Source organism: Pinus tabuliformis, chromosome X, assembly GCF_031772625.1.
Source record: "Pinus tabuliformis cultivar Carrire ecotype Pingquan chromosome X, CPIR1, whole genome shotgun sequence".
Lineage (NCBI taxonomy): Eukaryota > Viridiplantae > Streptophyta > Pinopsida > Pinales > Pinaceae > Pinus > Pinus tabuliformis.
This window is the reverse complement of record NC_142308.1, coordinates 586,098,481-586,170,569: the sequence shown is the minus strand read 5'-3', so window position 1 is coordinate 586,170,569 and position 72,089 is coordinate 586,098,481. Positions and strand designations below refer to the sequence as shown.

The window sequence follows — 72,089 nt, the reverse complement described above, 5'->3', positions numbered from 1 at the left end:
TGATATAGGAATGATTTTGCAATACATCATAATCATAGACACATGTAGACACAGTATGGATGCAGCCATCTGTTTAGGATAGACCCCCAATTGACGAGTGGGTGATAGAATGAGTGGTAAGTTAAGCCTAATTGACGAGCGGGTGATAGAATGAGTGGTAAGTTAAGCCCAATTGACGAGTGGGTGATAGAATGAGTGGTAAGTTAAGCCCAATTGACCAGTGGGTGATAAAATGAGTGGTAAGTTTTCTTAACTACTCTAGAGGAATAACTGAAGTTTTAGTAAAAAATATTAAAATGAAATATTTGTAATAATAAATTTGGCTAATAAAATGGGTGGTAAATTTTTTAAACTTTTCTCTCCAATCACAATAGTGGCGGAGCATCGCTAGCTAAATCTCTTATCAAAATTATTGAATTTGTATGGCTTTGGTGCAATGATTTGGATAGGAAAACTATTTACATTCAAATTTTCATTAATAATTATAACTTAGAACCCGAATAATTCAAATTTTAATTGAAAAGTATTATCGCTCCTAATAATGAATTTGAAAAATAAAATGTGTGGCAAGTATTCTTAACTTTTCCCTCCAATCACAACAATGTTTCAACATGAGCATCCCTAGCAAATCTTTTAATCAAAATTATCAAATTTGTATGGCTTTGGTGGAGTGGTTTGGATGGGTAGCGCTTTACATTTAAATTATGTTAATGATTGCAAAGTAGAATTTGAATCATTCAAATTTTAATAAAAAATATTAAAATGAAACTTGTAATAATAAATGAAGTTTTACTGGGTTCGATCCCAGTAAAACTTGCGCCTTTTGACTTTTACAGGGGTACGCACCCACCCCTTTACAGACAGAGCGTACAAGTACGTAGGTATTATGTACTTGAGGTGCGTGCCCACAGGTAAGAGCAAGAGAAAGTGCGGAACCAGAGTTATATTGATGTTTTAAAGGCTTTCTCTCTTTTTGGAGTTTGACATGAGGAGCAGAGGTATAAGACTTGCCAAGGAGGACAGTATGGTTATTGATGGAGCCATACTGACTGCAAATAGTCATGGTGACAAATTTTAGTGTAACAGATTGCCCCCTAAAGTGCGAGGTCTGTAGTAGATTAGGGTTTTATATCATCTAGGAAGGGTGAAGCACTTTATCATTTCGAGGATTATGTTGTGGAGAGCCCAGTCGGAACCTGCAAATATTCAACACAAAATACATATATGAGATCATATCATTGCTGAGGTAGGCATTCCCATACTCAGATCAAAAACTTAACTAGCAAACTAACTACTGCTCTGATATAGGAATGATTTTGCAATACATCATAATCATAGACACATGTAGACACAGTATGGACGCAGCCATCTGTTTATAATTAGTCTACTGTATAATGAATACAAAACTCCTCGCAGCCTGGATGGCGGAAATTAGATCCAGGGTCTTCATTTCTGCTTCCCGAAATAGTACGATTCTATCCATGCGAATAAATGAGTTGATGTCGAACATGGTAGAAACCACTTGATTACCAGTCAATGATGTAAACTGTTAACAAGTGTGAGAGAGACCACCAGTGATGTCAATGGTTCTCAAAGTACCCAGTACAATCCGCGAGATGTGAATGAATGTGTTGATGTCGAACATGTCACAGAATCCTTCGATCGAAAGTCAATGATGCAAACTGTCGTCAAAGGCGAGAAACCTGCCATTGAGGCATGTAGATTTCAAGGTACTGATGATTCCTAGATCATCTTTCTAGATAATGCGCTGATGTCGATAGAAAGCGATCCGTTGCAGGCAAGCCCACAACACGAAATCATAGATCAAGTTGAAGAAATGTAGCTGTAAGGACTGACTCAGGGATGGTCAAGATGGATGACAGATATTTTGCAGATGAATGGTTTAGTTGCAAGACTCCTCTTGAACACATAACGACACAACAGATGGCTTGGTGACAATTGACCCAAAGTTAATACCCAGAAACCGGTTGAAGACTTTCAATGTGGTTTGATCAACTATTAGGCAAAGGATTTCCCAACCCAGGTGAATGAAAAGTGTCGTGTTCAAGAGTGGTGATAAGGTCTTCCGAGACAAAGTATAACAAATAGGCTCATTTTCCTCTCTTTTCCCCCACCATTTCTGGCAAGTACCTCTTTATTTTTTACAAGCTTGAAGAGGATAACATTTGCTTGATTATAAGCTCATCCTTCGAATGAGTCCAACTTAGTTTAGATTCGAACCCTAAGAAGGAGTGGTCCGTTCCTGTTTGTAATCGAACAGGTCCTTTACTGTGAAATTTTAACGAGTCCAATATAGGAGAAACTCGGCGTTTTTCAATTTTAGAGAGTCTGAAAAACTTAAGAAGACTCCAGGGTTGACATTTTTCGTAAATTTGTGTCTCCCAAGCCCAAAAAAGTATAAAATAATACTTGAGAGAACCGCTTGATATTTACGACCAAGGAGTACTTTCATGATTAGTGTCTCTGATATGAAAAGTAGAAAGCGATCAAGGACACGTCGTTTTATTTCCAATATCGAATTTGAAACGACAAAAATCCGGCAATCTTTTCATGTTTTTACGGTCAGAAAAGGGCTGTAAGAGGATTGTCTTTTTAATTCCATTTTAACGAGCTAAAAAGAAAACTCGGCAATCTTTTCACATTTTAGGAGTTAGAAAAGAGCTTAAAGATGACTCTGATGTTTTTGTTTGTAAAAAATGACAATTTTCCCTGAAAATCCTTTATCTTGCACAAAAACCAACACATTACTCATACCTGTTGAAGATAGATAAAAATACTTTGAAAAATACCTTTTCATGGTGAAAAATAAACAAATTTACCATTTATTTACCCAAAAAACCTATAAAAGGGCTTTTACCAATTCATTTTTACCATTTTACTATTTGAGGAGAGAAAAAGGGCTTTTGGCAAGAAACTTCCCGTAGACATTCGGGACTGTCAAAATCGAACGCCGTCTCTTCCAGGTAATCTACAACATCCTCCTCTTCAATTTCATCCATTTAGAATTCTTTTTTAGGCCCCAGATTTCATTTTTGGGAGGTTTTATGGTTTCAAAAACCGCCTCTCGGGGTACGCAGGCACCACACTAGGGACCCGCGTACCCCGACATTTTCTCAGTTGGAAAAATGTCAGGGGCATGCACCCTGCCTTCAGGGACCCTGCGTACCCACGCTCTGTTCCTAAAGGCGGGGTGCGTACCCCGCGCAACGAGTTTTTAAACCCTAAATTCTCCAAAATGGACCAAAATTTTTTGATTTCATGGAATCTAATGGATGTTTTATGGTATGTAGATTGTTCACCATGCTTGATTGGCGCGAGAGAGAGCACGAAGATGTTGATTTGGCCGCCATTAATCATCAACCGTCAATTGATGCTTTGAAGGCATGCGACCTTTATAAATACTGGGCCATACTTGGCATGAGGGCCCAAGTGAGCTTTCTAGAGTGGCTGGTAGAAAGATGGAACGTTCAGGACCAGTGTTTTTATATTGGAGGGCACCAGCTTGAGATGGAGCCGATAGATATCTACTTTCTCACTGGTTTGCCCAAGAGAGGCGAACACTTGACTCTGTTCGGGACTAGGCCAGGTGGCCAGTCTATCGCTAGTCTCCGACTCGAGTGGTGTAACACTCAGTCTCAGGAGAAGGGGATAGAGATAAAAACTATATCCCGTCCTGAACTTATGGTGATTTCCTTTATAGTTACCAGACTTTGCGGGGCTGCCGCTTTACACATTGCCACTGGATCCCAGATGCGGATGGCAATTGATTGCTAACGAGGTACCATTTTCAACTGGTGTGATGCTGTGTTGGCCAATGTAAAAGGCCAACTGAATAGAGCTAAAAACGGAGAGCTAAAGACCTTTGGTTATGGGGCTTTAGTTGTGAGTTTTGGCTTAGAGAGGGTTCCGATGCTAATCCCACAGCAGCTCGCTGTTGAGGTCGGGCTTCCTCGAGAGCCCAAATTGATGCGATGGGTTGCGGTTATGGCCCGTCATCTTGATGAGCGGACGGAAGTCGTCCAATTTACTCCAAAGTACTTTCACTGGTTAGAAAACCAGGTCTTTTCTATACAGGATTTTCCTTATGCCGGAGTTGATTTTCGTGGAGATCCGGACATGGTTCTTCCACCGGGAGAACAATGGGATGATACAGGTAACTTCATTTTTCACAAGTTTTTTAAACTATCTATTATTTTTATTTGTTTTATATCTTCTCAAAACTGATAGTAATAATTTTCAAAATGCAGATGTAGGCCCACGACGTCCAGCCAATCTCCGGCCTTACGAGAGAAGACTACCAGCCGCAGCGGCACCGGCCCCACAGGATGAGGCCACAGAGACTTTGGCTGAGTTGGAAAGTGACCTGGAGTGTCTTACAGCAGATATACCAGAGACTACCATAGATGATATTCCAATCAGGCTTCAGCGCTATGTAGTCGGGATCCCAGGACCTTTTAGGAGGTTCTTGTGTAGGGTGGCCTGTGCAGTGGTGTCATATAGAGATCATCACCAGTGATTGGATGGTCGTTTTGTAGACACATGTGACATTTTGGTTTTTTGTACTTATCATTTTTGCCGATCATAAGGTGTTTTTCAACCTATGATCGAAGACGATGTATTTTTTGACACACTCCTCTATATATATATATATATATATATATATATATATATATATATATATATATATATATATATATATATCATTATTATCGGCTTATCTTGTAAATCATGTTATGGAATGGTTTTAAATTTACATGTATGATTATTGCAAATGTCTATTTAACATTCGATAAGCAATTGCATCTGCTAATGTATTTAAAGACCTTGGAATATGCTGATATTCAATGTAATCAAACTCATGTTCCAAGAGACGCACTCTCAAAAATAATCTTAATAACAATGGATTTCTAATGGCATACACTCTATTAAGCTGTAATACAACGAGTTCAAAATCTAACCTCACTATCAAACTCCGAATCCCAAATGAAATAGATTCAGATAATAACTCAATCACTGCACTATACTCGGCAATGTTTTTCGTTGTTTGACTGAGGCTTACCCCATGCATAGAAACTAACTCGTCAGAGGGCGAACAGATAACCCAAGCTGCGGAAGAGATATTCCGTGTACTACGACAAGCACCATCAGCGAATCCAATGTATGTTTGGAGAGGCATCGATATCTGCAATATCAAGAGTAAAACCAAGATAAGCCAGAATAATGACGAAAAACACTCTCTAAGCTAAGCACACTTTTTAAACCAAAACACACTTGCTAGAAAGAAAAACTAACCTAACTAAAAATCTCCATACCCATTCTTTTAAGCATAATACCTCTTCAAGTAAAGACCATTTCTAGGTTTACCTAAAGAGTCCCCGTCAAAGTCTACCAACTCATAGGCCCCTTTTGCTAGCTTTCGCTTGACAATATAGGGCCCATGCCACATAGGAACGAATTTTCCAGCACCTAATTTATCATTAGCTTGATCATATAATAACACTAGGTCTCCTTCCGAAAAATTTCGAGGGGTCACATTTCGATCATACTAAGCTTTCATACGTTTTGCGTGAGTCTCGATCGCCAATGCAGCATCACGTCGATTCTCATTCTAATTGAGCTAAGTATAATAAATGCTTTTCCTCTTCGGAAGTAGCTGGAAGTAAGTCGATGGCCATTTGCAGTGACGGGATTTCACATTCAATGGGTAGCACAAATTCCAAACCATAAACTAGTTGGAAAGGAGTGAACCCTGTTGATGTTTTCACTGAGGTTCGGTACGCCCAAAGCGCTGAAAATAACATGTTGTGCCAATTCGACCGATGAATACCAATGATTCGTCGGATCATGATAACTAAAACTTTGTTGATGGACTCAACCAGACCATTCGCTTGTGGATAATAAGGAGTTGAGCTATCGTGACGCAAACCAAGCTGGCCTGTAAGTTCTGTCATCATAACGTTTCGAAAATGGCGCCCATGGTCAGTGATTATCACTTGTGGGACACCAAACCTAGCAATGATATGATTGAACACGAAAATTGCAGTTGTCTTGCCATCTGCCTCGAATGTAGGCATCGCCTCGGCCCACTTAGTAAAATAATATACCGCAAGGATGATATACGCATGCCCCCCGGCCGAGTGAGGGTTACATGTAATAAAATTGATACCCCATTTGGCAAAAGGACCAACGGAAATTATAGGGTGGAGAGGAGCAGGTGGAGCACGCATCTTTCGATCAAACACTTGACAGTTGTGGCATTTTCGGACCGCAATAATACAATCTTTAAATAAGGACGGCCGGAAGTAGCCAGCGCGCAATATATTTTGGGCTGTGGCATACCCAGACATATGAACACCACATGCTCCAGAGTGACAGTCATTTAGAACCCTTTCAGCCTCTTCGTGAGTTAAGCAACGTCGAAAAATAGAGTCCACCCCACAGCGATAAAGAGTATCTCCAATAATTTTGTATTGTTGGGACTGGAATCGAATTTTCCGACGTTCCGACTTTGAAACTTCGGGCCGAAAGGATTGGGTCTGGAGATAGACGATGATATCCCCATACCACGGATCTAAAGTGCTGATTAGAAACAAAGATTCGTCTGCAATGGGCTCCTCTGCCACAGTTTCCGTGTCAGCACGCGGGAAGTCACACATTAACTCGGCAAAAACTAAAGATTTCTTAGACTTAGATTTCTCAAACTCCAAGTCGAACTCCTGCAGGATAACAATCCATTTAGAGTACTTGCCCCCTAGCAATTGGTTGGTCAAAATGTAGATCATAGGGTTGCAATCCGAAATGACTGTAGTTTTACGTAGTAAAATGTAGTGACGGAAACGTTGGACAGCTTGAACGGCTGCCAATGCCAATTTCTCCACATGTGAGTATTTTAGCTCAGTTGGATTTAACGTTCGACTAAGGTAATATATCACATGTTCCGTTCCGAATTCATCTTCCTGAACTAAGACCATTCCAATGGTGGAATGGGAGGCGGCGAGATACAAAAAGTAATCCTGGTTGTAGTTGGGAGGATGCAACAACGGTGCATGGGTCAACGCATGTTTGAGTGCATCAAAAGATTTCTGAGCTATCTCATCCCAAGAGAATTGAGCGTTCTGTTTCAACAACCGTGTAAAACCTTTTGTAACCTCGGCGTAGTTAGGAATGAATCGTCGTAAAAAGTTTGCTTTCCCCTGCAAACTTTGGAGTTGGCGAAGACTCGAAGGAGGAGGCAATTTGATGATAGCTTCGACCTTCGAGGGATCAACGCGAATGCCGGTGTTCGAAACTACAAATCCTAGCAATCAACCCGGTTCTATACAGAAGACACATTTGTGTGGGTTCAACCAAATACGATAATGCCTACACCTCATGAAGATTGCACGTAAGTGGACGAGGTGATCAGCTCAATGTAATGAATGAGCGGGCAAATCATCGAGATACGGTTGCACAATGTGTTTGATGTCATGAAACGCATAAGACATCGCCCTTTGAAAAGTTGCTCCAGCATTCTTGAGCCCAAAAGGTAATTTGCAATAAGCAAATGTCCCCCATGGAAAAATGAAATCCATTTTCGGTTGATCAGCAGGCAGAATATTGATTTGATTGTATCTGGAAAAACCGTCCATAAAGGAAAATATTTCGCTGCCGGCACAATCATCAATGATTTGATCGATATAGGGAGTTGAGTAGTTGTCCTTTGGACAAGCTCGATTAATGTCCCTATAATCGATGCATATTCTTATTGTTCCCTGTTTTTTGTTAACCGGAACAATATTCGATACCCAATCCGTTAACGGGATTGGATAAATGAAACCTGCTTTCAACAGTTTTTCAACTTCTGCTTTAATTGCAGCAGCTTTTCGTGGGTGAATCTGACGCAAACGTTGCCGGACGGGTTTAGCGTCCGGGTAAGTCTTGATCTCATGAACAACAATCGCGGGATCAATTCCTGGCATTTCCTCATAAGACCAGGCAAACACGTCGCAGAATTCTTGAAATAGGGCCTTGTATGTCTGAATTTTGTCATCTGCACACGAGGCACCTATATGAATGTTCTCAACAATTCCAGGCTTAACCGAAATGTCAATGGGAATAGTTCGAGAGATGTTTCCCAAATTTAACTCTGAATCAGGATGTTTCATGGGATTCTGAGCTTCCTTGACATATTCAGCTGTAAAGATTGATGAGAAAACATTTTCAAAATGATCATCCTCGGGTAAAAACGAAGATCTATGATGGAGATCGTCCCATGGTAAATCATCTATACATAGGACTTCACCAAGTTTCTCGTCAAATGAAACAAATTTGGGAAACGCTATTAACTCCGAGGTTGATGTGAAAAGTGATTCCTCACGGACCACATTCATTAAGTCGATTTTGGTTGAACACGGGTCGGTAAAAGACTGCACGGCTTCATAGGCAATTTCATATGGACTCAAAGGCATAAAATTACCAAATGAGTCTATTTCAGATTCAAAAGGAACGATCCAAGGATCGTCATAAAAAATAGTGTCTGATGTAATCATATGAATGGTTGCAAATGAAGATGATGCGTTCATTGGAGGAAAAGGAAAAGTTCCTAGTAAACCAGCATCTTTAACTAATCCTACTCCAACATCCTTATATGGGATAGTCATTTTACTGACATGCTGAATACTCTCTGAAGAGGCTGGGTCGGATGAAAGGGTATCCAAACTAGAGATTCTGGGTTCGATCCCCACCTTAGGATTAAATGCATATTTAGGGAAAGATAGTGCTTGATTGTTTTTTTTGTCACTAGAAACGCCTTAGTTTCTAGGGAGGTCGGTTTTGTCCGCAAAATTGACTCTTTTCGCATTTCGAGGGGTCACATTTCGATCATACTAAGCTTTCATACGTTTTGCGTGAGTCTCGATCGCCAATGCAGCATCACGTCGATTCTCATCTAATTGAGCTAAGTATAATAAACGCTTTTCCTCTTCGGAAGTAGCTGGAAGTAACTCGATGGGCATTTGCAGTGACGGGATTTCGCATTCAATGGGTAGCACAGCTTCCAAACCATAAACTAGTTGGAAAGGAGTGAACCCTGTTGATGTTTTCACTGAGGTTCGGTACGCCCAAAGCGCTGAAAATAACATGTTATGCCAATTCGACCGATGAATACCAATGATTCGTCGGATCATGATAACTAAAACTTTGTTTATGGACTCAACCAGACCATTCGCTTGTGGATAATAAGGAGTTGAACTATCGTGACGCAAACCAAGCTAGCCTGTAAGTTTTGTCATCATAACGTTTCGAAAATGGCGCCCATGGTCAGTGATTATCGCTTATGGGACACCAAACCTAACAATTATATGATTGAACACGAAAATTGCAGCTGTCTTGCCGTCTGCCTCAAATGTAGGCATCGCCTCGGACCACTTAGTAAAATAATCTACCGCAAGGATGATATACGCATGCCCCCCGACCGAGTGAGGGTTACATGTAATAAAATCGATACCCCATTTGGCAAAAGGACCAATGGCATAAGTTCCTAAGGTGTTGTTCACTTCATTGGGATAAGTTCCTCTTTCATTGGGATGCATGAACCATCTGGAGGCGCTCAATACACGTCAAACCATCTTCTAGAATGCTCTAGAATCGACCGCAAGTAAGTTTTTTGAAGTAAAACTTGCGTTGAGGTAGGCATTCCCATACTCAGATAAAAAACTTAACTAACAAACTAACTACTGCTCTGATATAGGAATGATTTTGCAATACATCATAATCATAGACACATGTAGACACAGTATGGACGCAGCCATCTGTTTAGGATAGACCCCCAATTGACGAGTGGGTGATAGAATGAGTGGTAAGTTAAGCCTAATTGACGAGTAGGTGATAAAATGAGTGGTAAGTTAAGCCCAATTGACGAGTGGGTGATAGAATGAGTGGTAAGTTAAGCCCAATTGACCAGTGGGTGATAAAATGAGTGGTAAGTTTTCTTAACTACTCTAGAGGAATAACTGAAGTTTTAGTAAAAAATATTAAAATGAAATATTTGTAATAATAAATTTGGCTAATAAAATGGGTGGTAAATTTTTTAAACTTTTCTCTCCAATCACAATAGTGGCGGAGCATCGCTAGCTAAATCTCTTATCAAAATTATTGAATTTGTGTGGCTTTGGTGCAATGGTTTGGATGGGAAAACTATTTACATTCAAATTTTCATTAATAATTATGACTTAGAACCTGAATAATTCAAATTTTAATTGAAAAGTATTATCGCTCCTAATAATGAATTTGAAAAATAAAATGTGTGGCAAGTATTCTTAACTTTTCCCTCCAATCACAACAATGTTTCAACATGAGCATCCCTAGCAAATCTTTTAATCAAAATTATCAAATTTGTATGGCTTTGGTGGAGTGGTTTGGATGGGTAGCGCTTTACATTTAAATTACGTTAATGATTGTAAAGTAGAATTTGAATCATTCAAATTTTAATAAAAATTATTAAAATGAAACTTGTAATAATAAATTTGGCTAATAGAATGAGTGGTAAGTCTTTTTAACGTTACATTTCCTTTCCATCACTTTATCAAAATTATTGAATCTGTATAGTTTTAGTGTAGTGATTTAAATGGGAAAACAATTTATATTTAAATTTTCATTAATGATTATGACATAGGTTTTCAATAATTTAAACTTTAATTAAAAAATATTAAAACCAGCTTAGATCCATCTTAACTTCGTATCTATCAAGCGTAGAAAGGGATCGGTGGTGTAAACCTATTTATTGAGAGAAAAACTTGAGGAAATGATAGGTTTTCACCTCGAGATATTTGATCCCTCTCCACGCTTGATAGATACGGAGTTAAGATGGATATACACTTATAGTTTATATATGGATAATACAATTGTATGAAAAAGATATCAATAAAGTTTAATATTATTAATTAAAAATCACACATAAAATAATTTGTAAACTGAACTTCTATTACTTTGAAAAACTATGGTTACTTCTCAACATATTCCAATCTCGCCTCTCAACTGGGTGCCTCGACCATAGCCAAAATTAGACATTTTGTAAGGTCAACATCAACATACAAAACATAGTGTAATGAAACTAAAACATGCCTCTACTATAGTGTTGGCTATTAAAGTACAAAAAAAATGGTTGCAGGAAAGATACAAAAACCAAGTGTCTTCATTTGATCAAGGAAGGGGATCATAGTCTGATGCCTGCCACTGGGATTTGACTTCCTTAGTCAGTTAGGGGTCGTGGAGTTGTCGGAGGTATCCTAAGGTGTTTCTTGATTCCGGCCATATGGTCCAAGGTATGTTGCATTTCTCTCCTAACATTTTTGGTATGTTAGTTTCAAAAAGAGTTCAATGGTCTGCATATATTGACTGGTTTTGCTATGAGTTTGACATGTGTCGGGGATCCAAGCTTCTCAATTTACTAATCTAAAAAAATATTAAAATGAGACATTTTTAATAACAAATTTGGGCAATAGAAAGAATGGTAAGTTTTTTTAACTAGAGGAATAATTGAAATTTTAATTAAAAATATTAAAGTGAAACAATTGTAATAATAAATTTGGCTAATAAAATGGGTGGTAAGTTTTATTAACTTTTCTCTCCAGTCACAATAGTGTTGGTCCAATTTCAACATAACCATCCCTAGCACAATTTTTTATCAAAATTATTGAATTTGTATGTAATTCAAATTTTAATTGAAGAATATCAAAATGTGTGTTAAGTATTTTAAACTTTTCAGTGTGAGCATCCCTAACACAATTTTTTAAGAGAATTATCAAATTTGTATGACTTTGGTGCAGTGGTTTGGATGGGAAAACAATTTACATTTAAATTCCATTAATGATTGCAACGTAGAATTTGAATCATTCAAATTTTATTAAGAAAATATTAAAATGAAAATTTTTATAATAAATTTGGCTAATAGAATGAGTGGTAAGTCTTTTTAACTTTTCCTTTCCAAACACAACAACAATTTATATTTAAATACCATTAATGATTACAACTTATAATTTGAATCATTCAAATTTTATTAAAAATATATATTAAAATGAAACATCTAATAATAAATTTGGCTAATAGAATGAGTGGTGAGTCTTTTTAACTTTTCCTTTCCAAAGTCAATGTGAGCATCCCTAGCATACTTTTTTATCAAAATTATTGAATTTGTATGGTTTTAGTACAGTGATTTAGATGTGAAAATAAATTACATTTAAATTTTCATTAGTGATTATGACATAGAATTTGAATAATTCAAATTTTAGTTAAAAATATTAAAACTAGTCAAGATCGATCTTAACTCTGGATCTATCAAGGGTATAGAGGGATCAAATCTCTCGAGGTGCAAACCTCTTTTTTGAGAGACTTGAATAAATATTTGCACCTCTAGAGTTTTGATCTCTCAACGCTTGATAGATTTAGAGTTAAGATGGTGCTACCCTAATAATTTTATATATTGACAACACAATTTTATGAAATAGATATCAATAAAGTTTAATATCATTAATTCTAAATCACAAATAATTAATTAAAAAATTAAAAGAAAATAATAAAAAAATTGTGAATTAAACTCATACTACCCCGAAAAACTATGGTTACATATAAAAATTACATAGTCCAATTTGGTCTCTCACCTAGGAGATGAGACCTAGCTAAAACTAGATTTTGTGTAATGCCAACGTACAAAACAATGTAATGAACCTAAAACTTGCCTATATTATAGTGTTGTCATATCCAAGTATAAACAAAAATAGTTGCAGGAAAGAGATAAAACCATGTGTCTTCCTCTGATTGAGGAAAGGGATCAAAGTTTGATCCTGCTACTCGGATTACACTTGCCTGGTCAGCTGGGAGTCATGGTGTCGTCGAAGGTATATTAATATGTTCTTATATTCTATCTAGTCCATTGTCTATCATGTTAAGGAAACAATCATAGTACATGAAGTGGCCATTCATTTAGTTTAAGGTATCTTGCATTTCTCTCCTAGCTTCTTGGCTACATTAGTGCTCTACACAGAATGAATGTTACTTGCAGATAAAGGTCAATGGTCTACATATATTGACTGTTTCTACTCTAAGTTTGACCTGTGTCAAGGATCTAAGATTCCTAATCTACTCTGATAGAGGGAACTCTTGCTTCTAGGATCAAGCAGGTGGATCTACAATGAGATAATGCGAGCACATGTCTTTCAAGATATAAGAAGAATTGTTCCAATTGGAGAGGCTTGCAACCACTTAATGAGCTACCCTCTTTGATGGAGCTATCAGAGTATATTGGGAAGCTTGGATACTTGAGACGGGTCAAACTCGAAGCAGAAGTAGTCAATATTACAGACCATTAACCTATATTGGAAACTAACATTTATTTTAGGCAAATTACTAATGAGTAGCCAAGAAGCAAGGACAGAGACGCAGTAAACCTTGGACAATATGAATGGCAAACTCAGGTACGAAGATCATTGTCTTTACATGATAAAACATTGATTAGCCAGAAGCGAACAACACCTTACGATACCTTCGAAGACACCATGACCCCCAATTCACCAATGGGTGATAGAATGAGTGGTAAGTTTTCTAAACTACCCTAGAGGAATAATTGAAGTTTTAGTAAAAAAATATTAAAATGAAACATTTGTAATAATAAATTTGGCTAATAAAATGGGTGGTAATTTTTTTTAATTTTTCTCTCCAAACACATCAGTGTTGGAGCATCCCTAGCACAATCTTAATGATTATGATGTAGAATTTGAATAATTCAAACTTTAATTAAAAAATATTAACACTTTTGATAATGAATTTGACGAATAAAATGTGTGGTAAGTATTTTTAACATTACCCTCCAATCACAACAGTGTCAACCAGTTTCAACATGAGCATGCCTAGCACAAATTTTTATCAAAATTATTAAATTCGTATGGCTTTGGTGCAGTGATTTGGATGGGCAAACAATTTACATTTAAATTCCATTAATGATTGCAACATAGAATTTCCATGATTCAAATTTTAATAAAAAAATATTAAAATGAAACATTTATAATAATAAATTTGGCTACTAGAATGAGTGGTAAGTCTTTTAACTTTTCCTTTCCAATCACAACAACATCCGTCTAGTGTGAATGTGAGCATCCCTAGGACAATTTTTTATCAAAATTATTGAATTCGTATGGTTTTGGTGTAGTGATTTAGATGGGAAAACAATTTTCATTAATTATTGGGATATAGAATTTGAATAATTGAAAATTTGATTAAAAAAATCCATCTTAACTTTGGACTTCTCAAGTGTCGAGAGGGATCAAATCTCCTGAGGTGAAAACCTCTTTTTTGAGAGAAATTTGAGGAAAATTTTGCACCTTAGAGTTTTGATCCCTCTGAGTGCTTCCTAAATCTAGGCTTAAGATGGATCTATGTTGTCAATTTTACATATTGATGATAAAATTTTATGAAAGGGATATCAAAAAAGTTTAATATCATTAATTCTAAATCACACATAACTTTTTTCTAAATTGAACCTCTATTACCTCAAGAAACTATGGTTACATCTGAAAATTACATAGTCCAATCTACTCTCTTAGCTAGGAAACTAGACCATAGCCAAAACTAGATTCTATGTAATGTCAAAACGTGCATATACTATAGTGTTGGCCTATCGAAGTACAAATAAAAATTGTTTCACGAAAGAGATAAAAACCATGTGTCTTCATCTAATCAAGGAAGGCCATAAAATTCTGATAATGCTACTGGGATTGGACTTGCCTGGTTAGCTGGGGGTCTTCTCTAAGTTTGACCTGTGTCAGGGATCTAAGATTCCCAATCTACTCTGATAGAGGAAAATGTCGCTTCAATCTGCTCTGATAGAGGAAACTCTCACTTCTAGGATCAATCAGGTGGATCTACAATGAGATAGTGTGAGCACATGCCTTCCGATATATAAGAAGATTTTTTCCAATTGGAGAGGTTTGTAGCCACTTAATGAGCTACCCTCTCTGATGGAGCTATCAGAGTATATTGGGAAGCTTGGATGCTTGAGACGGGTCAAACCCGAAGCAGAAGTTGTCAATATTGTAGACCATTAACCTATATTGGAAACTAGCATTTATTTTAAGCAGAGTACTAATGAGTAGCCAGGAAGCCAGGAGAGAAATGCAGTAGACCTTGGACAATATGCATGGCAACCTCAGGTACAATCATCATTGTCTTGACATGATAAACCATTGACTAGCCAGAAGTGAACAACACCTTAGGATACCTCCGAAGACATCATGACCCCCCAATTCACTAGTGGTTGATAGAATGAGTGGTAAGTTTTCTTAACTACCCTAGAGAATAATTGAACTTTTAGTAAAAAAAAATATTAAAATGAAACATTTGTGATAATAAATTTGGCTAATAAAATGGGTGGTAAGTTTTTAAAACTTTTCTCTCCAAACGCAGCAGTGTTGGAGCAGCCCTAGCACAATTTTAATGATTATGACATAGATTTTGAATAATTCAAACTTTAATTCAAAAATATTAACACTTGTGATAATGAATTTGACGAATAAAATATGTGGTAAGTATTTTTAACTTTACCCTCCAATCACAACAGTGTCAACCAGTTTCAACATGAGCATGCGTAGCACAAATTTTTATCAAAATTATCAAATTTGTATGGCTTTGGTGCAGTGGTTTGAATGGGCAAACAATTTACATTTAAATTCCATTAAGGATTGCAACGTGGAATTTCCATCATTCAAATATTAATAAAAAAAAAATATTAAAATGAGACATTTATAATAATAAATTTGGCTACTAGAATGAGTGGTGAGTCTTTTAACTTTTCCTTTCCAATCACAAAAACTTCGGTCTAGTGTCAATGTGAGCATCACTAGGACAATTGTTTCTCAAAATTACTGAATTTGTATGGTTTTGGTGTACTGATATAGATGGGAAAACAATTTGCATTATAATTTTCATTAATGATTGGGACATAAAATTTGAATAATTGAAAATTTGATTAAAAAAATACATCTTAACTTTGGGCCGCTCAAGTGTCGAGAGGGATCAAATCTCTCAAGGTGCAAACCTCATTTTTGAGAGAAATTTGAGGAAAATTTTGCACCATAGAGTTTTGATCCCTCTGAGTGCTTCCTAAATCTAGAGTTAAGATTTATTTGCATTCTCAGTTTTATATATTGATGATAAAGTTTTATGAAAGAGATATCAATAAAGTTTAATATCATTAATTCTAAATCACACATAATTTTTTTTGTAAATTGAACCTCTATTACCTCAAGAAACTATGGTTACATCTGAAAATTACATAGTCCAATCTGGTTTCTCAGCAAGGAAACTGGACCATAGCCAAAACTAGATTCTGTGTAATGTCAAAACACACATATACTATAGTGTTGGCCTATCCAAGTACAAATAAAAATTATTCGCGAAAGAGATAAAAACCATGTGTCCTCATCTAATCAAGGAAAGCGATAAAAGTCTAATAATGCTATTGGGATTGGACTTGCCTGGTCAGTTTGGGGTCTGCTCTAATATCATTAATTCTAAATCACACATAATTTTTTTGTAAATTGAACCTCTATTACCTTAAGAAACTATGGTTACATCTGAAAATTACATAGCCCAATCTGATCTCTCAGCTAGGAAACTGGACCATAGCAAAAACTAGATTTTGTGTAATGTCAAAACACGCATATACTATAATGTTGGCCTATCCAAGTACAAATAAAAATTATTCACGAAAGAGATAAAAACCATGTGTCTTCATCTGATCAAGGAAAGCGATAAAATTTTGATAATGGTATTGGGATTGGACTTGCCTAGTCAGTTGGGCGTCTGCTCTAAGTTTGACTTGTGTCAGGGATCTAAGATTCCCAATCTACTATGATAGAGGAAACTCTTATTTCTAGGATCAAGAAGGTGGATCTACAATGAGATAGTGCGAGCACATGCCTTCCGAGATATAAGAAGAATTGTTCCAATTGGAGAGGCTTGCAACCACTTAATGAGCTACCCTCTTTGATGGAGCTATCAGAGGATATTTGGAAGCTTGGATACTTGAGACGGGTCAAACCCGAAGCAGAAGTAGTCAATATTGTAGACCATTAACCTATATTGGAAACTAACCTTTATTTTAGGCAAAGTACTAATGAGTAGCCACGAAGCCAGGAGAGAAACATAGTAGACCTTGGACAATATGCATGGCAACCTCATGTACAATGATCATCGTCTTGACATGATAAACCATTGACTAGCCAGAAGTGAACAACACCTTAGGATACCTCTGAAGACACCTTGACCCCCAATTCACCAGTGGGTGAAAGAATGAGTGGTAAGTTGTTTTAACTACCCTAGGGGAATAATTGAAGGTTTAGTAAAAAATTATTAAAATGAAACATTTGTAATAATAAATTTGGCTAATAAAATGGGTGGTAAGTTTTTTAACTTTTATCTCCAAACATAGTAGTGTTGGAGCATCCCTAGCACAATTTTAATGATTATGATGTAGAATTTGAATAATTCAAACTTTAATTAAAAAATATTAACACTTGTGATAATGAATTTGATGAATAAAATGTGTGGTAAGTATTTTTAACTTTACCCTCCAATCACAACAATGTCAACGAGTTTCAACATGAGCATGCCTAGCACATATTTTTATCAAAATTATCAAATTTGTATGGCTTTGGTGCAGTGGTTTGGATGGGAAAACAATTTACATTTAAATTCCATTAATGATTGCAACGTAGAATTTCCATCATTCAAATTTTAATAAAAAAATATTAAAATGAAACATTTATAATAATAAATGTGGCTACTAGAATGGGTGGTAAGTCTTTTAACTTTTCCTTTCCAATCACAACAACGTCAGTCTAGTGTCAATATGAGCATCCCTCGGAAATTTTTTTATCAAAATTATTGAATTTGTATGGTTTTGGTGTAGTGATTTAGATGGGAAAACAATTTACATTATAATTTTCATTAATGATTGGGATATAGAATTTGAATAATTGAATATTTGATTTTAAAAATCCATCTTAACTTTGGACCTCTCAAGTGTCGATAGGGATCAAATCTCTCAAGGTGCAAACCTTTTTTTTGAGAAAAAATTGAGGAAAGTTTTGCACCTTAGAGTTTTGATCCCTCTCAGTGCTTCCTAAATCTAGAGTTAAGATGGATCTACGTTGTCAGCTTTATATATTGATGATAAATTTTATGAAAGAGATATCAATAAAGTTTAATATCATTAATTCTAAATCACACATAATTTTTTTGTAAATTGAACCTCTATTACCTCAAGAAACTATGGTTACATCTGAAAATTACATAGTCCAATCTAGTCTCTCAGCTAGGAAACTGGACCATAGCCAAAACTAGATTCTGTGTAATGTCAAAACGCGCATATACTATAGTGTTGGCCTATCCAAGTACAAATAAAAATTGTTTCATGAAAGAGATAAAAACCATGTGTATTCATCTTATCAAGGAAGGTGATAAAAGTCTGATAATGCTACTGGGATTAGACTTGCCTGGTCAGTTGGGGATCTACTCTAAGTTTGACCTATTGCAGGGATCTAATATTCCCAATCTACTCTGATAGAGGAAACTCTCGTTTCTGGGATCAATCAGGTGGATCTACAATGAGATAGTGTGAGCACATGCCTTTCGAGATATAAGAAGAATTGTTCCAACTCGAGAGGCTTATAGCCACTTAATGAGCTACCATCTCTATTGGAGCTATCAGAGTATATTGGGAATCTTGGATACTTGATATGGGTCAAACCCGAAGTAGGAGTAGTCAATATTGTAGACCATTAACCTCTATTGGAAACTAACATTTATTTTAGGCAGAGTATTAACGAGTAGCCAGGAAGCCAAGAGAGAAATGCAGTAGACCTTGGACAATATGCATGGCAACCTTAGGTAAGTTGATCATTGTCTTGACATGATAAACCATTGTCTAGCTAGAAGAGAACAACACCTTAGGATACCTCTGAAGGCGCCATGACCCCCAATTCACCAGTGGGTGATAGAATGAGTGGTAAGTTTTCTTAACTACCCTAGAGGAATAATTAAAGTTTTAGTAAAAAAATATTAAAATGAAACATTTGTAATAATAAATTTGGGTAATAAAATGGGTGGTAATTTTTTTAACTTTTCTCTCCAAACACAATAGTGTTGGAGCATCCCTAACACAATTTTAATGATTATGACGTAGAATTTGAATAATTCAAATTTTAATTAAAAGATATTAACACTTGTGATAATGAATTTGAAATAAAATGTGTGGTAAGTATTTTTAACTTTACCCTCCAATCACAACAATGTCAACTAGTTTCAACATCAACATGCCTAGCACAATTTTTTATCCAAATTACAAAATTTGTATGGCTTTGGTGCAGTGGTTTGGATGGGCAAACAATTTACATTTAAATTCCATTAATGATTGCAATGTAGAATTTCCATCATTGAAATTTTAATAAAAAAATATTAAAATGAAACATTTATAATAATAAATTTGTCTACTAGAATGATTGGTAAGTATTTTGACTTTTCCTTTCCCATCACAAAAACGTCGGTCTAGTGTCAATGTGAGCATCCCTAGGACAATTTTTTATCAAAATTATTGAATTTGTATGGTTTTGGTGTAGTGATTTAGATGGGAAAACAATTTACATTATAATTTGCATTAATGATTGGGATATAGAATTTGAATAATTGAAAATTTGATTAAAAAAATCCATCTTAACTTTGGACCTCTCAAGTGTCGAGAGGGATCAAATCTCTCAAAGTGAAAACCTCTTTTTTTAGAGAATTTTGAGGAAAATTTTGCACCTTAGAGTTTTGATCCCTCTGAGTGCTTCCTAAATCTAGAGTTAAGATGGATCTACATTGTCAGTTTTATATATTGATGATAACATTTTATGAAAGAGATACCAATAAAGTTTAATATCATTAATTCTAAATCACACATAATTTTTTTGTAAATTTAACCTCTATTACCTCAAGAAACTATGGTTACATCTGAAAATTACATAGTCCAATCTGGTCTCTCAGCTAGGAAGCTGGACCATAGCCAAAACTAGATTATGTGTAATGTCAAAACGCACATATACTATAGCGTTGGCCTATCCAAGAACAAATAAAAATTGTTTCATGAAAGAGATAAAAACCATGTGTCTTCATCTGATCAAGGAAAGCAATAAAAATCTGATAATGCTACTAGGATTGGGCTTGCCTAGTTAGTTGGGGGTCGTGGTGTCTTCATCTGATCAAGGAAGGGGATAAAAATCTAATAATGCCACTAGGATTGGACTTGCCTAGTCAGTTGGGGGTCGTGGTGTCGTGGGGTTGTGGTGTTGTTTGATTCTTGCTAGTCCATTTTCCATCGTGTTAAGATAACGATCATAGTACCTAAGGTGGCCACGCATATGGTTCAATTTCTATTTCATTTCTCTCCTAACTTCTTGGTTGTGCATTAGCGCTTGTCCCAAAATGAATGTTTGTTTCCAATAGAGGTCAATGGTCTGCATATATTGACTAGTTTTTCTCTGAGTTTGACCTGAGTAAGGGATCTAAGCTTCCCAATCTACTCTTATAGAGGAAACTCTCACTTCTAGGACCAAGCATGTGGATCTGCAATGAGATACTAATAGCACATGCCTTCGTAGATATAAGAAGAATTGATTACTAAGGAATAGTCAGGAATCCAGTAGAGAAATGCAGTAGAGCCTGGACAATATGCATGGCCACCTCTGGTAAAATGATCATCGACTTGACATGATGAACCATTGACTAGCCAGAATCGAACAACACCTTAAGATACCTCTGAAGATACCATGACCCCCAGCTAACCAATGGGTAATAGAGTGAGTGGTAAGTTTTCCTAACTACCTAAGACGAGTAATTGAAGTTTTAATTAAAAAATATTAAAATGAAACATTTGTAATAATACATTTGGATAATAAAATGGGTGGTACGTTTCTTTTAAACTTTTCTCTCCAGTCACAATAGTGTTGGCTCAATTTCAACATGAGCATCCCTAACACATTTTTTATCAAAATTATTGAATTTTATGGATTTGGTGTAGTTATACTTAAATTTTCATTAATGATTATGATGTAGAATATGAACAATTCAAATTTTAACTAAAAAATATTAAAATGACACATTTATAATAATGAATTTGACGAATAAAATGTGTGGTAAGTATTTTTAACTTTTCCCTTCAATCGCAACAGTGTTAGCCGGTTTCAACATGAGCATGCCTAGCACAATTTTTTATTAAAATTATCAAATTTGTATAGATTTGGTGCAGTGGTTTGAATGGGAAAACAATTTACATTTAGATATCATTTTTGGGATTCAACTGCGTTAAGTAAGTCATTCAAACGTATGACCATTTCCATGAGAGGTAGTCGTAACTGACTAATTTCTCATGATTTTTTGAATAGTTCACTTAGCACTCATTGCATCGGGTGATGCTCACAGGGGTGAAGAAGTGGGATTGAAACTAGTGAAATGTGGAGAACGAATCACATAGCATCAATCATCACTTCCGGGGCTTGCACCCGGTAACCAGGACTTCCCAGGAGGTCACCCATCCCAGAACTCCTCTGGCTCAAGCGCGCTTAATTTACATTTAATTTTCATTAATTATTACAACTAGAATTTGAATCATTCAAATTTTAATAAAAAAATATCAAAATGAAACATTTGTAATAATAAATTTGGCTAATAGAATGAGTGGTAAGTCTTTTAAATTTACCTTTCTAACACAACAACATCGTTATTTTTTCATGTTGTTGGTGATGAACCCGCCAACATGTCAGGGGGTCTCCCTGGTAAGAAGTACCAACTAGACCTCAGACCGCTTGGAGTAGGAGTCCCAGCAGTGGGTAGTAAAGTAGTGCCTTGACTGTGGTAGCGCGCAAAGGTAAGTATGATAAATTGGTCGAAAGAAAGTGTGTGACCTTGTAGTGAGTCAAGTGAGATGCATGGGGGTTCTAACACACATAGGGGAAAATGAAGTGTGTCCCTTATAATCCTGTAATAGTACGCAGCCTTAAAGGAACACAAGAGTGAAATGACATCACAGGTTGGAAGCGAAATAATCCACAATCAAAAGTGATGGGTTAATACAACAACACTTCTTCAACACGATTCATACAATTGCATACAAAATAGTTCATACAGAAATGCCTAAGTTAAATAATGCACATTGCTAAAGTAACTAGAATAGTTGAACTACAATAACAACATATGCATGAAAACGTGTTCTCTCAGTTATATTATTAAGTGAAAGTTCCATCCATACATACACCTTTGAGAACCACTAGCCCCAATAATGGAAAATTACAGTTAACATAGCCTTCTCCAAAGAGATGTACTCGCTCTACGTTGTGGAGAAGTCAAGGCTAGTCACAATACTCTCCAAGACTTTTGTAAGAAATTCCTAGCCAAAAGATTGGATCCCAAAATCTTGTACTATGAGTTATGAGGTTCTATATATAGCAAAGGGTGGGATGACCCTTGACAATCCCCTTTGACTCTTGGACTACCCTCATGACTCTTCACATTACATAGTGGCTGTTCACATTCCACTAGTGACACTTGGAATTTCACTTACCACATATTTACAATAATACAATTTTCCACATGTACCCATGTGAGACAAAATAGGCTAGAGACAGTGTCACAAGACAAAACACTATGAATATGAGGTTTTGGGAAATACCAACTCGCAAACATCCACTTGATACTTCTCTGTCATGTATTGATTCCACTCTTGGTACTATGTTGTGATGTCCCAAAACTGCTTGATGTTGTCTTTCTGAAAGTGAACTCTTGCCCCCATGGCATCCATGCATGTGGTCTTGGAACCTGTATCCATCTCGTCCTAAAGAATATGCATAATTGTCTTGAGTGTGGCTATACCACCAATGTACTTCTGCATGTTTTCTATGCTCAGTTGCATGTCATCATTGACGGCCTTGCGCATCAACTGTTCCATGTACCTTTCGACCTCTAGCCGGACTTGGTTCTTGTGACTAACTTTGGTGAGGGAACTTTCATCAGTTCACTCTCTTCTTAACTGCTAACTATTCCAGCTCATCAACCTGTATTAGCGTTGTTTTCTCAATCATTCCACCTTTCCCTTTTTCTTCTTCCTATTTATGCTTCTCATCACCTATTCTTCCTTCGACTCTTATTATGCTTGTTGCGATCTTAGTTCTACTACTTGCAAGCTTTGGTTTTCTCCCTTCCTATGCTTTGTTGTTTGTGTATTGTGCTTCCTTTTGCTTCTATTGTCAAAGCTGTCTGCATGAATATTGAATCCTCTTTCGCTCTACAACTATGTTCTCCCTTTGTTATGTTAGCAACTTCCTCTTTCCCTGATCCTATACTGGACTATTGCCTTTTTCCACTGTTGTTGGTTTTGATGCCATGTTAGTGTTGACTCATTTTTTGTAAACAGTTGGGAATCTACATATATTGGCAAGTAAACTGGCACTTGCTCAACTGATTCCCTAGTACTTCTTTCAGTGGTCACTCTTGAAACAACTCTCTTTGGTGCTATGGTACAATGACTGCTGGAGAGAAGTGCTTCACGAGTGTGGTACTTGTGGGACAAAACAGACACACATGGAAAGAAAACATTATCTCTTACATATCTAACTTTACAACATGATCAAGCAACAACCAGGGCATTTGATGAGAGGAAATGTGTAGTTTTGACTGACAAGGGCGACTCACTAACTATGGGAGCTATGCATTGTGCTGTCCCAGTAATCAATGTGGAAGCTTGACGATTGGAACTATACAATGCGTAGTTCAGTCCGGGAGAGGGCTTGGAAGAAACTACGCATTATGCAATCTCAGTGACCAAATTGGGTGACTGGCTCTTGGAACTACATAGTGTGTAGTTGTAGCTAGCTCAGGATAGGCTCTGTACAATTCTAGAAGCCAAGGTAGATCCTTTGAGCTCCCAAATCGCGCAATGCATCCAAGTGAATGTGAGATACTAGCAAAGGGTAACCTATACCTGTTCATAGGGAGTGTGTTGACAATAAGATTTGAAGGATGGTGTGATATGAATAAGTGTATATGTATGCATGTGAAACAAGTGCAACAATCGATTAAACTGAAGGGAGTCGCCGCAACAGCGACCATTGGAGCAAAAATGGGAAAACTAAGGCAACACTTGAGAAAGGAAATATATAACTTGAAACAACACTTCTACAGGTTAAAACTCCAGTGGTCATTCAACAAGACGAGTGAAACAATACTCTCACGAGATAAACAAACAAAAGTGATAGAAAAAGCAGCAAAAGGCAATAAAAGAAAAACTCACCCCGAAAAGCGATGATAACGCTCTGAAGGCCTGTTAATCTCTTAGGGAAGCTAGAGCTTGATGATAGAATGAATAAGTGAGCTCTAGAGGTGTTTGTTACATAGAGTTGAGAAAAATGTTCATGACATGTATGCTCAAGATCAATGAAAACAACGATACTTGGCAGAAACTTCTAAAGATGGCAATGTGTCACCTTCTGAAAACTAATAATAGATCCCTACTTCATAGGGATGCTTTTCCTCTTGGCTTCTTGATTTTCAGGAAAACTACCATGCACTTCCTAGAAAGATTGGACAGTTCTAGGAAGGACATGGAAATCATTCAACAAGACGAGTGAAACAACACTCTCATGAGCTAAACAAACAAAAGCGACAAAAAAAGCAGCAAAAGGCAATAAAATAAAAACTCACCTTGAAAAGCGATGACAATGCTCTGAAGGCCCCTTAATCTCTTAGGGAAGCTAGAGCTTGATGACAGAATGAATAAGTGAGCTCTAGAGGTGTCCGTTACATAGAGTTGAGAAAAATGGAGTTCATGACACGTATGCTCAAGATCAAGGACAACAACGATAATTGGCAGAAAATTCTAAAGATGGAAATGTGTCACCTTTCGAAAACTAATTATAGATCCCTACTTCCTAGGGATGCTTTCCCTCTTAGCTTCATACTTTTCGGGAAAAATATCATGCACTTCCTGGAAATATTCGACAGTTCTAAGAAGGACTGGGAAACTCTCTGGTTCATGCATTGAGTAGTTTCTAAGCATAGTAGGTTCTACGCAATGTCTAGGTTGAGTGGCTCTGGGCGGCCTCTCAAGCTCTACGCAATTTCCTAGTTGAAGGCAAGCTGTCAACTGGCTCTACGAAATTCTGGTGTTGAAGTATCACTTGTTGGATTGGACTGTTGTGAGCAGATTCTCAACTAAATACAAGTTGGAAGCTAGGTATACGCAATTCTAGAGCTGAAGCTTACTGCTAGGTTGAAACTGCGCAATTCTTGAGAGCGAGGCTCATTGCTGGGCTTCACTGCGCCATGAGAGCAAGGCTAGTTGCCCTCTAGGACTACGCAGTTTTCCAAGGCAGTGCAAGAACCAGATGCAGCAAAGTCATGGGGTCAGCTTGTGGTTAGATGACAAAGAGAGTAAGCGAACATAAGCTAGAAAGCGAAAGATAAACTCAAATGGAAGCAGGAGTGCCTAGGTAGTGCAAGACAAGTTGCTAAGATTTAAGGAGGGAGGCTCCAAAATGAAGTGAAGGAAAAATTTTGGAGGGTGGTTGTAGCCACTACAACATGTCAATATGAGCATCCCTAGCACAAATTTTCATCAAAATTATTGAATTTGTATAGTTTTGGTGCAGTGATTTAGATGAGAAAACAATTTACATTTAATTTTTTTATTAATGATTGTGACATAGAATTTGAATAATTGAAATTTTAAATAAAAAATATTAAAACTAGTGTAGATGAATCTTAAATTTGGATCTATCGAGCGTCAAGAGGGATCAAATCTCTCGAGGTGCAAACCTCTTTTTAGAGATAAACTTGAGGAAACATTTGCACCTTGAGAGTTTTGATCCCTCTTAGTGCTTCCTAGATATGGAGTTAAGATGGATCTACCCTAGTAATTTGATATATTAATGGTATAGTTTTATGAAATAGATAGCGATAAAGTTTAATATCATTAATTCTAAATCACACATTTTTATTTTGTAAATTGAACTTCTATTACCTCGAGAAACTATGGTTACATCTAAAAATTACATAGTCCAATCTGGTCTCTCAGCTAGGAGACTAGACCATAGCCAAAACTAGATTTTGCGTAGTGTCATAGTCGCATACAAAACATAGTGTAATGAAATTAAAACATGCATATATTATAGTTTTGACCTATCTAAGTACAAACAAAAATAGTTGTAAGAGAGAGATGATAACCATGTGTCTTCATTTAATCAAGGAAGGGGATCAAAGTCTGATTTTTCTACTGGGACTGGACTTGCCTAGTTAGCTAGAGGTCGTGGTGTCATCGCAGGCTTCCTAAGGTGTTGTTCAATTCTGGCTATTCCATTTTCCATCATGATAATACATCGATCATAGTACCTAAGATGGCCATGCATATGGTCCAAGGTCTGTTGCATTTCTCTCCTAGCTTCTTGGTTGTCCATTAGCGCTTTGCCAAAAATTAATGTTAGTTGCCAATAGAGGTCAATGGTTTACATATATTGATTAGTTCTACTCTGAGTTTGACTTGTGTTAAGAATCCGAGCTCCCCAATCTACTCTTATAGAGGAAACTCTCTCTTCTAAGGCTAAGCAGTTGGATATGCAATGAGATAGTGCGAGCACATGCCTTTGTAGATATAAGAATAATTGATCCAATTGGATAGGGTTGCAGCCACTTAATGAACTACCCTCTTTGATGCACCTGTAATAGTAGATTGGGAAGCTTGGATACTTGAGACTGGTCAAGCCTTGACTAGAACTAGTCAATATTGTAGACCATTAACCTTTATTGGAAACTAACATTCATTTTGGGAAGAGTATTAATGAATATCCATGAAGCCATGAGAGAAATGCAATAGACACTCGACAATATGCATGACCACCTCAGGTACAAAGATCATCATCTTGACATGATGAACAATTGACTGGCTAGAATCAAACAAAACCTCAGGAAACCTCTGAAGACACCGTGAACCCCAGCTGACCAGTGGGTAATTGAATGAGTGGTAAGTTTTCTTATCTACTCTAGAGGAATAACTAAATTTTTATTAATAAAAATATTAAAATGAAACATTTGTGATAATAATTTTGGCTAATAAAATGGGTGGTAAGTTTTTTTAACTTTTCTCTCCAATCACAACAGTGTTGGCCCAGTTTCAACATGAGCATCCCTAACACAATTTTAATCAAAATTATTGAATTTGTAAGGTTTTGGTGCAGTGGTTTGGATGGGCAATAATTTACATTTAAATTTTCATTAATTATTATGACGTAGAATTACATTCGAATTTTAATTAAAAATAAATAAAATGACACATTTCTAATAATGAATTTGGCGAATAAAATGTGTGGTAAGTATTTTTTATTTTTTCCTCAATTCTCAATAGTGTCATTCAGTTTCAACATGAGCATCCCTAGCAATTTTTTTTATCAAAATGATCAAATTTGTATGGCTTTGGTGTAGTGTTTTGGATGGGAAAACAATTTATATTTAAATTCCATTAATGATTACAACTAGAATTTGAATCATTCAAATTTTAATAAAATATATTAAAATGAAACATTTGTAACAATAAATTTGGCAAATAGAATGAGTGGTAAATATTTTTAAATTTTCATTTCCAATTAGAACAGTGTCAGCCTAGTGTCAATGTGAGCATCCCTGGCACAATTGTTTCTCAAAATTATTGAATTTGTATGGTTTTGGTGCAGTGATTCAGATGGGAAAACAATCTACATTTAAATTTTCATTAACGATTATGACACAATTTGAATAATTCAACTTTTAATTAAAAAATATTAAAACCAACATATATCCATCTTATATCCTAATCTATTAAGCACCAAGATGGATCAAATATCTTGAGGTACAAATCTCCTTTTTTAGAGAAAAACTTGAGGAAACATTTTCACCTTGAGAGTTTTGATCCTCTTAGTGCTTGATAGATCTGGAGTTAAGATGGATCTACGCTGGTAGTTCTACATATTCATGATATAATTTTATGAAATAGATATCAATAAAATTTAATATCATTAATTCTAAATCACACAATTTTTTTTGTAAATTGAACTTATATTACCTTGAGAAACTATGGTCACATTCGAGAATTACACAATCCGATCTGGTCTCTCAACAGGGAGACTAGACCATAGCCAACACTTGATACTATGTAACGTCATAGTTGACATTCAAAACATAGTGTAATGAAACTAAAACATGCTTATAATATAACGTTGGCCTATCCAAGCAAAACAAAAATAGTTACAGGAAAGAGATAAAAACCATGTGTCTTCATTCGATCAAAGAAGGGGATTAAAGTTTGATCCTGCTACCTGGATTGGACTTACATGGTCAACTAGGGGTCGTGGTGTCATTGGAGGTATCCTAAGGTGTTGGTTGATTTTGTCTAGTCCATTTTCCGTCATTTTAAGACAAGGATCATAATACCTAAGGTAGCCTTGTATATGGTCCAAGGTTTGTTGCATTTTTCTCCTATATTTGGGGTTGTCCATTAGCACTCTGCCTAAAATGAATGTTAGTTTCCAATAGATGTTAATGGTATGCATGTATTTACTGCGTGTGCTCTGAGTTTTACCTGTGTCGGGTATCTAAGTTTCCCAATCTACTCTGATATAGTAAACTCTTGCTTCTAGAACGAAGCAAGTGGATCTGCAATGAGATACTATGAGCACATTCCTACGCAAATATAAGAAGAATGGATCCAATTAGAGAGGGTTGCAACCACTTAATGTAATACCATCTTTTATGCAGCTGCCAGAGTAGATCGGGAATCTTGGATACTTGGATCAAACCTGGAGAAGAACCATTCAATATTCTAGACCATTAACCTCTATTCGAAACTAATATTCATTCTGGGTAGAGTACTAATGAATAGCCAAGACACCAGGAGAGAAATGCAGTAGACCCTGGACAATATGCATGGCCACCTCAGGAACAATGATCATTGTCTTGACATAATGAACCATTAACAAGCCATAATCAAAAAACACCTTAGGATACCTCCGAAGATACCATGACCCATAGCTAACCAGTGGATAATAGAATGAGTGGTAAGTTTTTTTAACTAACATAGAGGAATAATTGAAGTTTTAACCAAAAAATATTAAAATGAAACATTTATAATAATAAATTTGGCTAATAAAGTGGGTGATAAGTTTCTTTAACTTTTCTCTCCAATCATGACACCATTGGCCTAGTTTCAACATGAGCACCCCTAGCACAATTTTTTATCAAAATGATTGAATTTGTATGGCTTTACTGCAGTTAAATTTAAATTTTCATTATTTATTATGACGTAGAATTTGAATAATTCAAAATTTTAATTAAAATTTATTAAAATGACACATTTGTAATAATGAATTGACAAATAAAATGTGTTGTAAGTATTTTTAAGTTTTCCCTCCAATCACAACATTGTGAGCCAGTTTCAACATGAAAATCCCTAGCACAAGTTTGTATCAAAATTATCAAATTTGTATGGCTTTGGTGCAGTGCTTTGGACAGGAAAACAATTTACATTTAAATTCCATTAATGATTGCAACATAGAAGCTGAAACATTCAAATTTAACAAAAAAAATATTAAAATGAAACATTTGTAGTAATAAATTTTGCTAATAGAATGAGTGGTAAGCCTTTTTAACTTTTCTTTTCCAATCACAACAATTGACCTATGCTCCATAATTACTAGTACAACTCCTCCTTCATTTCTCTCCCCTTGCTTTGTTGGATCGCTAGCCCTTGAATGGTGCATTGATTCAATTGAAGCAAGTTTCAAGATGGTTTTTTCCATAAGATAGTACACACTATCCTTAATCCATCTCTCCCGATTAAATATTGCACACTCAATGCCTTAAGCTTCATGCTTTCTCACGTTAATCCACCTGAGTGTTCTAATTCGAAATATTTACCTTGGCTCTCGCTTCTAGGAATCACTAAGTCATTTTGATCCATCAGTTGTGGGGGGGTGTTTCCACATCCCCTTTCCTATCGATCAAGTGGGATGGTGGCAACTCGCCCCACCCCCTTGCTTTGTTATCATCGCCCCATTCAGGGTAAATCACTTATAATTATAATAAATATAATTTAATGAAAATTTAAATTCAATAAATATGACATTTATATAATTATTTGAAATTTTTGAATTATCTCAATTTATTGAATTGATTTGAATGGTTGAGCATTATTTACTAATTTTTTGCGAAGTTAGATAAATATTTATTACGCCGTAAGGCGTTCCCTCTGGAATCAACACCCCCAGCTGCTAGCGTGGACGATTATGGACCATCAATTATCTATGTTAGACGATGGACCATCGATTATCTATGTTAGACGATAGAAGCATCTTCTACCGTCAGATTAACCAGCAACTATACATACCTCCACGTGGTTACTAACTCCGGCGAAGATCGATACAGTTACATGGACGCTCCTCCTGCTCTGTATCCTGCAGAGCCCGTGGCCACCATTCCTTGGGTATAGCGCCTGGTTTTCCTGATCTATCCACCAAAAGTTTAGGATTGATAGACTCAGCGCCTGATTTCGGAATGGTTTCATTCTCAAACCTGGCTCGGGATATCAGGTACTGGACAGCACAATATCCCACAATCACCCACTTTCAATGGAGCAGCACAAGCACCTGGGGGGCCTCCTGGCAGTTTTTGATCGCTGCAATGGTAAGTTATTTGCTCCTAACTGTAACTTTATGGCACATAATGAAGAAAAAAACATACCCAATTCGCCTTGGTCCTATTCCCGCAATTCACAACATGATAATACTCTCTCTTTCGGCTCTTATGGTGGTGGGTTCCTGGGAAGCTACAAGCCTTGAGATGGAAGAAACACGGTGGTTGTGGGGAAGGCCATATGCCTCTAAACAGTGGATATTTTGTTTCCCAATAGGTACGCGCCCAAAGGGAAGAGTCTTCTTCTGGTCGTATGTGTTTTATCTAAGCAAATTTTATGAATTCATGGACACCATTATCCTTGTTCTCAAAAAGAGGCCCTTGACCTTTCTTCATGTTTATCATCACGCAGTAGTGGTTGTAATGTGATTTCTGTGGTTGGAGTATTCACAGTCCCTACAGGTGATTGCATTGATTACGAATGCATCAGTGCATACTCTGATGTATGCATACTATCTTCTGTGTAGCATTGGGTTCCAGCCTCCATGGAAGAAACTTGGCATCAGTGCATACTCTGATGTATGCATACTATCTTCTGTGTAGCATTGGGTTCCAGCCTCCATGGAAGAAACTTGTCACGAATTGCCAGATTGTGTAGTTCTTGTTCAGTTTCTTGGTTTCCATTGTGTTTCTGTGGCTACATTTCACTAGGGATGGGTGTGCTGGAATGGGAGCTTGGATTTTTAATGCTCTTTGCAATGGTAAGTTATTTGCTCCTAACTGCAACTTTATGGCACATAATGAAGAAAAAAACATACCCAATTCGCCTTGGTCCTATTCCCGCAATTCACAACATGATAATACTCTCTCTTTCGGCTCTTATGGTGGTGGGTTCCTGGGAAGCTACAAGCCTTGAGATGGAAGAAACACGGTGGTTGTGGGGAAGGCCATATGCCTCTAAACAGTGGATATTCTGTTTCCCAATAGGTACGCGCCCAAAGGGAAGAGTCTTCTTCTGGTCGTATGTGTTTTATCTAAGCAAATTTTATGAATTCATGGACACCATTATCCTTGTTCTCAAAAAGAGGCCCTTGACCTTTCTTCATGTTTATCATCGCGCAGTAGTGGTTGTAATGTGCTTTCTGTGGTTGGAGTATTCACAGTCCCTACAGGTGATTGCATTGATTACGAATGCATCAGTGCATACTCTGATGTATGCATACTATCTTCTGTGTAGCATTGGGTTCCAGCCTCCATGGAAGAAACCTGTCACGAATTGCCAGATTGTGCAGTTCTTGTTCAGTTTCTTGGTTTCCATTGTGTTTCTGTGGCTACATTTCACTGGGGATGGGTGTGCTGGAATGGGAGCTTGGATTTTTAATGCTCTGTTCAATGCATCTCTGTTAGTACTCTTTTTCAACTTCCATAAGCGGCAATACAGGAAAGGTAAAATGAGGGTAGGCGTAGCAAGGAAGGTGGAGTGACATTCAAATGGTGTTTTGTAGCAGAGGGCCCGTTCTCAACCCCCCATTTTAAAATTTGATCATGACAAGGACATGAACTTGTTGTCTAAATTTGATTATAACATTGACATGAGTTTGTGGTCTGATGGCAGTGTGGAAAATTAACCAAACGCAGGTCTCAAACCCCATCCTCAATACCGAGGAAGATTTTTGGGGTAACCAGTAACTGGACTTGGTATCCCTTGATCTTAGTGATGAGAGGGATAAATAAATGTCACAACTCCGGCGAAGATCGATATAGTTACATGGACGCTCCTTCTGCTCTATATCCTGCAGAGCCCGTGGCCACAATTCCTTGGGTATAGCGCCTGGTTTTCCTGATCTATCCACCAAAAGTTTAGGATTGATAGACTCAGCGCCTGATTTTGGAATGGTTTCATTCTCAAACCTGGCTCGGGATATCAGGTACTGGACAGCACAATATCTCATAATCACCCACTTTCAATGGAGCAGCACAAGCACCTGGGGGGCCTCCTGGCAATGTTTTCATTCTCAAACCTGGCTCGGGATATCAGGTACTGGACAGCACAATATCTCACAATCACCCACTTTCAATGGAGCAGCACAAGCACCTGGGGGGCCTCCTGGCAGTTTTTGATCGCTGCAATGGTAAGTTATTTTCTCCTAACTGCAACTTTATGGCACATAATGAAGAAAAAAACATACCCAATTCGCCTTGGTCCTATTCCCGCAATTCACAACATGATAATACTCTCTCTTTCGGCTCTTATGGTGGTGGGTTCCTGGGAAGCTACAAGCCTTGAGATGGAAGAAACACGGTGGTTGTGGGGAAGGCCATATGCCTCTAAACAGTGGATATTCTGTTTCCCAATAAGTACGCGCCCAAAGGGAAGAGTCTTCTTTTCAAAATAAAAATTAAATAAATTAACAACTTAGATCCCATTCGTCGTTCTGCTTTTTGCAATTATAAGGTTTTGTATCAGATGAGATTGTCGAGTGCGCAAACAGATCAATCGAATTGGACCTCTCGATGGACTCCCAGGTGCGGAATTTCAGGTAAGATTTTACAAACCCTATAGACCTGATCTTTCTTTCCCTTCCCATGTTTGTCATATCAGATCAATGGCCCTTTCTGAAACGGAAGGAACGATTTCCACGTGGTTACTAACTCCGGCGAAGATCGATACAGTTACATGGACGCTCCTCCTGCTCTGTATCCTGCAGAGCCCGTGGCCACCATTCCTTGGGTATAGCGCCTGGTTTTCCTGATCTATCCACCAAAAGTTTAGGATTGATAGACTCAGCGCCTGATTTCGGAATGGTTTCATTCTCAAACCTGGCTCGGGATATCAGGTACTGGACAGCACAATATCCCACAATCACCCACTTTCAATGGAGCAGCACAAGCACCTGGGGGGCCTCCTGGCAGTTTTTGATCGCTGCAATGGTAAGTTATTTGCTCCTAACTGCAACTTTATGGCACATAATGAAGAAAAAAACATACCCAATTCGCCTTGGTCCTATTCCCGCAATTCACAACATGATAATACTCTCTCTTTCGGCTCTTATGGTGGTGGGTTCCTGGGAAGCTACAAGCCTTGAGATGGAAGAAACACGGTGGTTGTGGGGAAGGCCATATGCCTCTAAACAGTGGATATTCTGTTTCCCAATAGGTACGCGCCCAAAGGGAAGAGTCTTCTTCTGGTCGTATGTGTTTTATCTAAGCAAATTTTATGAATTCATGGACACCATTATCCTTGTTCTCAAAAAGAGGCCCTTGACCTTTCTTCATGTTTGTCATCACGCAGTAGTGGTTGTAATGTGCTTTCTGTGGTTGGAGTATTCACAGTCCCTACAGGTGATTACATTGATTACGAATGCATCAGTGCATACTCTGATGTATGCATACTATCTTCTCTGTAGCATTAGGTTCCAGCCTCCATGGAAGAAACTTGGCATCAGTGCATACTCTGATGTATGCATACTATCTTCTGTGTAGCATTGGGTTCCAGCCTCCATGGAAGAAACTTGTCACGAATTGCCAGATTGTGCAGTTCTTGTTCAGTTTCTTGGTTTCCATTGTGTTTCTGTGGCTACATTTCACTGGGGATGGGTGTGCTGGAATGGGAGCTTGGATTTTTAATGCTCTTTGCAATGGTAAGTTATTTGCTCCTAACTGCAACTTTATGGCACATAATGAAGAAAAAAACATACCCAATTCGCCTTGGTCCTATTCCCGCAATTCACAACATGATAATACTCTCTCTTTCGGCTCTTATGGTGGTGGGTTCCTGGGAAGCTACAAGCCTTGAGATGGAAGAAACACGGTGGTTGTGGGGAAGGCCATATGCCTCTAAACAGTGGATATTTGTTTCCCAATAGGTACGCGCCCAAAGGGAAGAGTCTTCTTCTGGTCGTATGTGTTTTATCTAAGCAAATTTTATGAATTCATGGACACCATTATCCTTGTTCTCAAAAAGAGGCCCTTGACCTTTCTTCATGTTTATCATCACGCAGTAGTGGTTGTAATGTGCTTTCTGTGGTTGGAGTATTCACAGTCCCTACAGGTGATTGCATTGATTACGAATGCATCAGTGCATACTCTGATGTATGCATACTATCTTCTGTGTAGCATTGGGTTCCAGCCTCCATGGAAGAAACCTGTCACGAATTGCCAGATTGTGCAGTTCTTGTTCAGTTTCTTGGTTTCCATTGTGTTTTTGTGGCTACATTTCACTGGGGATGGGTGTGCTGGAATGGGAGCTTGGATTTTTAATGCTCTGTTCAATGCATCTCTGTTAGTACTCTTTTTCAACTTCCATAAGCGGCAATACAGGAAAGGTAAAATGAGGGTAGGCGTAGCAAGGAAGGTGGAGTGACATTCAGATGGTGTTTTGTAGCAGAGGGCCCGTTCTCAACCCCCCATTTTAAAATTTGATCATGACAAGGACATGAACTTGTTGTCTAAATTTGATTATAACATTGACATGAGTTTGTGGTCTGATGGCAGTGTGGAAAATTAACCAAACGCAGGTCTCAAACCCCATCCTCAATACCGAGGAAGATTTTTGGGGTAACCAGTAACTGGACTTGGTATCCCTTGATCTTAGTGATGAGAGGGATAAATAAATGTCACAACTCCGGCGAAGATCGATACAGTTACATGGACGCTCCTTCTGCTCTGTATCCTGCAGAGCCCGTGGCCACCATTCCTTGGGTATAGCGCCTGGTTTTCCTGATCTATCCACCAAAAGTTTAGGATTGATAGACTTAGCGCCTGATTTTGGAATGGTTTCATTCTCAAACCTGGCTCGGGATATCAGGTACTGGACAGCACAATATCTCACAATCACCCACTTTCAATGGAGCAACACAAGCACCTGGGGGGCCTCCTGGCAATGTTTTCATTCTCAAACCTGGCTCGGGATATCAGGTACTGGACAGCACAATATCTCACAATCACCCACTTTCAATGGAGCAGCACAAGCACCTGGGGGGCCTCCTGGCAGTTTTTGATCGCTGCAATGGTAAGTTATTTGCTCCTAACTGCAACTTTATGGCACATAATGAAGAAAAAAACATACCCAATTCGCCTTGGTCCTATTCCCGCAATTCACAACATGATAATACTCTCTCTTTCGGCTCTTATGGTGGTGGGTTCCTGGGAAGCTACAAGCCTTGAGATGGAAGAAACACGGTGGTTGTGGGGAAGGCCATATGCCTCTAAACAATGGATATTTTGTTTCCCAATAGGTACGCGCCCAAAGGGAAGAGTCTTCTTTTCAAAATAAAAATTAAATAAATTAACAACTTAGATCCCATTCGTCGTTCTGCTTTTTGCAATATAAGGTTTTGTATCAGATGAGATTGTCAAGTGCGCAAACAGATCAATCGAAATGGACCTCTCGATGGACTCCCAGGTGCGGAATTTCAGGTAAGATTTTACAAACCCTATAGACCTGATCTTTCTTTCCATTCCCATGTTTGTCAGATCAGATCAATGGCCCTTTCTGAAACGGAAGGAACGATTTATAGCAGTTACAAAATGTTTATAGCGTGATCTATAAGCGAAGCTTTTCACAGTGCTGTGAGGTGTAAGTCTTTCCCTTCTTTTATTTTTCTCTGAATATTTGATTGTGTTTTGGCGGTGGATGGTCATTTGAGGAAACCAAGTTTTTCGATCCTCTGTCCAGCGTATAGAATGCATGATTAGGGCACCCGATCCTGGGTCGGTTCCAGTAGAGAATAGGCCAGATCCATCCATCCCATCTCTCTTTTTTAGCATATTTGTTTTAGGTGGGGTGCTTGGCAGCTGTTGTGCTTGTTATTTTTGCCTTCACATTTCATGGGCATCATGAGCACGGGTTGGGTTGGCAATATGGGCAACAGCTGATGTTGATAGGTTGGCTCAGACTGAGAAGATGCCAGATCCGTCCATATCCTCTGTGTTAGTAATTTTGTTTTAAGCAGGGTGAGGGGACTAGAGTGCTGTGCAACCTTAGGGATCGTAGGTTCTGTGATTAAGGATGCTCAAACCTAGGGAAAGACGTGGCTTGCAGATGTTGACCGAGTTCGTTTAAATGGTGTAATGGCATGCTGGCATTGTGATAGCATCTTTGTTATAAATGATCTGTAACAAGTTTAAGGGCAGTAATGTCCTCTATGATGCTATTTGGGTCACAGTTTTTCAAGATTTTAAACATCTTTGATTGTTGTTGCAGGAAACAAGAAACTATTTGAGGTATTGGCCGAGTTGTGAAATCACGATCGCATTCCCTACTCGGAGGAAGGATCTGACACTGAGAAGTCCTTGTCACGAATTGCCAGATTGTGCAGTTCTTGTTCAGTTTCTTGGTTTCCATTGTGTTTCTGTGGCTACATTTCACTGGGGATGGGTGTGCTGGAATGGGAGCTTGGATTTTTAATGCTCTGTGCAATGGTAAGTTATTTGCTCCTAACTGCAACTTTATGGCACATAACGAAGAAAAAAACATACCCAATTCGCCTTGGTCCTATTCCCGCAATTCACAACATGATAATACTCTCTCTTTCGGCTCTTATGGTGGTGGGTTCCTGGGAAGCTACAAGCCTTGAGATGGAAGAAACACGGTGGTTGTGGGGAAGGCCATATGCCTCTAAACAGTGGATATTCTGTTTCCCAATAGGTACGCGCCCAAAGGGAAGAGTCTTCTTCTGGTCGTATGTGTTTTATCTAAGCAAATTTTATGAATTCATGGACACCATTATCCTTGTTCTCAAAAAGAGGCCCTTGACCTTTCTTCATGTTTATCATCGCGCAGTAGTGGTTGTAATGTGCTTTCTGTGGTTGGAGTATTCACAGTCCCTACAGGTGATTGCATTGATTACGAATGCATCAGTGCATACTCTGATGTATGCATACTATCTTCTATGTAGCATTGGGTTCCAGCCTCCATGGAAGAAACCTGTCACGAATTGCCAGATTGTGCAGTTCTTGTTCAGTTTCTTGGTTTCCATTGTGTTTCTGTGGCTACATTTCACTGGGGATGGGTGTGCTAGAATGGGAGCTTGGATTTTTAATGCTCTGTTCAATGCATCTCTGTTAGTACTCTTTTTCAACTTCCATAAGCGGCAATACAGGAAAGGTAAAATGAGGGTAGGCGTAGCAAGGAAGGTGGAGTGACATTCAGATGGTGTTTTGTAGCAGAGGGCCCGTTCTCAACCCCCCATTTTAAAATTTGATCATGACAAGGACATGAACTTGTTGTCTAAATTTGATTATAACATTGACATGAGTTTGTGGTCTGATGGCAGTGTGGAAAATTAACCAAACGCAGGTCTCAAACCCCATCCTCAATACCGAGGAAGATTTTTGGGGTAACCAGTAACTGGACTTGGTATCCCTTGATCTTAGTGATGAGAGGGATAAATAAATGTCACAACTCCAGCGAAGATCGATACAGTTACATGGACGCTCCTTCTGCTCTGTATCCTGCAGAGCCCGTGGCCACCATTCCTTGGGTATAGCGCCTGGTTTTCCTGATCTATCCACCAAAAGTTTAGGATTGATAGACTCAGCGCCTTATTTCGGAATGGTTTCATTCTCAAACCTGGCTCGGGATATCAGGTACTGGACAGCACAATATCTCACAATCACCCACTTTCAATGGAGCAGCACAAGCACCTGGGGGGCCTCCTGGCAATGGTTTCATTCTCAAACCTGGCTCGGGATATCAGGTACTGGACAGCACAATATCTCACAATCACCCACTTTCAATGGAGCAGCACAAGCACCTGGGGGGCCTCCTGGCAGTTTTTGATCGCTGCAATGGTAAGTTATTTGCTCCTAACTGCAACTTTATGGCACATAATGAAGAAAAAAACATACCCAATTCGCCTTGGTCCTATTCCCGCAATTCACAACATGATAATACTCTCTCTTTCGGCTCTTATGGTGGTGGGTTCCTGGGAAGCTACAAGCCTTGAGATGGAAGAAACACGGTGGTTGTGGGGAAGGCCATATGCCTCTAAACAATGGATATTCTGTTTCCCAATAGGTACGCGCCCAAAGGGAAGAGTCTTCTTTTCAAAATAAAAATTAAATAAATTAACAACTTAGATCCCATTCGTCGTTCTGCTTTTTGCAATTATAAGGTTTTGTATCAGATGAGATTGTCGAGTGCGCAAACAGATCAATCGAATTGGACCTCTCGATGGACTCCCAGGTGCGGAATTTCAGGTAAGATTTTACAAACCCTATAGACCTGATCTTTCTTTCCCTTCCCATGTTTGTCATATCAGATCAATGGCCCTTTCTGAAACGGAAGGAACGATTTATAGCAGTTACAAAATGTTTATAGCGTGATCTATAAGCGAAGCTTTTCACAGTGCTGTGAGGTGTAAGTCTTTCCCTTCTTTTATTTTTCTCTGAATATTTGATTGTGTTTTGGCGGTGGATGGTCATTTGAGGAAACCAAGTTTTTCGATCCTCTGTCCAGCGTATAGAATGCATGATTAGGGCACCCGACCCTGGGTCGGTTCCAGTAGAGAATAGGCCAGATCCATCCATCCCATCTCTCTTTTTTAGCATATTTGTTTTAGGTGGGGTGCTTGGCAGCTGTTGTGCTTGTTATTTTTGCCTTCACATTTCATGGGCATCATGAGCACAGGTTGGGTTGGCAATATGGGCAACAGCTGATGTTGATAGGTTGGCTCAGACTGAGAAGATGCCAGATCCGTCCATATCCTCTGTGTTAGTAATTTTGTTTTAAGCAGGGTGAGGGGACTAGAGTGTTGTGCAACCTTAGGGATCGTAGGTTCTGTGATTAAAGATGCTCAAACCTAGGGAAAGACGTGGCTTGCAGATGTTGACCGAGTTCGTTTAAATGGTGTAATGGCATGCTGGCATTGTGATAGCATCTTTGTTATAAATGGTCTGTAACAAGTTTAAGGGCAGTAATGTCCTCTATGATGCTATTTGGGTCACAGTTTTTCAAGATTTTAAAAATCTTTGATTGTTGTTGCAGGAAACAAGAAATTATTTGAGGTATTGGCCGAGTTGTGAAATCACGATCGCATTCCCTACTCGGAGGAAGGATCTGACACTGAGAAGTCCATTGAAATACAGCCCCTCTCTGGATAAGAAGCGTGGATGTTTGCAAGAATAGCTTTCAAAGAGGACCATGCTCCTATGGAGTTGGAATACTCCGTTGCGGACGAGTATAAATGTTTTCCTTTGGCATTAGACGCAGTATCCGCAGCCATGAAGGGCAAAAGATGTGTAGATGAATGGGAGATTTCTTTACCTTTGATGAAACCCTCAGATCCATCTTTTCCACACACTCATGCTCCCGTTGATCAAGACCTGTATCAGCGATTAAAATGGAGTTATGGTTCTTTGCCCCTTTCAAACGTCGAGATTTGCTTCTTCTCTTCTGCCATGCTTATGGGAGACGCAGATTCGATGTGGACAAATTAGTACAAATATAGATTGCCCAAGGGCTTGCTTTGAGCAAAAAAGAGAAACTATTTAATGGGCATGGCCATTGGGTGCAACTATGGAAATCTTCAGGGAGCTCGTGGTTTGTTTCAGAATTTAAAAAATAAGGGGACTTAGGAAGTCAATAGGGCATGCCATCGAAGAACTCATGATAATGTTCTTCGTGATATGGCAATTTACATTTGAGTTCTTCACATAATGATTCAAGGGTTTGCCTCTAGAGATTGCTATATTTCTAGATTTCAATTATTTAATGCTTTCATTGTTTGCATATTTAGAATCATTCCCATCTCAGATTGGAGAGCTTGAAAATCTCAAGTTTCTTAATTTAAATGGACGCTTGAACTTATGGATGATTTCACATGAAATCTCTAAACTAAGCACTCTATATTCAATAGTCAACTCCTGGATTAAGTGTAGAAACTGAAGCTTCTGCAAATGTTTGGAGTTTGAAGGGTCTCACAAACCTGTTACATCTGTTTGTCAAATATTAAACCAGGGAAAAGTCAGGAATTAAAGAAAGCATAATGGGGAATTGGCGGGAGAGGACGCACCTATGGTTGAAGTACAAGGAAAATTTATATGGGGTTTGGAGTTTGAAGGTTTCAGAAATCTGTCACATCTATTTGTCAAATATTAAACCAGGATAAAGTCAGGAATTAAAGAAAGCATAGTGGGGAATTGGCTGGAGATGACGCAGCTATGGTTGAAGTACAAGTAAAATTTATATGGGGTAATGAAAGATCTTCCACCAAATATGGAGGACATCAACCAAGGAAAATTTATATGGGGTAATGAAGGATCTTCCCCAGTATATGGAGGACATGAAGAAACTACCCAGTTTCATTATGGATTGTTACCATGGGTATCAAACAATAGACTGTGGAACGATACTGCCCAAACTCTGTCCGTGTCTTGAACATGTATCATTGACCTTCGAAAAGATTTCCAACAGCCTTGGAGAAGCTACCCAATTTGAGCTAAGTTACCAGGATTCGGATCCAGATCCGGATTCGGATACGGATCCGCCAGTTTTTTGAAAAACCAGGATCCGGAAACGTCAAGGAAACGGCAAGTACATGCAAATATAAAATATTTTAAAATTTTTAAAATTTAAAGTTATATAAATATATAAAAAAAAAGACATACGCTAATTTTTAAATATATAATTTTTACATACAGTAAATAATTATTATATAAATAATTTCAAACTTAATATATCATTTATAAATATTAATTAAACATTAATTAAATTTATATTAAAAAAAATTATATGTGAATTTTTAAATATATAACTCCAATATAATACTTTAAAAATAATTATTAATTTAATCATAATAGAATTAATACATTATTTATATATATTTAAACATTAATTATTAGTTATAATATTTATATTAAGCAAATTATTAAACTTAATTTTAAAACTTGAAAAAAAAAACTTTCAAAATTGATTAAAATAAAAATTATTTTTAAACTTTATAATATCTAAATAACTTCTTACTTTTTAAACTTTAAAAATATCTAAATAAAAATTTAATTTTAAACTTTAGAAATATGTAAATAAAAATTTAGATTTTAAATTTCAAAATAAACTTTAAAATATCTGAATAAATGTGAGTGGATTATAAACTTCACGTAACCTCGTGCCGATAAAAAAGAACTTCACGTAACCTGCATTAAACTTTAAGGTTTATAATGTTTTGTATTAAACCTTATAATATGGTCCAATAACATAAAATAATAAATTGGCAGACTCCCTAGTTTATTTTCGCGAACGTGGATTCATTAATCCGTCTCTGATCATTCATTAATTGGCTTGCGCGGATGATTAAATTTTATGTTTTGGAATTTTGTTTTGACATTTGCTGCAGATTTGTGCATTGACCTTGACGGTTTTTTACCCGAGAGACGCTGGACCGAAAGGAAGTTTATTCGCAGACGCCAATTCATTAATCCATTTCTTAATTGGCTTGCGTTGATTAAATTTTCTGTTTTCGAATTTTGTTCTGACATTTGCTGCAAATTTGTGTGTTTGACGTTGACTGTTTTTTACCCGAGAAGAGCTGGACGGAACGGATCTTTGCGGATCCGGATCCGAATCCGTCTCTGATCCGGGGATCCGCTGATCCTTCCATTAGACCTCACGGATCCGGTAACTTAGAATTTGAGTCACAGGAAACAATATTTTGCAAAGAGAATAACATGAAACTGCGCCTTGAACAATTATTCAGAAAACTGAGGAACTGTAAGTAACTGTAATTCTTATCCTTAAACTTTCGTCTTTTTCTGTTATAAATGTGATGGTGGTTAAATGAATGTATAAGATTTTTAATATGTATGGCCTTTTCTTATAAATTTTGGTTAACAATTATTGTACAGGAAACCACGGATGGAGATGAGGAAGAAGAGCCACAACATTCGAAAGAAGATCCTTGTGGCAATTGAGATTAGCAGCAATGCCCTGCCTTGCGGGAAAACCTGAGGATTTCTCATTAGGTCCTTCTCTAGAGATATTCAATATTTGTCATGCTTGTATTAGTAAGTTGGCCTTATGAGAGGTGCATAACACAAAAATTGTGTACATTAGGAAAATTTCTTTCAACTTGGAATATTGTTTGAAGTTCATTTTATGGGGATGAGGCATTGCTCACTACCAAAGAGTCTGAATTTGCATGATTGAAAAGCGTTGCTTGGATGATGCTACATGCACATGTTTACAGAAGAAAACTAGGTCTATGTGTTGCTTGTCTGTCAAACACGGATGTTTAGATCTGATATAACTGCCACCATTCATAATTTGACATCTGACTTGCCTGCATGGTCTGTCAGCATATATCCCATTGCAAGAATGTGGCATTCAATACTGCAAAGGTGAGTTGGTTTTCCTTGGTTGCATGAAGGTTGATTGAATTGGCATTGAACTGTTACCCATCTGGCAGTGTTCCTACTCATCATTTTGTGTATTGCATAATCATCTTACATTTCTGAAAAGTTCTACTTTTGTCTGGGATAATTTTATTGGGCTATGAAGGTGGTTATTATTAGGGGTCTGATTGGTCAGGTGTTAAGATTTAGAAAGCTTGTGTTTGTCTATTGGTAGAGAAAATTAGGACACCAAGCAAAAGTTATCAAGCAACCACAAATATGGTGTTAATATTTAGAAAGCGCGTAGTTATCACACGAAGCAACAGTGTGTGCTTTCCTTAAATATTTGCAACCAATTGATTAAGAAAGTTGAGGTAAACTCTCTTGCTGATTCATCATTGTATCACCTTTTATTGAGTACTTGCCACACTCCCTTTGCTGGTTTTTTTGTTTTGTCCAGTATATGTTGGTTGATTATTGTTCTGCTAATACTGTTGTCAATCTAGGAGTGTATCAGTAGTGAGTTTGTGTATTTCCCTGTTCTTTCTGATGGTCATAACATAAATTACGGAGAAAACATGAAATACTGTGATACTGTTGAGTAAACAATGAATGGGAATCAGTCCTGTAGTGTGCTTTGTTAAGTTTCAGATTCATTGTGTATACACTATATAGTCAACTAATTTAATGTATATATGAAGTACTGTTCCATTAACTTATTAAGTTATTTGTGAAGGGCAGTTGTTACTCTGTTCATGTAAATATCAGCAGTTGTCAGGTCTGAGGTGACTCCATTGTGAAATTATTTCACTGATTTGCTTCGGTACAACATGGCATCACATATTTAAGGAATTGTAGTTTTAACGACTCACTGAACATATTAAACCGCAGAACAAAAATTGATGATAATGGCAATAATGTGCTAGTGGTTTCATGAAAACTATATTAAATATGTATGCATAGTCTTTGATAAAGGGAGTGCATAGTCTGTCTGGGCGGTCTTGTATCTCTATTCAAGGTGGTAGTTTGTATATTTACCTGTTTTTTCTGATGGTAATAACATGAAATACTGTGATACTGATGAGTAAACAATGAATAGGAATCAGTCCTGTAGTGTGCTGTGTTAAGTTTCAGATTCATGGTGTATACACTATATAGTCAACTAATTTAATGTATATATGAAGTACTGTTCCATTAACTTATTAAGTTATTTATGGAGGGCAGTTGTTACACTGGTCATGTAAAATCAGCAGTTGTCAAGTCTGAGGTGACTCCATTGTGAAATTATTTCACTGATATGCTTCCGTACAACATGGCATCACATATTTAAGGAATTGTAGTTTTAACGACTCACTGAACATATTAAACTGCAGAACGATAATTGATGATAATGGCAATGATGTGCTAGTGGTTTCATGAAAACTATATTAAATATGTATGCAGTCTTTGATAAAGGGGAGTGCATAGTCTGTCTGGGGGGTCTTGTATCTCTATTCAAGGTGGTAATTAGAGGTGGATGAGTTTAGTTTGCATACGAGATTGAAGACCCTGATAGGCTATAACTAAAAACAGCCATACACAAAGCCAACAATGGTTCCAACATGGCTGTAATGGAGTCTAAATTATCTTGTGGCCTCGTACCTAATCTGGGTAACATCTTAACAGTATCACTATCTAGTTGGTTACGTTTTTGCTCAGAGTAATCCTGTTGACCCGGAATACTCTCTAAATCATCCTCATAGGATCCAACAAAGTCACTCTATGAAGGGTTGAATAGTAAAATTCCATAGCCCACCTCTGTATGCCCTGAAGAGAGGGCATGCCCTTCTCATTCAAGTTTTATAGTACCATAGATCAAAGGGTACACTGTGCTATAGCATGCAGCTGAGAGAGCATACATAAAAGAACAGTGTGTGGGAAGTACCCCTGAGTCTCACACTGATAAACTCATATTGGGTTTGGGTTGTTGTTATTGATTCACTGTTTTCCATAGATTTGGCATGTAACATTAAATAAAAGCGTGGAAAGTTTGCATTGGGCCTCACTTTAAATGTCCAACATATGCCTCACTGATTTGCTATAGGGTATGACAGATGTGGCCAGATTTGACTGCCAAGGCCAAGGAAGCAAGTATTGATGTGATTAGAAGTTATGTATTCTGGAATGGGCATGAACCAAAAGAAAGCACTTTATGTTTCATTTACTATCGTACAAGTAATAAATATCAATTCTCAAATGTTTGGGTTTGTTTTTTTCTATGTTGTAAGGAATTTGTCCGTAGAAACACCGATGTAACTTGTGTCTCTGAGTTCCTGGGTTTTTGGATCCTTAAGAAATATCCTCAAATTATTGGGGACTTGCTGGCCGTCCACTTGTACATTCTTTACCTTTATGAGACACAAGGTGTAGTTTGAATGCACATATACTCAAATTATTGGGGACTTGCTGGCCGTCCACTTGTACATTCTTTACCTTTATGAGACACAAGGTGTAGGTTTGAATGCACATATACAGGATCCTCAATTTTCTACAATCCCAACTTGTTGTGCTTCATAGAATTAATGAAACTATAGGAGCTCAATTCTGTTCCATTGATAAAGAGCTTGCCACTTGTGATAGCATACGAGTGGCAAGTCATTGCAAATAAACACCATTTGCCCCATGACAAGTCCTCCATTTAAATGAGTTCATTGTCCTCCTTTCATCCAAAACTGATGTCTACAAAATCTTCTAACCGAGCAACGAAACAAGCAAATTCTTCCTTTGCATCAATTTGTAAAGAAGTACAACCTTTGAAAGAATTTTTTCACTCCATTGGTCACGTTCTTATGTTGGGTCTTCCTCTTCCCATTGCTTTGAGCAATGAATTTTTTATCATAAAATTTTGGATTTAGAGGATGTGTGAAAGTGTGCAATGGAGTGTTAAAAGCCATTCCACTTTGTAACAATGATGTACTTCACATGCTCCACAAAATTAAAATCAATAAAAGAGCTAAAGCATCTTGTGTAATAATTTCCTTAGTTTTCTCAACCATGGTATTTATGTTTGCTGGCAGATTTCCATATAAATAGCACAATTGCAGGTCAGCATCCTCATAGCCGAGTGCATCATAACTCAACCTAACACAATTGTACACACTGTCCACGTTTGGCAGCCTTTGGACAGCCCATTCCCACTGTTGTGGATGAGTACTCCCGGCCATTGCCCTGCCAACCACTTTGATAGCGAGGGGAAGCCCTCTGCACCTTTTACACACAAGCTTGGCTTTTCCCTCTTCTATGTTTGCTGGCAGATTTCCATTATTATATGGAAAAGTGTGACAAGCAAACAACTTCCAACTCTCATCTTCCGACAAGTCCTCCATTGTTATTGTGTATTTATCTGCGACACCTGTTTTTAAGAGTGCAGCGCGAACCCTGGAACTGACAATGACTTTGGAGGTGGAGTAGTTCCTTACAGGGCACAGTACACCTAATTCCTCTAACAATTCTGCAGCATTGCATCCCCATACATCATCTAATAACAAAATAAACCCGGTGCTCTGGTGCACTGTCTGATTCAACCATCGCTTTACCTCTTCTTCGTTCATATTTTCACCCAAATTTACATTTTTTGTGTGGCTATTTGGGTACGGAGTGCATTTCTAAGACTTGTAAAAGAGGGACTTTGGGAAACAGTGAGCCAAAGTAATAAACCATCCTTAGAATTACTGCGTACCTTTTGGCTATTGAAGAGCGTCTTCAAAAGAAGAGTTTTTCCAGATCCACCCTTGCCAACAACACCAGCTTTTCGAGAATCGAAAATGCTTTATCCCGTCCCACTATAAGGGGCTCTTCGATCAATTTCATCTTTGCAGAGCCTGTTGGAACAACAGGGCCATGGGAAGTACTTGAAGAAGAAGAGCTCATTGCACCAAAATTCACCATACAACCAACTTTCCCTTTTATCTCACAATTGGGAATATCTCTTTGTAATTTCTTCCATGTCTACCATAGACATTGCCATCACTTCTACATTAGTGTTCTCTCTAGTTCCTATATTTCTTATTGGACAACCAAAAATTCTTACTTTCTGAAGTGTCTTCAGATCCATATAACTCTCTGGTAATATATTTAATGTTGTACGTGCCATTATATTAAATATTTTAAGTGAAGCCATTGCACCTTTCTCTATTACAGGCAACTCCTTTAATGTAGGTAGCCAAGCAAGAGAAAATGTTTCCAGAAGAGGAAATGCTCCTTTGTGACCAAATTCTGTTGGAAACAAACTTACTCTAGGACATTCAATGATCTCCAATTGCCTCAAACCCTTGAGTTTATGTAGATCCAGCATGCCAGGGTTGATTAAATTTCGAAAGTCAATTAAATAGTCAAAAGTTTTAAAGCTGTTGACTAGATTTGTAGAGTAAGTGAAATAGTCAAAAGGCGCTTTAAGTGACTGCCAGAATCAAAGGTTGTTTCCGAATGAGCACGAGCTAGCAGAGCCGCCCGTGATATTTCCGGAGGCGTTTATCGAGGCGGAGGAATTGCCTGGACCGCCAAAAGTGGTCGGAATCCGGGCAAAAAAATTTCAAAAAATTTCATAAATCCTTCACTTTGAAGATATCCCCGTTGGAATCTCCCTGAAACATAACATATGATAAAAAAAACATCAATAAAGAAACAAAATTGCATAAACTTTTGACTTCTTTCTTCTATGCTATTGTTTCTCATCATTGCCTTACGGCGTTTTCTTTGCAACATGTGGTGCAAATGCTAGTATTAATCTAAAACAAAAATACATGTTGGGAAATGTGGCATACACCTTGAAGTGCTGCAAAATACCTGTGTAAAGATGTAGAGAACATTACACTATTGCAGAGAAATTTTGTAGCACTATTGATAACATTAAACTATTGCAGAGAAATTTTGTATCCTTACTGAGAATGTTACAAAATTGATGTGAATTTCAAGAGCGTTGCAAAGAACCTCACATGGCTATATAGGACTTATGTAGTGTTGTAGAAAACCTTATAATGCTATAGATAAATTTTGTAGCAAGACAAACAAATTTAGTAGTTCAGCAGTGCTATAGAGAATGTGGAGAGCCTTACATTGATATAGAGGAATTATGTAGTTTTGTAGAAAACCTTATAATGCAACAAAAAAAAATTGTAGCACGGAAAATAAATATAACAGTTGTGCAGAAAATATCTCAACAACTGAGAAGATAATATTTAATAGTTATGAAGTGAATATTTTAGGAGCTATGTAAAGAATATTTCAGCAATTGTGCAAGGGATATTTAAGCTATTGTACAGGAAATATTTTAGTTGTTGTGAAAACAATATTTCAGATGTTATGCACGAAATATTTCAACGATTGTGAAGTAAATATTCCAACAGTTGTGTAATGAATATTTTAGTAGTTATGCAAACAATGTTTTAGCAATTGCATAAGGGAATAATTTAACACTATGCAAAGAATTATTTTAGTAGTGAGTAGTTGCAGAGAATAACTTGTTGGTGGTTTTTTGATGTAGAAATATAAAATCAAAAATGGTTTACGGTACTAGTATGCATTATATATTAAGTGTTGGAGAGAGAGAGAGAGTATTTCCTTATTGTTATGCTACCAAAATTTCTCTGGAATTAAGCCATTATTGAACACTCTTCGAGAGAGCACATGAATTTTAGTATTCTAACCATTTGTTGCTAAATAATATAAATGTGCTTTAGAGAGTGGGGTTTGTCTACTAGAAGGGTTTTCCCCAAGATATCTTGTTAATGTTTTTTTGTTCAGTTAATGTGTTTGCAACTACTTTTAATATGAATTTTCTACACATTCTTCCCTCATATATTTGTCTAGGAAGTGTATTTCGCACCTCAACTTCCTTTCATTTAGTATCAGACCCTAATTACCTTGAATCCAAGTTGTAAGGGAAAATTATTTTTAATCTAATATTTTTTTGAGTGGGAGCTTATGCAAGGGGCAGTGTTATTGGAAGGAAATGGTGAGCAACTCTAGAATAGAATTGGAGAAGTTTAATGACACTAATTTTGAGATTTCAAAGCTCAAGATGGAGGATCTCCTTGTAGATAGAGATCTATGGATTGCAATATCATGATCACAAACCATTAGTATGTCACTTGAAAAATGGCTGGTGTTGGAGAGAAAGGTAAGGATCCATGTCAAGCGTTTTTTAGTGAATTCCATTTTATTGAATGATTTTGAAGAAAAACTATAGATATTGTCTTGAAGGAGTTGGGGGATTTCTATCAAGCTAAATTTCTGGTTAAATAAACTTTTTCTACAGAAAAAATTATCCTTGAGAATGGATTATGGTGATTATGTAGCTAAGCACTTGAATGCATTTAATACTATTGTGACCTAATTGGTCTCAGTTGGAGTGAACATGGATTCAGAGGATATTTGTATGACTCTTTTGCGTTCTTTACTTGGTTCATGGGACAACCTGGTAATAGCCATCGAAAGCACTATACAAAAATTAGTGCTTGATGAAGTTGTGGTTGCCTTACTATCAGAGGAGGTGAGGAAAAAAAATTGAATCCACTAATGAGGCTTAGACCATTCATGGGATATTAAAGGATAAAGGTTACAATAGTGAAACAAGTAGATCTAAATCTCATGGGAGGCAAAAGTCTCATGTAAATTCAAATAAAAAATACTAGAACTTTGGAAAAGTTGGGCACTTTAGAAGAGATTACAAGGAAGAAAATACGAAGAAGGAGAAATAAAAGAAGGATCTTGATAATGAGTCAAGCAAATGTTCTTAAGAATGTTATGGTAATGCCTTTAATGCAACTTTGGAAACCCATTCATGTCAGAGTGCATGTATGATTGAATCTAGATATTCCTTCCACATGAATCCTCAATGACAATGTAAACTTTGAAATGGGAACTATAAACTCAAAATGGGAACTCTATCCCAAAAACCCAAAAAAACATGAAAAATAGTACTAAAAATGAAAAGTGTGTATACTCGATTGATGTTTTTTTAGGGTTAATTTTCAACATATTTAAAAAATGGCAGTAAAATGAATTTTTTTGTGCAAAAAACAATTGTTTTTTTATGAAAAAAACACACTAATCTTTTTCGTAGAATAACAATTTTCTTTCCGAGGTATAATTTCAACATTTTTTAGTAATGACGATAAACATAAAATAATGGGATCTGAAACACATTAAAATTCCATCAGTTTTCATCCATGTTGTTAAACATATAATAACATGTCACTAAAGATCGGTAAAATTCTAATTGTTTTCAACCATAACATTAAATATAAAAAATAAAAAATAAAAAAAATTGGAAAATTTTCAACCATAGAATTAAAAAACTCTAAGTTTTCAACACATTTAAACCATGTCATTATAAACAAATTACATGACTAAATTAATCAAAATGTCAACACTTGTAGATTGAATGAAACATAAATTATGTCTCTAAGTTATTGTCGCATTGTAGATATTCTAAACAATAAAACTAATCATAATTAAAAATTATAATCCTACAATCATAAAAATGACGCATAACTTCATTTAACATCATATGGAAATCAAAAATTTTATTTCAAGATACGATGAAAACATCAGTTATATAAATTGTCTTAGAAAATCATTCAAAATCACTCATATTTTCTTGCACACCATCAAAATTCACATCTTCAGATGAATGACTGGATGCAGATGAAGATGTTCCATATTCTTCTCTTTCATCAACTAGTGCCCATCTGATTCCACATGCATGCCACCATTTCAAGTTTCAAAGTTCTTTTGTATCTATGATTAGTTTCAGCAGACTCCCATCTCAACATTGTTTCTTCTGGTAACAACCTCTTCAAAACTTTATTGTCTTGAGGCGAAGAGTTCCTCTCTTTGTTAAATTGAAGTCATAAAAAAGTAAGTCAACATTCTCCAATTTTAAGAGGTTTGTACGGCGAAGATTTATATTTGTACCCTTTCTTTTTCTCTTTCCGCCAATTTGTTTTATCAACTACCAGCTCTGGCTTGTACACACCATTGAATGGGTGTGTATTTTTGGCATACTAATGTACTTCAACACCTGTAATGTCTTCATTTTCTATAATGACCTTTATAACCTTAGCAATCTAGAATGGATATCCATTGGGATCTCCATCTGCTAGCATTGCAATCATGCAACCCTCTTTAATATCCTGTAATGAACCCTTGTAAAGGTCTTCCAAGGCTTCATGTTATGTACGAGATCTTCTAGAACCAATATACATTACTCTTTCCTCTACATGTGAAGAATTAATAGTACCTTGAGATTGTTGTTGTTCAACAATTTTCCTTTCCTCGTGTTCATTTGACACATTTTGTGGCCAAATAAATGGAGTTTTCAAAGGTATATCTTCATTTGTTGTTCTTGAAATGATATCACTTATTGAAAAAATACTCCCACCAAACTGAATCAGCAATATCAAAGTACTCATATGTATATATAATACATTTTTTTAACTTCTTCCAGGCAATCAAAATAATTCGTATCTCTATTCTACCTACGTACATTATGAACTTTAGCAACTGATTGTAATGACAATATATTTGATGCAAATATTGGATGATCTGGAATTAACTTCAAAAATGCCAAACCTGATGACAACGCCCATTTTGCAGTAGTTGAATACTTCTTGCCCCATATTAGTGTTTTTCCATCAATTTTTTTTATACGACATTGATGTTGGAAGCTGATGTCATTAAGTTGTTCAATGCATTTCTCCTCACCATGCAATCCAAAAATAAACCTTCGCATGTCAACAGATTCTTCCAACACATCAAAAATAGGCTTTGGCATGTATGTTTTCTTGATACATTCAATAAATTATGGCAAGCTCCCAACATCCTTCCTCCTTAATGTGGCTGAAAAACAATTGAACATTTGATCAATATGGTCATGAGTGTGCCCAATAAGAAGGAAACCAACCTTTACCTTCTGAAAATTTATTAATTCAACAAGCATGTTTAGATATCCAAAAGCAATCTAATTTTTGTTTTTACGACAAGTGTTGTCCAATTGTAGATACAAAACTTTAGGAAGATTACCAAACCAATGAGAAATCACATCATGAATTATGGTTATTGTCAGATTTGCATCATTATGAATATTTGGAGCTGTGAAGTATACCCTTGGAAAAATTTTCCCATTCAAAACCTGTTGATGATGCTAGACCTGCCAACATTTAGGGGACCACCCCGGTATGAAGTCCCAACTAGACCTCACACCATTTGGTGTGGGAGTCCCATCCAATATGATGGCTTGGTTGCCATTATCTTAAATATTTTCCTCGGCTCTTGCTTGTCAGCAGAGGAGAGTGGTATGTTTTATCTTCGAGTAGTGAGGTTCGCATGCCTGGTGATTGCTAGTGTTACTTGTGTCAATGGTTCTTTCACTGTAGAGGTAGAGGGTGGGAGTGAGTCCCAAGTTGAATGGGAGGAAGACCCAACTCTGTTAGGAACACACAACACAACAGGACATGCACAACTTCCCGAAGAACAGTCCACAAGGATGCGGTACTCACAACACACAAGGAAATATAACATGTACAACACACAACAAAGGAGTCTGCATGACTGCAACGGTTGTTATAGCAAGCTTACGTGAAAGTTTTTTCTGATTTCCGGGGATGTTACCAAGACGGGTAGGACAACATTAACAGCTCATACAACACATTTTAATTAATATATATGTATTACAACAATTGAATGAGTTCAAGTGTTAAACACAGTTTAAAGCAACATGCATTACAAGTGTTCAAGATCAGTCTTACAACATTTACAATACATGTGTGAAAACGTTTTGGCATGTTAGTAGGCTTCTGAATTAACTGAAAGTTCCAAGACACACCGTTACACCTTACATCACTAACCCCGTGGGCGGGGCGTCAGAGCCACTACTTTCTCCTCAAAGAAAATATTATAGACTGTCAAGGCTATATGGGAGGATACGAGGTGAAAATTCCTTTGCATGTACAAATGAGGGGGTATTTATAACCAAGGGTGAAACTAACCGTTGTGGTTGCTCGACTTCCCTCATGACTATTTGAATTCCACGACCTTTCGAATTTAAATGAATCTTCATATGACAAGTGGGTCTCTTGGACTTCCATGTTATATTACATTGACTGACAATATAGCCCATAGTAGAGATGTGGATGGCATGACTCAAGACAAGAATCGACATGACAGTGCTGGTACATTCGTGTTGCCGCTGGTGTGCATGTTGAGCTGCAATGTTCCTGGGTGATGGATGTACTCATGGTGTGTCACATCTTCACCTCTGCATGACAAAGTACGTGGAGTCTTCGATGGTTTTTGGGTTCGCTTGATGTTGCATTCAAACGTTTCTCCTTGCTTTCATGTTGGATTGCTTGACAAGTTCGCCCGTTCACGAAAAGTGCAAGTTCAACCGTCTTTCCTCCCGTGAACGTACCTTGTATGTTCGCTTTTCTATTCGTCTGTGTGCAAACACATCCTTGCATGTTCATCCATTCACAAGCACATCTCTTTTCTTGCATTGTTTGTTCGTCCGTCGGTGAACATTTCCTTCTGCATGTACTCCCTTTGTTCATCCCATCTATCATCGTGCCATATTTGCTTGTGTACCTTTATCTGCAGTTACTCATGATGAGATGACATCAAATACATAAACCTACTAGTCTACCATGATGCATGATCATTTCGGATGTAGGTGACCAGAAGAGGAGACAAGGTTGCAAGTTGCGAGTTGCACGCTGGGATGGACGCTCTAGGCACTGTTGGTGAAAAGTGGACAAAAGTCACTGGGTGATGGAGATGGACAATCCGGATTGACGGTGACTGTCTGCGGGGTCTAGTTCAACTGGAGGAAAAAACTGCGTAGTTTTTTAGAGGAGAAATCCAAGCTACGAGAAGGCTGGGCAGAAAAAATTTGTGCAATTTTCGGAAGGAGCAGGTAGTGGGAGCCTTGCAATAGAAACTATGCAATTCCTGGCGGGAATTGGCAGCCAACTGCTAGCACATTGGCAGCAAAAAATACACAATTCCTAGAGGGAACTGGAATTCAAATTCAAGGTCTTGACAACAAAAACTGTGCAATTCCTGGAGGGAACTGGTAGTCAACTGCTGGGACTTGGCAGCAAAAACTGCGCAATTCTTAGAGGGAACTGGCAGTCATCTGTTGGAAGCTTCTAGCAGGGAAAGTTGTGCTGAAGCCGGGATGCTAACCTGTTGATCACCTCTGTGCAATTTCTGAGTTGAGTAGACTATTGGGCAGCAGAGGGCTTGCTCATGAAAACTGCACATTTTTCTAGGTGAGCAACCGGTCGACTAACCGGTGGGCTAGTTGGAAAAATGTGAAATTTTCTGAAGGAGACAAGGACATGCACTAGGTGTCTGTCCAGATTATTTACATAATTTTCTCGATCAATGGAGAGGGTAAGGTCGCAACCTCTGCACAATTTTTTAGGGGAGTCATTCCTCAGATGACTATCAAGTCAAACTCTCTAGTTTACCAGCATGAAGGTTTATAGATCTACTTACGAGAAGCACAACTTGTGTTAGGTCCCTATACTACTAGTTCAACCCCATATTGTTATTAGTACAACCCCCTTATTATATTGTTGTGCCCATGTAGTCCCCATGTTTTTGTTATTGTGCCCCATAGAATCCCACTATTGTTATTATTATTCCCTTACATTATTATTGTTATGTCAACTCTGATTATATTATGACCCCCTAGACTCCTATATATAGGAAAGAGGTCTTGTCATTTGTATCATCCAAGAATTGTTCATTTTTGTAATGTTAATGAGGTTGCCCCCTCAAAGAGGCTTATTTTGAAGGCATTTATCTATCTTTCCTATATTTTTGTGAGATGGTTTCATAACATTTGGTATCAGAGCTTTGGATTCTAGGGTTTCATTGCTCCAAACAGGACATCATGGAATTTTCGCTATAAAGTTTTTTCTGCGACATTTCAAAAGCTAAACAAAAAACCCATTTGACACGAAATCGCGCTAAACCTCGGGTCCAAATTTTAGATCTTTTCGTGCTATATTGTCGGAGATATGATCTGAGGAAGTTAGGGTTTTTGCAAGCTCCATATTTCCATCTCAAACATGTCATCATGGAATTTTCGCTATAATTGTGTTTTCTACAAATTTTCAGACTCTAAAATTAAAACCCATTTGAGCCAAAAACTTGGTGAAGCTCGGGCCTGAATTTCAGATCTTTTGTTGTTACATTTTCATAGATATATTCCAAGACATTTAGAGTTTCTACAGGCTCCCGAATTACATCCCAAATATGTGAACTTGGGAAAATCATCATAACTTTCTATTTGAGCATCAGATTGAAATTTCATAAGAATTTACAAAAAGAGGACGGATTTTACTTTTCTTTATAGTGGTTTCAGATCCTAAGGTTGAAACAATGACACGTGGCACTTCATACAAGTTCGCTCTACTGAACTAGTCTATAATCAAGTCATCGTGGGAGCTTTGACATAACTCTTCCTTGAAGAATCCAATATTGATCAAACTTGCGGGGTTAGAAATAGGACTCAGAGGGATACTGCAGTATGTAATTTAAAAACTTAGAGATATGAAATTACAGAGTTACATTCCATTCAAGATCGAGCTCCTAAAATCAAGAAAAGGCGATATGAGGAAGTTTGATGGAAAAGATCCATTAAATTGGAAACTACATATGGAGAAATATTTTGATCTACATGAGGTGCAACTATTACAAAAGGTACGTATTGCATCTTTATATTTAGAACCGAATCAATTTTTATGGTATGAAGGGCTTTTTTCTCGTAAACCACTTGTCATGTGGTCAATTTTCATGGAAGAAATGATAGCACATTATGAGGATACAAAGAGAAACACCTTCTTTAGCCAATTGATAAATCTCAAACAAAAAGGTTCAATGGCATAGCACATTGAGGAGTTTCAAAAATTGAATATAAGGGTAAATGATACTCTAGAGAAGCAAAGGATTGATGTCTTCATAACAGCTTTAAAGGATAACATTCAACATGAGGTTCATCTTTGGGACCCTAATTCATTAGAGAAGGCATTCAAGTTGGCAAGAAAAATTGAAAGTGAAATTATGGAACAAGGAATCCAACCACTCACGACTATAACTATGGAAGTGTTTTTTCTCCTAGCCTTGCACAACCTACAAGGTTTACACCACAACAATTGCAAGAAAAAGGAGAAAAGGAGCTTTGTTACAATTGTGATAGCAAATACACTAAAGATCATAAGTGTGTTGAGAAGAAATTATTTTACATAGATTGTGAAGAGGAGGAAGAAAAGGATCAAGAAACGTCAAAAGAAGAGGATATACACTAGGAACCAACCCCGGAGAAAGAAGAAATGAATCCGACCATATCTTGTAAAGCATTGGCAAGAATTACCACTCCTCAAACTCTCAAGATAGAAGGACATATCAAGAAGAAAAATGTTCAAGAAGTGAAAGATCATATCGAGCATCAAGAAATGAATCTGACCATATCTTGTAATGCATTGGAAGAAATTACCACTCCTCAAACTCTCAAAATAGAAGGACATATCAAGAAGAAAAAGATTCAAGCAGTGAAAGATCACATTGAACATCAACAACAAGTTCTCCAACTTTTAAAGGATAACACCACTTTGGTGCAGAATCGAATGAAACAACAAGCATATCAACATGGCAGTGAAAGAAGTTTTGATTTTGGTGATTGGGTATTTTTACGGCTACATCTCAAGCAAGCTATTTATGATAAAGAAATGTTTGCAATACTACATGCACTTAAGAAATGGTAACCTTACCTAATGGGAAGACACTTCAAGGTAAAAATGGATCATGATACTCATAAATACTTTTTAGAACAAATATTATCTTTAGAAGAATGGAAAAAATGGGTCACAAATATGTTGGGTTATGACTTTGAAATCATCTACAAAAAAGGGAAGCAAAATGTTGTTGTAGATGCACTCTCAAGAAAGGATGAGGATATGGAAGCATTGTTTTGTGCTATTTCTATTATCCAACCAGATTGGATGAATGAAGCAAGGGATAAATGGAAGAAGGACAAAGAAGTGTGGCCACTCATTCAAAAGTTGTAGAAGATCCCAGTTCAAACAATATTTCCAAAACTTGACGAGGAAGGAAAAATCATATTGGAACCTGGAGCAGTCATAGAAACAAGAACCCAACAGCTATGAAATCGATCAATTTCAGAGTATTTCATCAAGTGGAAGAACTTACCCACTAAATATTCCACATGGGAGGACAAGAATTTTATACAAAAGCATCAAGAACTACTTAAGCGTTAAGGAGGAGAGGGGCATGTTAGGTCCCTATACTACTAGTGTAACCCCTTATTGTTATTAGTACAACCCCCTTATTATATTGTTGTGCACATTTAGTCCCCATATTGTTATTATTGTGCCCCATAGAAGCCCACTATTGTTATTATTGTGCCCTTACATTATTATTGTTATGTTGGCTCTAATTATATTATGGCCCCTTAGACTCCTATATATAGAAAGGAGGTCTTGTCATTTGTATCATCCAAGAATTGTTCATTTGTGTAATGTAAAGGAGGTTGCCCCCTCGAAGAGGCTTATTTTGAAGGCATTTATCTATCTTTTCTATCTTTTTGTGAGATGGTTTCATAACAGCTTGACATGGATTGCTTGGTGCTTCTACGTTGTTCTGGGTGATAGTTGACTGAGTCGATGGCGAGGTGAAGGTTGTTGGGCATGGAATCCCCCCCAAGACATATTTTGGGGCTTAAATCTCAAGGTTTGACCAAGTCCATTGTAAAGACTCCACGATTGTTGGGCACGGAGTGTGAAGTCATAATAGAGCCACAGGGTTGTCTGCCCTTGTTTTTGTAATATAATGTCGGCTTGAAAGACCTACCCATGGTCTGCGGACCATGGGATTGTATAAATAGAGTGAGGCTCTAAGTGTAGAAATAATGAAGGAATAGAATAGAAGCAAGGGTCTAAGGGATTAAGTCGAATTGTAAAGTTGTGTCCTTGAGTTGTAGAGTAGGAGAAGGCTCTGCAACTATTTGCGTAGAGGCCTAGTAGTCCGCAGTTGAGTGCACAGACCCCTGCAGTTGTGTGTGTAGGGCAGGTCGAGTCTGTAACCATGGGAGGAATTAATAAAGAGAAGTTTTACCATATTTTTGTGTATCTTTCCTGCTTTATGTATTATTGGGTATAACTTGCAAGTTTACTATTTATTTGCTACGCAAACTTATATGAATGTGTTGTATAAATAAATATAACACAAGGCGTCTATTTATGCGAAGATAGCTAACTGGTGTAAGAAGGTAAGTAAGATCTTGGGTGTGATTTAGGGGGAATAGTAAAAAACGCTGCTCCAGTAGCGCGGAAGCCCCACAGCCCCTGGTTAGGGCTACGCAAACTCAAATCTATCGGGGCGTGAAGGCGAGGGAAGTGTGTGAAGCAACCTGCGTGTAGGGACTAGTAGTTGGACCAAAACAACCCCTCAGACATCTCAAGGGTGCGGAAACATGGTTCCAGCACCACCCCATACTACTTCAGGTGAGACCTCAGTCCATACTCTCTAGACTGTTGCCGAAAGGGCCAGTAGTACAGGGATTTGTTTGGCTAATTAACTCCAAACCTGGATCAAGCCCCAACAAGCGAACAAATGTTTCTGTTGCCAAGACTGGGATCTGCATAGAGATGTCTGATGTCGTATCACTAGAATCCAATAAAGAAAGGAATTGAAGATTGGTTGGATAGGAAGATTCACGAGTTCACGGCATAGGAGAATAGGAATCTATGACTATCAAAATAAGAGTGGTTAGACTGCTACTTATACATAGAGATCCACGAAATTTTCTTTGCATCTTTCCCTACCGAGCTATACGAGTGGATCACGAAGCTAGAAAATAGCTAAGGAAGGTGCAAGCTTGACATACCTATTGTGTGGAATCCAGAATTGGTGCGGAGATTGGAAGCGTCAAAGGATACAATTGCATGCATTGTTGATCACTGGCTCGATCAAATTATAGGAGGATTCATTACTGAATTCGCGGTAGATACTTCAGTCAGCTACAGAGAGGCAGAGTGATGCTTCCTCAAAGGACCGTGAGGTAAGTACGTTAAGCCTTTGAAAACTTAGATTAAAATGCTACTATGTAAAAAGTGGTTTATGTGAATAAATTGATGTTTGGGGCTACGCGAAGTGGGAGAATAAACAAAAATGAAGGTAGTGCAGAACTAGAAACTAGCCCCTTGATTTTACCTCCTCAAGGGGACGGGGAAGAACTCATGAAGGTATCACCAAGAAGTGCGATCAATTTGATAAGGTAGAAGATTTTGTGCATACCACCCCCACCCACACCGCTGCTAGTTTCACCTTCTTCACCCCCATGTTCACCTATACCACCTCCGCCACCACCGCAAGTCAATATGGCAAGCGCTATAAAGTTGCCAGTGTTCAACAGAGTAGGAAGTGAAAATCCGGACCAGTTTTGGTTCGTGATAAAGGTTGTATGAGAAGCGCAGGGAGTCACGAATGACAATATAAAGAAGGCAACATTGGTCAACGCTCTGCAGGATTGTGTGCTAACCTAGTACATTAAGCATTCCAATGACAATCTGAACACGGGGATTGCAGATATCCAAATTGCGCTAAACAAAGAATTTAGCAGGCTGAAGTCATAGGCGCAGTTGATCATTGGGTTCAAGGAAATAACAATGCTACCAAGCGAGACCCCTTGGTAGTTGGATCAGAGACTAAAGTGCACAACTCGCGAAGCTAACATGACGTTGATGGACGACAACACCACAAATGCTTTGTAGCATCGTTAACGCCGCATTTAAGGAACGTGTTGTCACAACAAAAGCTAACAACTTAGGCCGAGGCCTTGGAGATCATGATGAGACTGCATGAGACCCCAATAAGAGATCCCAACCTTGGAGTTTAGCATGTTCACGCGCAGTTGAAAAACTTGTGCCTTGTGATGCAAAGTCTGAAACAAGACAAGACAACTCACCAAGAAGTGCACGAAGAGGTATGGTGCTTAAAGTGCAAGGGTCAGGGATATGACAAGGACCACTGCCTGGTGTTCGTGAATTACCTCGCGGGAGGAGGACCAATTCCATTGAGACCGAACGCACAAACAAGACCTAGTGTAGTGCCTGTGTTGTCGTGCACGATTTATCAAATAGGAGGAAAGCATGCTATAGATAATTGCCATTATTGCAAAAGTACACACAGAATTAACAGCAGTTGTTCTGTAATTTCTATAGATCATTGGGACATGATGAGCACACCTGTAGAATCTATGAGTTGATGATGGATCGGATTCCTACCTACAGAGTTCAGGCTGAAACGTGGCCCCTTGACCAGAACGCAGGGATGGCGCAAACTGGATTTCAGGGGCGCGGACGAGGCTGAGGTGGAGGAGGACCTGGAAGAGGTCGTAGACAGCTGATATGTTACAATTGCAAAAGGTTAGGACATTATGCCTGCGATTGTACGAATCCAAAGTGACCATCATGTTTGTATTGTACATTGTTTGATCATGAGATGGAGGATTGTCCCACACAATAGCGAGGTTGCACAATAAAGGATAACTCCAACCTCCCCCGACTCAGAACCTACAAATGATGAGGTCTGAGCTATGTGAGGAAGACCCTAATGTGAATATTGTGCTCCGAAGTGGAATTACGACAGGGGATGACAAAGGCAAGAAGCCTAAAGAGAGTACCTGGTTTCGCAAGGCTCCGACGAAAGAACCAGAGTTTGATTTGGAGCGCGCTAAGGAAACCTTCATGAAGCCAGGAAGAGCTTCAGTTATGCCTCCACTTCAGGAAGCAAAGACAGACTAGAGCCGGAAATGGACCCATTGATGCTCACAACATTCCTGGAAACATGCATGAAGTTGATGTGCGACAACAAGGATGTAAAGGGGCTACAGGAACTCATAAATAGATAAGTTGGGACCGCGCTAGGAGAACCACGCATAGTCCGGAAGCTCAGAAAGCACACGATGAGGACATGAAGGGAGATGAGATTGACTACGTAGATTAGAGAATATGAGATGGACCAAGTGATTATGGACCTGGGATCAGATGCAAATGTTCTGCTGAAGCAAACATGGGAGCACATGGGAAGGCCTGCGCTGCAATGGTCTCTTATACAACTATGAATGGCGAACCAGCAAAAGATCCTACCTATGGGAAGATTGCAAGGAATCATAGTGGATATCAAAGGGGAAAGCATGCTATCAGACTTCGAAGTGATAAAGATTGTTGATGATATAAATCCCTACCCTGCACTATTAGGAATAGATTGGGCCACTGACATGAATGGGGTGATAAATATGAAGAAGTGCAAGATGATTTTTGAGAAAAAGTCTCTGCACGTAGTTGTCCCTTTGGACCCTACAGAAGGATCACGCTACACAGAGCCAGTGCACGACTACGACAGCAACAATGATTTTGACAGCATCTACAAGAAAACCATGCGAGAACAAGACTGGGTGAATCCAACCACAGATGGACGAATCTCATGAGAGCGTGAAAGCTCCTGCACATTGGATTCGGATGAGGAAATAGAACGACGGCAAAACCAGTTACATGAGGCAAACATGATGAACTGTAACATGATGATGAGATCGTTGCACTGCGTATCAATGGAGGTAAGGGATCTGCCTACGTATGATGGGTTAAGTGAGGTAGATGACTTCCTAAATAGATTTGAAAGAGAGGTGTTGGAACAACAACGTTTCGAAGCTTTGAATGGGTACTGCACACTACGCCCACAAGGTGGTGGGGTACGCACCAAGGAAGCTTCAGGGACTGGCACGAATGTAGGGGGATGATGTGCATATGGTTTGGGAAGCCTCAGATGCAATTAACAGACAAGATTGTTGGATGAAAGGGTTCGTGCACCCACATGTCCAAATGGTACGAAACCTGTGCAGATGCACACACCCTTCGCATTAGAAGATGCGGTCAGTAAGCAGGTGCGGGCAAGGCAATGGCGTGAATGACCCCTCTGATTTGAACCACAGAGTATGGAAATACCAAGTGCGCAGAAGGTTATCCATGCAGAAGCCTTTAACGAAGTATGTGAAGTGTTGAACAAGGTCCACAATGCGTAGCGGACTGACTGGGACATGCGTGTACCAACAGTTCTTTGGGCTTATAGGACCACATACAAGAAACTAATCGCGCAGGTGCCTCCAAGGCTATAGTATGGCACAAATGTTGTAATCCCCATAGAGTATAAAATGCCTAGTCCACACATCGCAACACCGAAAAATACGATGGTTCGCGGAACCTTGCAAGAAGGGGTATCGCATATGAACGAAGCAGAATACTTGGGACCTGATGAGGAAATCCAACAGGATGACCTTAGGCTCTGAGAAATTATGAAATATAGGGTGTGATTAAGGGAGAAAAGTTCTCTGGTGGAAGCGGAAGTCAAGAAGCTTGAGGAAAAGATAAAGGAAGATTTTCTCAATAAGAAGACCAGGGTGTTAAAACAGGGTGTGCATGTTCACATTAACAAATTTGGGGGCTATCGCCGCAAATTGATCAGTCTAATGCCTTGGATTGGACCGCATATTACTAAACGAATCAACCATGGTGGCACACTGTAAATGATAAAGTGCGCGATGCCGCCAGTAACAATAAAAGGTGTGTATTTTCCAGGAAAGTGATGGATGACCTGATGAAACCCTATACAGGTGGCATGACCACCTGAATAGCCGGGGGAAGTACAGTATTAGTGCTCCAAGCAGTTGAAAGGAGGCATGGGACTATAAACTACTCTGCCCGGGAGCTTTGCAATGTTGGAGCTGCACAAAGGAGTAAAGTGTCACAAGGTCCGCGCTCGCGCAAGAGGGGCTGCGCTACTGTGTGGGTTGGTCGAAAAGTGACCATTGGAGTCACTATTCACGATGTGATGCTCGACTTGAGAGCAAATGGAGCGAGCGGCAAGAATTTAAGACGTGATTTATGGGCAATATTTGGGAAAATCTGCTGCCAAGGGAGCATTAATGAACTGGATTTGGGGGGAACAGTCGAATTCAAATTCAAAAGGCGCTATAAACTACAAAGGGCTACCTAGCAAACAACACTTGGTCATTTGCAAATTGAGTTGTTGTATACCCCGCGTATTCTAAGCAGAGCCCTGTTTGACATGTGCAGAGTGTTGGTTGAGCCCCTGATTACGCGAGTGATAGATTTCTCGACGGACAGGATGGCAACATCTGAGGAAGTTAGGGAAATTAGAGAGATGACCGTCGAAGAGGCCACATAGACCCTGACTTTGGGGGATGCCCCTGAAGACGTCAAGATTGTGGCAGAAATCCCTAAATCACCACGCACGTTGAGGCCGAAGAAAGACAAACAACCGATGGTTCCTATACATGTGTCCCCACAAAACCTGTTGCATACCAAGTTAACGATAGAGGAGAAAAGGAAAGCCATTAAATTGGAAACCGATGAGGAGGAGGAAGACCTGGAGGAACTTATCATTGAAGAATATGAGGACGAAGGATCGCAGGAAGAAACTGAACCTGCGCACCCTCCAACAAAGTTTCCCGCCTATATCCCCCTGTAGAAGGGGAAGGCAAATATGCCCAAGGATCTCGATGAGAGAAAGAGCTCTCTCCAGACCCCACTCCTCCTGGACGACATCATTTTTGAGGGCATGCAACTGGGACGGGTGCCCAGCTTGAAATTTAAAGATAGGGATCTCACTGACCATGAGAAGTTCCCTCACCTAGAGACCGCACAGCTCATGAAGCCCAAGCATAGAACCGCGGAGGGGGTTATCGAATTGGAGCCATGAAATTGGTTACACGGAGTGGAAAAGGATGGGTTACTAAACCTGCTCTAGGTGCCACATTTCTGTCGTGCCCCAATAACAATATTCATCATCAGACAACTGCTCTGCCTGGTGCATGGTGGGTGCTTATGGCTAGAGGAGCCCATCCCCATCACAGACCACTTAATTCCTGACATTACCCGACTTCCATGCAAAGGATAGGACCCCGCAGACATCTCGGAAGGGAAGAGCAGCGACTTGGCCATCGTAGAGGCCATGAAGAAGAAATATAAACTGGAGAATAAGAAAAGGGGCTACACCATATCCAACATCAACAAAAAAGCAGTTAAAGTGGAGACCCAGATACTGGCAAGTAAATTTATTCACAAGTGTTGCACGGATGAGGTAGCCGTGCCAGTGATGGCACTTGCTGAGCAGTGCGTGGAGGGGGTCCAGTTCAACTGGTCCAAGTTTTTATGTAAAGAGTTCTTGGAAAATTGTTGCAAGGCCCAGGAACAAGGCAAAACATTCCACTATGCATGGCTTCTGTTGTCCATAGTGCTTGTGGCAAGGGAATTGCTGGAGTACTGTCAGTTCCCCACAATGACAGGGATTTGTTGGAGGCCACGAAGTACTCTTCGCTCTAGGTCACAAAGGATGTGAACCAGATCTGCGACAATAAGATATTCTGTGTGTTCATGGAAATGAACATTAGAATGGAGATTAACCGCAAGCCGCAATTATCACGCACTGTCTACAACAACCTGTTGAGTTTTGCAGAATTTAAAGCGAACCCCCACAGCATATATATCAGAGTGCACAAGGACCTAGAAAAGAAATGGAGAGAGCTACCCTTTGTAGCCATGGATGACGTAATTTTTTATGTACTGGAGACATGGCCGCCGAAGTGGCGTGCCCCAGACATCGCGGCAATAGAGAAGTCTATTGTGTAGAAGAAGAAAGAGGAGGCCAAACTGCCCATGGCTCAGTTGGCAGAGAATAGAAGGTAGGAAGTAGCGCAGGAAACGCACAGGAGGCACAGGACGCTGCACAAATAGAAACAGAACAGAAAAAGGCTGTCGTAGCAGCACAAGAGGTAGCTGAGAAAGCAAACAAGGGCCAAAATTCACCTTCACATGGGCAGGAAGTAGGGGAAGAGGAGGGCAGCACGGACCCACAAACCACATTAACACAACCGAAGTGCCAACACCCAAGCGAGCGGACGGGGCTGCGTAAGAAGGTCAAGGCATCAAAGTTGTCTATTGATCTTATCACCTTGACTGAGGGTGATCTAAACGACATCAGTGAGACGGTGCGTGACATCACTTCCAAGGCCCTCCAAAATTGATTCTCTAGAATCAATCATTGATGCCTTTGGAGAAAAATATGGAGGTGAAAGAAAGATAAAAGCAAAAATTGATGAGAATGATAAGGATCACATCAAGGAGTTGACTCGAATGATTAAGGATATGCAACTCAACCAAGTTCAACTCATTAAGGCCATGGAGGTAAATCATGCACAAGAAATAAAGGCCATGAAGTCAATTATTCTAATCAAATGGCCACTTTTCATAGATTGCTCACCATGGAAGAAAAACAAGTGCAATTAATCAACACCATGGAAACAAATCATGCCAAGGAAATAAGTGTTATGACGGCTAATCAAGTCACTTTTCAGAATAGGTTGGATGAAATGGAAAGATTATAGGTAAAAAAAATTCCAACTTAGGTCAGATGATGAATGGGAAAAGAACAAAGAAACAAATCATAAGTCTCTCGGTCCACTGAAGCAATATTCATCTCATTATCAGGAGGTCATTTACTCCATTGAGAAATGGCTAATTGATGGAGACTTGGATAGCAAGGAAACTGAGGGGAATCGGGTTTATACTTATGAGATTGATCCATCACCCATGTTAGAGCAGAAGCAGAATGGACAAAGGCAAGTCAAAGAATTCTAGGATACTTCGAATTTTCCATCAGAGCATCTTCAAGATCAGGCAGAAATGTCTACTTTGATGACAGCAATATCAACATCATAATCTATTAAGAAGAAAAGAAAAAAGCGGAAAAGATTTGGTAAATCTGATGACCATATACAACACAGTGTTGGGACAGATCCAAGTCTTAGGATATTCAGAATTGGATAGGGCACATTAGAACAACAGCCCATGGATCTGCCTGAAAGTAAGCAGGTTCTTAGCATGAACTTTATGAAGGACATATGATGCTATAGGGCATCTTTCTGTATCATATTTATAACCTTGTCCATCGTCATTTTATTTCATGAATAAATTGTCATTTATGCTTTTAGAATAAATTTCCATTGCTTCATTTATGTACTTGTTGATATTTTTGAATGGATACTGCTGATATAATTCTTTTGTCGGTGGATGCAGATTCCAGGTTCTTGCACACTATCACTTCATATCCAGCATGCATCCCAATATGGAGCCAAATATTGACCACTGGAGTGGCACTTGATGAATATATGAAGACTCCATGCCCAAGAATGATCCAGAGGACACTTGTACCATCATATATCATCAGTCAACAGAGTTTTTTAATTCCTTCTATTTTCTCATTATCTTTCTTGTACCCAGATTCCACACCCTGCGGGAAATTGTAATAAGCAATACTAGTAATGATGAGTTTTGAATATGTAACAGGCCTAGAATGTTGGGACTCAATCAGAAAATGAGTACACCTTGGAGTGTTTTTTTTATCTGGTTAATTATCCTTTCTTTTTCAGATGCGGATAATTTTTTAGATTTTTTCACTCACTTTTTACTCCAAAGTCGAAGTGACGGTTTGAAGGTTGAGCCCCTAACACATCTTAGTGTCTAGAGTCGATGTATATCACCATGCTAGATCAGACACAAAAAATTCGTGGAATTTGGTTAAGTCTAGGTAGTCATTTTTTAAATTTTTAGTTTTCTCGCACGTCAAAAATTACAAAAAAATTGTACTGCTAATGTAATAAGTTTTGTCTAGAGAAGTTGTATGGGATATGAGTAATGAAATTTACACCTGTCACCCTCAACTTTGTACTATGACACACTTTGATAGGTTAAAAAATGTGTTTTGAACTCTCAAAGCCCACTTTTTCTAAGTTTAGTGGAAAATATATCAATTAATTAAGCCTGAAATTAAATAAATAGAAAAAAATAAATATCCAGACATGCTAAATGTTGTGGAAATGAGGTGGAAAATTATGGGGGAATTAAAGTGAAGTCCCAAAGTGATGTGCACTCCTAAAATCAAGGAAATGATATGTGCTCAAATAAAATTGAATTTCTGGCATTAAAGGAGAAAGTTGCTTACTTGGAAATTCGAATTTGTGAAGTTAATGCACATTTGGGAGGATTTGGGAGAATATTTGGTAGAGATTTTTGTGGGAAATTGTCCCCACATGAGTTACCACCCATATACACTTGTCATTCTATCATAAAAACCGAATTTGGCACATAAGGGAAGAAGAAAATGATGTCCACTTGCTGGAATTCGATTTTTACACTTGGCATTGGAGCTTCATTCCACAAATTCGAATTTCTTTTTTGGATTGTCACCTCATGCCACTTGTTTAATCACTTCTACATTGGGATTGGCTCTAATGCCATTTTTCATTATCATTTTTCATTGGGATTTTCTCACAACTCTCTATATAATTGAGCCATGGGCTCTCACATTGTATCATGTAATACGAGCTATTGTGTTTGAGGAGACTCTGTGGGATTGTATTCACTACTTGAAATATAATACAACAGTCTTTGGGGTAAAGCATGATAGTGTTATTCTCCTTGCATGTGTGGCAAATTCTTGACTTCTTGTTATGATTCTATTTATTTCCTCATATCATTATTTATTTCATGCTTGTTTCAAGTTATTTTAGTATGCAGCTATCTCATATTAGCATAAGAATTAATTATTTTCTTTAGAAAAAGAAATATTCTAGCGGATAATAGATGTATCTCTAGGAATTCTTTCCACTACACTTATTTAATTTCATGTCGATTTAATAATTTGTGGTGAAGTTTTGTAGATGAATCATTATTTGGTCAAGCTTTTCATGCGTGAGGGGAAATTCTGGGAGCAATCAACCCATTCTTGAAAAATATTCAAGGAGAACTTGCATGTTTTGAATTCCAAAGTCCCATCTATATCTTATTTGTGTCTTGCAGGGATTCTTTCAAGTTTCTTAAAGCTTTTATTTTTTGCATCAAATTATCAAACTTGGAAAAAAATATTTTTTACATATTGTACTTCGTTTATCAATATCTTACTATTTCAAAGAGCTAAGTCATGGTTAGTCAAAGAGGAGAGTTTTCTCATACTCTTTGGTCTAGCCTCTTGTAGATTATTTTTGTAACATACTTTGTTGTCATATTGGTCTAACATTTAAGTTATTTTCGTGTCCTTTTGAGCAAGATAGTTTCCATGCTTTGATTTGTAGACTTATTCATCTTGAAAGCATTTATAATATATTGTTCTAACAATTTATTGTTTCACTTTTCAAGATTATTTTGGCTTTCCATTTGAAAGCATTTCACTTCATTTTAAGCAAAATAGAATTTCATTTCTTAAAGAGAAAATAATTGGAGGGCATTGGTTGTTTATGTATTCCATGCTTATCTTATGATAGTTATTTCTCATATCAGTTTTTGCTTATAAATCTTAAAGAGATAATCTATTTAACTCTAACAACTCTCCTAGAAACTCACATCTTTTTTTAACTTAACTCACATGTCAACCTGAAGGGATCGACTGTGGCTTTGAGTTAGGGTTTGACTGAAGTTGACTGCAACCAACCGAATGATGATGGGTTTCTCTCACCACAGTGACTCTAGAAGTTTGTTTCAGAATTGTATTGGGTTATTTTGATATATATTGTATTAGACTCGTTGTACTCTCCATTGAAAATTTTCTGATAATTTAATAGAATAATAATTTCAAAGGGTTTTCCCCATAGTAGGTTTTTCCCTAGTCTTTGACCAAATCTAGTATCTCTTTTTGATGTACTGATTGTATCCCTTTTCATTGCATTTATTGTTCTACCTTCAATTATTGTTGATGATTGGAAAGACTAATTGTAATTAGAAATATTTCTAATTAAAGTATTGAGTTGGGTTGGAGTAACTGATTCAACATAGAACTATCTAAAAATTAACATGGTATCAGAGCTAAGGTGGAGGAAAAGCCCAAAAGGAGACAATATTTGAAGAAATCATCTTTGAAAAGTTGAAAGAGCTAATCTAGTCAAAGTCAAGATGACTTCTTTCAAGAGTGATGAGAAGTTGGGTGACTCATCCAATTTTGCTGCATGGAAATTCAGGTTGGAGATCATAGCTGATAAAAATGATGTTTTGGACTAAATTCAAGGAAAAGTACCTTAGACTCCAGAAAATTCTTCTATTGCTACCAATAAAAAACACAAGAAAAGTTAATTAAAAGAAAAAAAAAATTATGTATTATGATTTACAAGATAATTTACTTACATATGTTGGAAACTTGAGAATGTCTAAATACATGTATGATAAGGTAGCTGGCATGTATGAAGTCAAAAATTTGAATGAAATCATCTCCTTTGAATATCAATTCAAGGACACCAAGATGAACAAGGGAGATTCTATGCAATCCTACATAATGAGGATATCTCGTCTTAGAGTTGATTTGCAAAGAGTTGGAGAATTTGTGCCTAAAATGGAATTAGTGATTGTGACCCTAATAGGTATCCCTCCTATTTGGGAAACCTTCATTAATACTATAAGCAACAACAATATCCTCCCATCATTTGATGAATTTTTTGGAAAGCTCACTCAAGAAGAATCAAGGATGATATCAAGAGGAAGGATTCGAAAACATGAAGAAGGATCCTATTACATTCATCGCACATTATAAAAAGAAGAAGAAAGAGAGAGGAGTTCCATCAAATTCAAGAAATCCTCCTCCTCGAAATCCAAGTAGAAGAAAGGAATATGTGAACATTTATTGCCACAATTGCCATAAGAAAATCCACTATGCTCGAGATTGCCCCGATAAGATCAATGGACCACGTTATAATACTAGAAGCAACAACAACAGGTTCAATGATCAAAGAATAAAATATGACCAAAGGGATGATTGCAATGGAAGAAATGAAAGGAAGAGATGCTCATAGTGATCATGATTAAGATCTTCATCCACAAAAGAATCCAAAATTCTCCAGGTATGAAAGTAATGTTGCAAATCAATTTGAATATATTCTTATTTCTTCCCTTACTAGTTCATAGCCTCCGGATTCACGGGATATTGGTTGGTTGATAGTGGGTCCACTCATGACTTCTATGGTTATAATGAATTTCTCTCTAATTTGGTAGAGAGGGTGTTAAATTTGATAATCATTCATGGAGACAGCCCCACTCATCCTATTAAAGGTTTTGGGTCCATCAAATTTCATTTGAATTCAGAGGAATCTATTTTGCTACATGATGTAATGTATGTGTCTGGGTTGAAGAAGAATTTGGTATTAATATCTGTATTAGAAGACAAGCCGATGAAGGTTTACTTCATAAAAGGAAAGGTTCTTACCTGTCCTGTTGGATCACCTATGAAAGATGCATACAAATTGGGATCACAATATTAAGGACTCTACATAGTCAATGGAAGACCACTACTAACATTGGTTCATAATACTAATCATCTAAGTGCATTATGGCACGAAAGTTTGGCTCATCTACATTATGATATTTCTTTGAATTGGATAAATTGGTCTCAGGGATTCCAAAGGTTCAAGCTCAATATGATGGAGTATGTGCAGGATGTGCAAATGGAAAAATTACAAGGGGACTATTCCCCTCTAGAGAGAACAAGACAACTGACATCCTCCATCTCATTCATTCTGACATATGTGGTCTAATGCCCGTGCACTTTATTGGTGGACATCTCTACAACATCACATTCATTGATAACTTTTCAAGGAAGACAAGGATATACTATTTGAATCACAAGGATGGAGCCTTTGAAACATTCAAGGAAGGTTCAAAGCATTAGCTGAATATATATATATATATATATATATATATATATATATATATATATCATAATACTTGATTTTAGACTTTTGTGATCCATACTGGTTTTGATAAAGTCTTTCGAATTTATCACATCATGAGTTGTTGACCGACGTTTAGAACCATCTAATGTGGTTCATCCTGAGGACAAAGGTGAAAAAATTAGTCAAACATAATGTTTAAATAGCAAGGATGCATTTGGTTCCAGAATTAGCCATTAGGAAATAACTATTAGGAATTAGACGTTAAAAATTAGTTGAATAAATTTATTATTATTTTTTATGCTTTATTTTATTTTATTAATATTTTTAATTAAAACAATATTGAATAATAGTTAGATTAGTTTAATAATAATATAATAAGAAATTAATATTTGTAAATAAATAATTTTAAAAAATTACTATATTTTTCAAATGGTTATTAAAAAAATAATAATATTCAGCAATTAGATTTAAATATTATTATATTAAAATATTGGATAATATTTTACTAGGGAGGTCAAAGAGGATATATATTGCAAGAAAATTAAAAATAAATAAATAATCAATTAATTAGTTGTAATAGATATATATATATATATATATATATATATATATATATATATATTACAACTAATTAATTGATTATTTATTTATTTTTAATTTTCTTGCAATATATATATATATATAGATATAACAATTTACGAAGAGATGGCGAGGATACAACTTCTACTTAAGTTCCAACCATCGTCCATGTTAAGATTAATAGCACACTTTTCAATTTTAATGGCTTCTCGAAGCTTCCTATGATGGAAGTGATCAACCCCAATGATGACCCGTGAATCCTCGATGCAGACATGGTGATTGGATTTCACTGCATGTTCAGCTAAAGCTAAGGAACGAGAGCGGTTCTACTTAAAATCTTTTGAATGTTCTTGGATTCTCTAGTTAATGGAGCGACCAGTTTCCCCAATGTAGGGAATCCCATAAGAACATGGGATGGAGAATACATGTCAAATGAGTTCATTGAATTTTACAAAAAGGAAAGTGTCAAGAAGGAAACAAGTGTGCCATATAATCTCGAACAAAATGGTCTAGCTGAAAGGAAAAATAGGTCTATAGTAGAAGCTACCCGAGCAATGTTCCATGATCAAAAGTTTCCTAAGTTCCTTAAGGAAAA

At 37.7% G+C, this 72,089-nt stretch overlaps 2 protein-coding genes and 3 pseudogenes across 4 annotated transcripts; 4 read left to right on the top strand and 1 right to left on the bottom strand.

Moving 5' to 3' along the window:
- Positions 1–30,565: 30,565 nt before the first annotated feature.
- On the top strand, positions 30,566–31,363 carry LOC149141377 (fatty acid elongase 3-like pseudogene; annotated as a pseudogene).
- Positions 31,364–31,445: 82 nt separating this feature from the next.
- On the top strand, positions 31,446–32,477 carry LOC149141376 (fatty acid elongase 3-like pseudogene; annotated as a pseudogene).
- A 962-nt stretch (positions 32,478–33,439) lies between these two features.
- On the top strand, positions 33,440–35,134 carry LOC149141375 (uncharacterized; annotated as a pseudogene).
- Positions 35,135–35,545: 411 nt separating this feature from the next.
- On the top strand, positions 35,546–43,148 carry LOC149141374 (fatty acid elongase 3-like). Of its 3 annotated transcripts, XM_089447268.1 has the most exons (3): positions 35,546–35,969; positions 37,382–38,934; positions 42,577–43,148. In XM_089447268.1, exons 1-2 carry the CDS (start codon positions 35,579–35,581, stop codon positions 37,876–37,878), a joined length of 888 nt encoding a protein of 295 aa, XP_089303394.1. In that variant the 5' UTR covers positions 35,546–35,578; the 3' UTR covers positions 37,879–38,934; positions 42,577–43,148. The 3 variants fall into 3 exon arrangements, 1 of the variants encoding a protein (XP_089303394.1); XR_016264175.1 differs by lacking the exons at positions 35,546–35,969; positions 37,382–38,934 and adding an exon at positions 36,095–36,150; XR_016264174.1 differs by lacking the exons at positions 35,546–35,969; positions 37,382–38,934 and adding an exon at positions 42,359–42,442.
- Positions 43,149–46,019: 2,871 nt separating this feature from the next.
- On the bottom strand, positions 46,020–46,652 carry LOC149141373 (putative disease resistance protein At5g43730). Its single transcript, XM_089451227.1, has one exon. It carries the CDS (start codon positions 46,650–46,652, stop codon positions 46,020–46,022), a length of 633 nt encoding a protein of 210 aa, XP_089307353.1.
- Between the last annotated feature and the right edge of the window lie 25,437 nt (positions 46,653–72,089).

Bases quoted from the DNA above. Each gene is read 5' to 3' on its own strand.
- LOC149141373 (XM_089451227.1), bottom strand. From the start codon at position 46,652: ATGAACGAAGAAGAGGTAAAGCGATGGTTGAATCAGACAGTGCACCAG.
- LOC149141374 (XM_089447268.1), top strand. From the start codon at position 35,579: ATGGAGCAACACAAGCACCTGGGGGGCCTCCTGGCAATGTTTTCATTC. The intron at 35,970-37,381 runs GTACGCGCCCAA...GTTTCCCAATAG, and splicing joins GATATTTTGTTTCCCAATAG to GTACGCGCCCAAAGGGAAGA.